Source organism: Staurois parvus, unplaced genomic scaffold, assembly GCF_062004578.1.
Source record: "Staurois parvus isolate SC_StPar_1 unplaced genomic scaffold, SC_StPar_1.0 ptg000172l, whole genome shotgun sequence".
Lineage (NCBI taxonomy): Eukaryota > Metazoa > Chordata > Amphibia > Anura > Ranidae > Staurois > Staurois parvus.
This window is the reverse complement of record NW_028317968.1, coordinates 11527276-11599364: the sequence shown is the minus strand read 5'-3', so window position 1 is coordinate 11599364 and position 72089 is coordinate 11527276. Positions and strand designations below refer to the sequence as shown.

Sequence of the window (72089 nt, the reverse complement as noted above, 5' to 3'; positions counted from 1 at the left end):
TGAGTGCAGGAGCACACACCCCTTATATTAAAAGACTTTGTTATAGCTCATGGTTCCTGTTAGGAGACAAGTGTGCTCCACTCAAGAGACAGCAATCCATGCAGGAAGAGAGATTATTTGTCCATAGAATTGAAAGAGTCAAGGCGGCTAAGCAGGTCTGGAAGACAGAGAGTCATAACTGTAGTAGCAACTTTGGAAATACCAAGTAAAACTCCGGACATGAACTTGAGGAAAACAAACTTTTTATTAATCAGCGCTGAGTGACCCAGCAAGGGCTCATGCCAGCAAGCTAAGTGACTTGAAAAACATCTCACATATCAGCAATTACATCACAATACATATACAGTATGTCCTCTTTCACTTTCTGTACATTCAAAAGGCTTTCTAAGCAATTCAGAATATAGCCCTGCTAGATAATTTATCTTCAGCTACAGATAAGAATACCATGTACCAGGGGCAGACTGACCACTCGAGCACTCGGGCACTGCCCGAGGGCCCGGGGTCAGTAGGGGGCCCCATGAAATGCCACTGGTACCTTTTTATAGGCTTTTTTGGGTGTGCTTTGAGTGTAGGCAAGGACACAGGGGCCCCATGATCCCCTATTGCCCGGGGCCCCACGAGTTGTCAGTCCACCCCTGCCAGCTACAGACTGGAACACATTACTTCACAGGAGAGAAGGGAGTGGGGAAGTGAGCTGATGACCTTGCTTTTGCAAACAGAGGCTGTTAAAGTTTAAAGGGGAACTCTGCAATACTTGGGTGCTGCCACAGGACAACTAGAAGAGTCAAGGGGACTGAAGGAATCTGGAGGTCTCCAAGAAGTGAGAGAGCCTGGGATATAAGGAGAACCTCTACCGAGAGGACAGGGAGTGGGCCCAGGCAACAGGGTGCTGCAACTAATTCAACTGGAAAAGCCAGGAGAGCCAAGAGAAGGCTGCAACTGGAAACACAGAAGAAGGTGAAGAAGAAGCATGAGGCAATTTCATCTTGGAGGCACCATGGACAGCACAGATAGCCTTAAGAAAGGGTCCCTTAATAACTATTAACCCCCAAGAGCCCCTTATCCTCCTCCCTCCCTTAGGGCTTATTTACATTTGCAGTAGCCCTCTGAAGAGCATTGCACGGTATGTCACCTTCTCACTGCCTGTTTTAATCCCTAAAATCCTGCACTACAGCTCTGCGCCTGCTTGTATTGCATTATGGACAGTTTTTGCCACACATGTGGCCCATGTGTTTTGGGGGGAGGAAAAAATGCCTGTTTTTACCACCCTTGAACAACAAGTGTAAAAAAGGTCTTAGTGCTGAATCACATTGGCAGGTGTGGGGCAGTAAAAGTAGGTGACTGAACCATGGTTTTACCATCCTACAACCACCCAGTTAAACTAGGATATGCAGCCAAGCTATTGAGCATGTCGCATTCAGTGGGTGGTACGTTGGTGATTTCAAGTTTAAGAAAATCAAGAAGAGTCACAAGTTCCTGGAACTTCTAGTTGTCCCTGGTGGACTATCTGGAAAAGTCATATATTCTTCTGAATAAGGAAAGTTTTATAAGTTCAGGGCTGCAGTAAATCTCTCCTATTGAGATTAGGGTGTTTGTCTGATTCCTGGATGTGGACAATTTTAAAATATCACTAAAAGGCAACCATTTTTTTTTTATAGTTTTGGATAAAGAGGGATTAGAACATCTGTCAGTATTTATTGCTGTCTGTGCCCCCGCTAAGGAGATTCACCCTCTTTCTGTCCTGTTTACCATTATCATCAAAGGTGAAAGTAAAATAAAATCCCACATTTTAGGTTAACATTGAAACAAAAATAGAGGGGAAACCTTCCAGTGGGGACACTAGTTCTGGTGACATGCCAGAATTCCTTCACTTTGGCGGGATTTTGTCTCACTTCCTGTTTCAGCACAGAAAGTAAAGAGAAATCTCCCCAATGGGACACAAATGGCAAAAAAAGGACAGAGGAGTTATAACTCTCCTTTGCTCTATACAAAATAAAAGAAATTGCCTTTAGTGACAAGTCTTTTAACACAGTCTGAGGACTGAGGGTCTAACTATTTGATTAACAGATCAAGTTCTTGAATAGGTGTAATGAAAAGGTCATTGACTACTGACTTTTTTGTGGACCTTCCGCTTCTGTAGTTCTGTGGGAAATTGTTGAACGCAGGGGCGGACTGACAACTCATGGGGCCCCCGGGCAATAGGGGATCATGGGGCCCCTGTGTCCTTGCCCAAACTCAAAAAAAGCCTATGAAAAAGGTACCAGGGGCATCTCATGGGGCCCCCTACTGACCCCGGGCCCTCGGGCAGTGCCCGAGTTTCCAAATGGTCAGTCTGCCCCTGGTTGAACGTCATGAACTTGGTATTAATAAGTTTTATTTGGGATACGTACTTAGCAAAGTCTGACTTGTCAGTTCTTGTCATGAAAGGTGCTTCTTCACCTCTCCTGGTGGAATTAATGTATACCCGATGTTTAGGTTTTGGAGGAGAGAATGGAATAGTAGATGGGTTAACCACTTCAATACCGGCACTTTTACCCCAGGCCAATTTTCAGGTCTCTGCGCTCTCACACTTTGAACGACAATTGAGGTGTCATGCAACACTGTACCCAAACTAAAATTTTATAATTTTAGTTATCACACAATATCACACAACTAGAGCTTTCTTTTGGTGGTATTTAATCACCACTGGGGTTTTTATTTTTTGCTAAATTAACAAAAAAAGACCACAAATGTTTAAAAAAAAAAAAACATGTTTCTTTGTTTCTGTTATAAAAGTTTGCAAATAAATAATTGTTCTTCATAAATTTAGGCCAAGATGTATTCTGCTACATTTCTTTGGTGAAAATTACCCAAATCAGTGTTTATTATTTAGTCTGTAGGAAAGTTATAGAGTTCACAAACTATGGGATATATCTGAATATTGATCAATCCTGAAGTACTGACAGCCAGTCTAACTTCTTGAGGTCCAAAAATGTCAGAATAGTACAGATATCCCCAAATGACCCCTTTTTGCAAAGTAGACAGTCCGACATATTTCATAACAGGCATGGCGAGTTTTTTGAAGTTGAAATTTTGTTGTCATAATTTTTAGGAAAATGGAGAAATTAAAAATATTATTTTCACAATTTTTTTTTAACATACTGTCACCAGTGCAGTACAGCGTCATCATATAACTGGTGTGGCAGTGATCAGGGACACTGACTAGTGACAGTAAAAAAAAAAATCTATAATTTCTGTAATTTTTTGTATTTTTTTTTGTTACACTTTTTTCTCTTTTTTAAGATTATTTTTTTCATATTACACTATGACCAAAGTAGTATAATGTTACCATAATAACATTGTACTACTTTGGGGAAGTGATCAGTATTTTGTTTTTTCTTACACAATTTGATTGCTTATAGCAAAGAATTTCTTTGCTATAAGCAAGCATTTAACTGAATGAAATCGATTAATTCAGCTATTTTTAATGTGATTAGCTGTGATTGGCCACAGCTAATCACATGACACTTGCCCAGCCTGTGCATGTGATTGCTGTGACCATTCACAGCTAGACACACTTGTATACAATGGATGGCATGAAAGGAAGCCATCCATTACATACAACTGTCATGTGACCTGCTGTGATTGGTCACAGCAGGTCACATGGTACTGGCAATGGGTTCGGTACACAGATCTGTCATCAGCCGTGTCCGAGGTACACAGTGACAGATCTCGCCACAGAGGCACGCGCAAAGCACGTTTCAGGAAGGACGTCATATGACACCCTCCCGGAGGGACGAGAGATTAAGGCCAGGTTAAGCCTTGATATCTGGAGGTCTCTTTGTAAGGGTATCTAGAACCGCATGACCGGTTCCAGGAGATTTTGAGGTGATTTGCTGAGCTCAGGGGGTCTGCGATGATACATTAGTTTGCTACATAGGGTGATAGTAACTGGGAAGGTAGAAAAAATGCCAGAGGGACCTATGTTGTTGCTCACCGCAGCTTCCTCTGCTAGTGAATGTACTGTGGGTTGGTGAACAGGATTTGAAGTGTCCTGTGCAACTGTGTTGTTATGGCTTAGGATAAATTGCATGGGTCATCGGAGGCTATCAAAATAAGATGATCAACATCTTCGTCTACCATCGCAGTTGGATCCAAAACTTTGCGCTTAGGCGTATCTTCAGCTTACTTTTTCCAGGACTTTTAGCAAGGCATCTGCCTGTGCTCGTGCCTGAGCATCTTGTGCTTCTGTTTCCCAATCAATGCTATAAGCATCCAGCTTTGCCGATCTGTGTTTGATCAGCTGCCTTGGAGGGAAGGGAAAACGTGAGTCTAATAGACTCCTGGGGGTTTATTTACTAAAGCTGGAGAGTCCAAAATCAGACTCCCTTCTGCATAGAAACCAATCAGCTTCCAGGTTTCATTGCCAAAGCTTCATTGAACAAGCTGAGGTTAGAAGCTGATTGGTTTCTATGCAGAAGGGAGTCTGATTTTGGACTCTCCAGCTTTAGTAAATAAACCCCCTGATGTCTCAATTACAAATACCTGTCACTACCCAAAGCTATCACAATCGTGCTTGCTCACTTCTTTGTGATAGCAATAAAGTTAAATGAAAAAAAAAAGTGTAAAAAATGTTTTTAAACAAAATAAATGACAGTAATTTAAAAAACACACATATAAAACAGTGATTGCTCGATTGCTCCAGACATGTGAGTTATTGTGAACATTGGAGAGAGAGAAATAATTCTAAGGCCCCTAATTCAAAATGAACTCTAAACTGATAACCTGTAAAGGATTTTAAAGAGTCACCTATGGACAATTGTAAGTACTGTAGATTGACGCCATTTCATAGGCATGGGCAGTTCTAATTCTTGACATGTTTGGTATCTATTTACGCGATGCAAAGTCTTTCTATATATTTTACAAAACAGTTTTTACGTAATGGTAAATGGCGAATAGTAAAGTGAATGTAAATCATATTTGGTCCCAGAGCATTTTTCCGTTTTGGCGATGTCTATCCTAATTTATTTTTTTTTCAGGACAGATAGGGGTTGATTTACTAAAGACAAATAGACTGTGCACTTTGAAAAGTACAATTGCACTCTGTAAGTGCATTTGCTCCAGAGCTTAGTAAATGAGGCAAAGCTTCCCTTTGCCAAGAATACCTGATCACATGCAAAGAAAATTAAAAAAACAGCATTTTTGCTTGCACATGATTGGTTGATGAAAGTCAGAAGAGCTTCTGCTCATTTACTCATTGCCTAATTGCCTTTAGTAAATCAACCCCATAGGGCTTTAATTTGGTAGCAAATTTGGATACACATGTTTTTATTACCTTTTTTTTATTCCTCTCATTGTTTTTCCCTTTTTGGGTTTTATTGAGAATAAATAGCAAAAAAATTAAAAAGTAATGCAATTTTCTGTAATTTTTTCAAATATAACATTTACGTAATTTGTGCACCCTCATAAATTTACCCAAAAATATAATCAACAAAGTCAGCTAATTAAAATGATTATACATAATTATCAGTAGTAGTAGTAGTGTTACAGGCTAATATAATGTGCAAAGCTCAAAGTAAACACATGCATTTACTTTAGGACAGTTTTGTTCCTGTTTAATGTTACACTGCGGTGCATGCAGGGGAAAAAAACAGTTTGTGTAAATTGTTATTGTAACATTATAACAACATTAAGTTAAGTTGATGAAGGCACACATTAACATGATGGCCACTTTTTTATGCAGTCACTACAGATTTGAATGACCTTGAATTCACTTATGTGAGCATTTGATGTTTGTGTCATGAACACAAATGTCATCCAGATCATCCAAAGTCATTGTTGTAACTTTTATGGGGAAAGAATTTTTTTTTTGGCCTCATGCACATGGTCACTTTTGTCCACACAAACTAAAATTGGAGCATTTTTCTGTGCCCAAAATGTACAGGTGCTGACTATGTCAATGAATGGCTGTGCATGCTTGTACACCAGTATATGCCAATATTCAGGTAAAGGGGTATAGCATATGGGAGTATTCACTGAGAAATGAATGGCTGTAGGCCAGGGGTGCTCAACCTGTGGCCAGTAGGCCACATGTGGCCTTCGGAGCCCTCTGATGTGGCCTTCAACTTCAAACCAGGGAAGCGCATGCCTAAGGTCGGCAATCCGGTGATCACAATCTGGGCTTGCTGACCCACCATCCCAAACCATCAGAGTCCATTGAGCTGGTGCTGGCCTCAGAGGAAGCAGGTGGCTACAGAGAGAGCAGGAGCCACATAAGCCGATGCTTCCTCTGTAGCTCCGGCTCCTGTCCCAGGCAGAGTGATACCAACTGCACTTCACCTGGGACATTTCTAGCAGCCTGGAGAGCGATGTCAGCAGAAGCTAGAGTAGGAAAAAAGGTCAGTGTATTAATCAACACATACACTGCTTTTCTGCAATGGGCTTATTAGCACCTATAAAAGGGTTAACAACTATTAGGCTGCTTTCACACTGATCTGCAGGTGCAGCACAGCGCACCGGCGGGTTTCATACAGGTTAGCTGCACTGAGCCATAGACTTTCTACTGGTGTAGCTCCAGGGAGCCCGTGTGGTCTCCCTGTCTCATCCTGTTTTACACTTGCAAAGGTGGGGCAACAGGGGTGGCATAAACAGTAACCGATCCTCTCCATTTTCCTCCTGCAACCACTGAAAGTGGCTTCTCCTCCTCTCTTTCCCACTGACATTCAGCAGCTGCAGGAGGCAAATGTTCATTATGCTATTCATAGTTACATAGTTAGTCTGGCTGAAAAAAGACAAAAGTCCATCCAGTTCAACCATAGAAAAAAAAAAAGTTATAATCCTATACCCACAGTTGATCCAGAGGAAGGCAAAAAAAATTCAAAACAAAATAATCAATATTCTGAATTTCATTGTGGCCCGCGACCAGTTACCAAATCACTAAAGTGGCCCTTGCTCTTCAGAAGGTTGAGCACCCCTGCTGTAGGTGGCAGTACGTGGGTTAATGGGGATACTTGAATAAAGATGCATATTTTGTACCCACATACACCTGCGCTCAACTATTCATTTCTACAAGTGGCTGCATGCTCCCTGCGCACTCCCAGCACATTAACAAGCAGGTATAGGAATGCTCCTGATGCATTTGCGATCGGGAGCTTTCTCATTGTGTAACTGCTGTGACTGCCAATCACAGTGGTCACATGATGGGAATGCCAACCTCTGCCTCCCGCCACATAGATCCTGTTAACCACTTGACAACTGGGCTATAGCCGAATGCAGCTACAGCGCGTTTGTCCAGTTCTGGGAGGGCGTCATATGACGTCCTCCCAGAAAACGCCCTCCCACGCGCCCCTGGGGGCGCGCACCCCGTGATCTCCGTGATCGCTGTGTCCTATGGACACAGCTGATCACGTGATGTGGTAAAAGGCCAAACACAGCGGCCTTTTACCACATGATCAGCAGATCACCGGTAAATACAGTTGCCAGTTATCGGCTGCACTTTCCTTATGCTGTGACAGCGTGAGGAAAGTACTGCCGATATCTGACAATTGTCAAAGAACGGATCATTACCGATGATAAGTGCCCTGATGATCAGTGCCCAGCATTGCCACCCACCAGTGCTGCCCGCCTGTGCCCAGCAGTGCCACCCACCTGTGCCCAGCAGTGCTTAGTAGTGCCACCCACCTGTGCCCAGCAGTGCCATCCACCAGTGCCCAGCAGTACCCCCACATCAGTGCTGCCCAGCAGTGTCACCCATCAGTGCCACCTATCAGTGTCCATCATTGTTGCATATCAGTGCCACCTCATCAGTGCCAGCTCATTAGTGCCACCTATCAGTGCCCATCAGTGCTGCCTATCCGTGCCACCTCATCAGTGCCAGCTCATTAGTGCCGCCTATCAGCCCAGTGGCTAAATGGTTAGCACTTCCACCTGGCAGCACAGTGGCTAAATGGTTAGCACTTCCGCCTGGCAGTACTAGGGTCGATGGTTCAAATCCCAACCACGGCACCACCTGCATGGAGTTTGCATGTTCTCCCTGTGCCTGTGTGGGTTTCCTCAGGGTACTCTGGTTTCCTCCCACACTCCAAAGACATGCTGGTAGGTTAATTGGCTTCTGTCTAAATTGGCCCTAGTATGTGTATGTATGAATGTAAGTTAGGGACCTTAGATTGTACGCCCCTTGAGGGTTAGGGACTGATGTGAATGTACAATATATATATGTAAAGTGCTGCGTAAATTGACGGCGCTATATAAGTACCTGAAATAAATAAAATATCAGTGCCGCCTATCAGTGCAGCCTCATTAACGCACATCAGTGAAGGACAAAAATTACCTGTTTGCAAAAGTTTATAATAGAAACAAAGAAAAACATTTTTTTCACATTTTTTGCTCTTTTTTTGTTTATAGCACACAAAATAAAACACCCAGCCGCAATTAAATACCACCAAAAGAAAGCACTATTTGTGTGAAAAAAATTATAAATAATTTCATATGGGTACAGTGTTGCATGACCGCGCAATTGTCATTCAAAGTGCGACGGCGCTCAAAGCTGAAAATTGGCCTTGGCAGGAAGGGGGTATAAGTGCCCAGTAGGCAAGTGGTTAAAGCGCTGGGAGGCGAAAGTGGGAAGGGGTTAACACTTCTATACAGTATATGCCTGTTAGAGGTATAGCACTGAGAGAGTGGCTGGAAATAGCTGGGTCCTCCTACCTGGGCTACTTGCCCTGTTATCACAGTATCTGCAGAATCCTGACAAATAGATTGCAGCTCAGCTGGCTCCACCTCAGCCATGTCTCTAAATTTAGCCAGGCCAGGGGTGCTACATAGGAAAAAGGTCCCTATGAACAAAAAGTGCTTTTTAATGAAAAGGTATTTTTTGTGAAATTGTACAGGGGCAATGTTAGGTGACTAGTCTATATGCAAATAGTGCTTAGAGAATTTCTTCGTAAAGACAAATATTTTAAAGTCAAAATTTTCTTTCAGTTTATATCTGCTAGATATATAAATCAAAATAAAAGCTGTGTGTAAAGTCTTACAGTTTTTTCTTTCTTTAGAAAGCAGCCACAACTTGAATAGAAAACTTTATCCACTGCCAGCATGCTATAAAGAAAAACGTTTCTCACTGTGTGTGGAAACAGTTGCTTCTCCCTGCAGACAGCAGGGCTAACACTTGCCCTGCTGAATCAAACCTATGGTATACCTCTTCAAGAGACAACTACTTCCACATAAAGAGCAAGGGTCCTCCTGCACAGCATGCTGGCAGGGGACATGATTTTATATTAAAGCTGAGGCTACTTTCATAACAATACAAGCTGTAAGACTTTGTATACTTTTTTTTGATGCACCGGCAATCTACTTAGCTGGTTTAAACTGAAAAGTCAATTGAGCTTTCACTCATAGGAACTTTCACATTTATCTGTATATTTTGTCTAACCCATTTGCAACTTATAATGGGTTCTTTATGTAGCACCCTCCTAGTCAGGTGTTAGGATGTATATAGTTAGGTTAAGCATAGCTTTGTTTCTCCTCTTACCAGAGAGGCTGTCAGGTAATTCAGTGCAGTATTCTGCTTAACAGAGGGCTGTGATTGATTAGTTAGGTCTGCTCATGATGCTCTGGTGTTGTTGGAGTATTTCTGAGTTCTGTTTGTCTTCAGGAAGCTGTGAGAGCCTTCCAAAACATGGGTAGGGGCTAGGCAAATGAACAGCATGAATATGGATACAGCCCTGGGAAATTGCAGGGGAAGGCTGCCCCATTGAATTCTGGGAGTGTTATTTATATTCTGAGAGCACATGGGTTCAGTGTCTTTCCTGGGAGTGGATTGCACCAAGCCAGGCTGGAGGTAGGCTGCCTCGCCTGGCATTTGCTGCAATGTGGCCTCAGGTGGGTCAACCTGAGGACCTGAAGTTAGAGAGCGTGACCTTGGTTCCACAGTAAGCTGACTTGAGGGGAGCTGCCTGCCAAAGATCTGTATGGTATCACTGGAGGGAGCCGCTTGGAAGATTGGAAGGAGGCAACCATTCTGTCCTTGGACTTGTGAGTACTGACAATGAGAGATCTTGGGGACTCACAAGTCCAAGGACAGAATGGTTGGCTCCTTCCAATCTTCCAAGCTACTCCCTCCAGTGATACCATGCAGATCTTTGGCAGGCAACTCCCCTCAGTCAGCTTACTGTGGAACCAGGGTCACACTCTCTAACTTCAGAAAAGAGAAAAGGGAACACTGGCTAGTGTTCTGAAGAGCTTGTCCCATTGTTGCTACTGCAAAGAATTTTGCTCAGCTACGTTACCTTTGGCCTGTCACAGTCTGTTGTAACTGGCCTATACCTGAGGAGCTTAGCCCTGTAACTACTACTACTGCAAAGAGGGACTTTACTAATTTCTAAACTACTACAAGAGAAGTCTGCTATCTACTGTCAGCCAAGACTATATAAGTGTTCAACCAAGAGACCAGCTAGGCGTCCTCAGTGTGAATAGTTCTAATTTTGGAGTATCCTACTACAATTCCCTATCCCTATCCCCAGTTATAAAATCAACTCCAAAACAAAACATCCCCTAGAGCGGGTGTCGGCAACCCGGGGCTCCAGAGCCGCATGCGGCTCTTTTTCATCTTTGCTGCGGCTCCGGAGCACACTGCCCACCAGGTGACAGGCAATAGGGTTTCAGTGGTCGGCAAGCCGCGGATCGCAAGCCACATGCGGCTCTTCTGTGTGCCGGCGCCCGCTCCCCTCCCTCCTCTCGGGCGGCCGCCTCAAAAGTCAGGACTCTTTTAATCCGGCCCGCGGAGCGTGGAACATTAGCTGTCAGGATGTAGGCGGGGCAGCCAGGATGTAGGCGGGGCAGCGTGACGAACTCCTCTCACAGTCCGCCCTGAAGACCGGAACACAGCGCGGGAACACAGAGAGAGGAACGCGCGGAGCAAAGGTAAGTGAATTGAGACAATATGGGGAATTAATTACTATAGGGGGGATGAATTACTATGGGGGATGAATTATTATATGGAGGATTAATTACTATATGGGGGATGAATTACTATGGAGGATGAATTACTATGGGGGATGAATTACTATATGGGGGATGAATTATTATATGGAGGATTAATTACTATGGGGGATGAATTACTATGGAGGATGAATTACTATATGGGGGATGAATTACTATGGGGGATGAATTACTATGGAGGATGAATTACTATATGGGGGATGAATTACTATGGAGGATGAATTACTATATGGAGGATGAATTACTATATGGGGGATGAATTACTATGGGGGATGAATTACTATAGGGGGGATGAATTACTATATGGGGGATGAATTACTATGGGGGATGAATTACTATATGGGGGATGAATTACTATGGGGGATGAATTACTATATGGGGGATGAAGCTAACTGCACGATCCTGTATATAGCATTAAGGTAAGAAACAATATATGCAGTGTCGGATTTGTTTTAAATGTTGCAATGGTTTTGCGGCTCCCAGTCTTTTTTTTCCCTTCGGAAACGGGTCCAAGTGGCTCTTTATGTCTTAAAAGTTGCAGACCCCTGCCCTAGAGTGATCATTGAAGACCACAAGCGGAAGTGTGTGTGAGTGTATTTGGCTGCAGAAATACATTGTGTCTGGCTGCGAGGCGAAGAAAGAGGAGCCCATGGAAAACATTCAAGCGGCTCCTTCAGGGGTAGCGCTACATTTTTTTTTACTGTTCTTACTTTTTAAAGTTGTGGAGTGACCTTTCTTTCTTTCATTCTTTTGATCTTGCTTCTATTCTTTCATTCTTTTCTTTTTTTCTTTTGATCTTTCATTCCTTTCTTTCTTTTGATCTTTTGTTCTTTCATTCTTCCTTTTGATCTTTCTTTCATGCTTTTGATCTTGCTTCTATTCTTTCATTCTTTTCTTTTTTTCTTTTGGTCTTTAATTCCTTTCTTTCTTTTGATCTTTTGTTCTTTCATTCTTCCTTTTGATCTTTCTTTCATTCTTTTTTTCTTTTGGTCTTTCTTTTGATCTATCTATCTATCTATCTATCTATCTATCTATCTATCTATCTATCTATCTATCTATCTATCTATCTGTCTATCTTCCAATTTGTACCTTTTTCTATTTCTATTATTTTATTTGCACCACAGTATTTCTGAAATCATTTTCAAAATGCCCTGATATTTATAGTGTGGAAGCATTTTATATATCATACCTGTTTTGTATGTACCTTTCAATTTGACATCTTGCTTTCTTTGCTTGCACATGGGTTTTCTGCCTTAGTAAGGTAATTCTATATGTAATATTACATTAATGTAAGTCATTGTTGCAGAGGCTTTTCTCTTTTTTTCACAAGGCTGAGCCAGGACTTTATGTTTTCCATAATTCTACATCCGGTGCGATATGACATCACTATACACAGCATGAAAACAGGCTGGATTCAGGGACTTGGAATAAAAAAATTTTCACAGAAAAGGGTTCCAATTGAATGCTTGTGCAGCATACATAATTAGTAGTACCCTGTGTACAAAAAGAAAGATATTTCCCACATTTTCTTTCTACACTAGTAAATGTACGTAGTAGATAGGCTCATACGTACACAACAGATGTATCTGTATTTTTATAGGCATGTATATATCCGTTGCATCATTCCATCAGAGCCCTGCACAGTTATCTAATGGATACTGTTTCCATAGAAACAATTCAATGTGTGGAGCCTGCTACTTCTCATGCAGAAAGACACAATTGCATCCTAGCCACTAACACCAGTAGCCCCTATAAGGAAGAGCAAACTGTTGAGCCACAAAGGCATCTTACCTGAATGATCGATTAGCCCACCAATGACAGAAGCTGTTCTCTACGCAGGGTGTGTCTAAGCAACTGAGTGACTAGGAAACATCGTGATCTAGATTCTGCTTAGTGCCCCCCAAAACCATTGCATCGTGACCATCAGAGCCAGCTCAGGCACTAGAACAGAGGACAGAGGATCAGAAGAACAGATCCTGCAACGCTAAAGAACTTAAGGCTAGCTTTCACTTGTCAGGTGAGTGCATATCCACAGCTACACCATCTTCTATCATATAGGTTGTGCAGTGTGCCATATGGTTTCTCTGAGATGCTAAGGACAAGTGCGTCTGCATTTATCCCTTCCATAAATATCTGATTACTATTCATATAAACCGTAACTGGGATATATTTCAGCATTTCAGAAAATCATTTCACATGCTACCTTCTCATGGATGAGGGATTAAAACAGGATGTCTCATCACTGGCTGGGCATCAAACATTCATTTTTCCTTTATACCATGAGGATATAGCACTGAAAAGAAGAGATAAATAGCATCAATGGCAATTCTATATTCTGTATTTCAATAAAACATTATATATATATATATATATATATATATATATATATATATATATATATATATATATTAATGCACAAGGACGGGCATGTGTGTCTAGACAGCTACAGGTAGATAACGGCTATAGAATAACAAATGGTACTGACTTTGCTCAATGATTCTGCTGTGTATACACACAAATAAGAGACAGTGGCTCCTTTCAAAGGACCGTGTGGGTTTTCAGTGTGAATACCAGTGAGGGGGGTGACAACGCTTTGCAGGGGAAAGTGAGGCATATAAACACCCTCAGAATGCACTCTGGGAGCTCTGTGTGTACCAGGCAAGAGTTGTCATGGAAACCTCCTCAGCACCAGCTCACACTTACAGGACGGAAGATGGGGCTGATCCTGCATTGCTGAGAGGGAGGGATAGATAGAAAGAAAGAAAGAGAGAGAGAGAAAAAAAAAGAAGAAAGGCAGTAAGGTGAAAAAATAAATAAATAAAACTATGCAAATAAATACAATGGTGGCATGAAAATATGTCATAGTATGCAAATGGGAGAAAGTATCATCATTCCTATATTGAATATAATTAAAATACAATGGTGGCATGAAAATATGACATAGTATGCAAATGGGAGCAAGTATCATCATTTCTACATTGAGTATAATTTAAATGATAATCACACGTAAACAAATACAAGGTTGTACACACACTGGCAAAACAAATACACTTGTCAACACACTAATATTACAGACTGTGCTAAGGTAAACTGAGATAGCTGTTGAAGAACTTAACACAAACATCCCAAAACATCAACATTTATGTTCTCATTCAATACAATAGAAATATGCTAGCAACTGCAGTATTAAAGACCATTACTATAGCTTTAATGAAGTAGAGGGAAACTGTAACCAGGGTTTCCTTAAACACCTTCAGGACTTCTCCAGAGCCTCTCCCATGTTATGGAACTCCCTAATCCATTCTGTCTGACTATCTCCTAATCTGTGCACTTCTAGGCAATTCCTGAAAGCCCTTCTCTTCAGAGAGGCTTATCCTGCCTCCAACAACGGTATTTTTATTTTTTCCATCAGCTCACCCCACACAGTTATTACCTTTTTGTATTACTTGACCCCAGTGCTGGGTCAAGGTCATCTAGTGCCCAGGGCAAAGATGCCAAACTGCACATTCCCGTTCAAGATGTGCAAGCTTAGGGAATCCTATGGCCACCAGTCACTCAATTGTCAAAATCACTGCTGTTATCACTACTCCTGTTAGCTATGTAACAGAAGGAAGATGCCCCCATCCCTACAGTAAGCCACAGCACCCAGGGCAGCCGCCTCTTCTGCCCACCCCTTGTTCTGGCCCTGTATGACCCTCCCTCTTAGATTGTAAACTCTAATGAGCAGGGCCATCTGATTCTTCTTGTATTGAATTGTATTGTAACTATACCATCTGCCCTCAGGTTGCTAAGCGCTGCACAAATTATTGGAGCTTTATAAATCCTGTATATAAAATAATACAGCAGTTCATTAAATTAATATATGGTAGTTCACTAAATTAAAACGTTTTCACTGTGTTTCATGATTAAGTGGGGAAATGGTACACCCTGGTGTAAAGTTATTCACTTTCAGGTCATTACAGAGGACAAGGGGCACTCCTTATATCTGGAGGAAAAGAAATTAAAACTCTGAATGCGGAAAGTCTTTTTCACACTAAGAGCTGTGAAAATGTGGACTAGACTAGGTCTAGGTCTGCCAACTCAGTAGATTGTTTAAAAAAAGAGCTGGATGCTTTCCTAAATGCACAAAATATAACTGGATATCAACATTTATAGGTAATAATACCAGAGATTATTGATCCAGGGAATATCTGACTGCCTCTTGTAGGATCAGGAAGGAATTTTATTGCCTAATGGAACAACGTGGACCATGCTTCATAGTTTATTTTGCCTTCATCTGGATGAAATATGAGTATAGGATTGTGAATATGGAGTTTTTCTATTTACTTTTTTTAATTGGTTGAATTAGCTGTACCTGTGTCTTTTTCCAACTTAACTATGTAACTATGAGTCTGACAATGATTAATTATGCAATATAAGTTTTTAAAAAAATCACTGCGGGAATTATTATCTGTAATCAGGGTTGGAGCCTATAGGCACACAACTTGTGGTACCTCATGTAACACCCATTTACTAGGGTACACGTTCATGTTTTCCTGTTCCTAGCCTGGCTTAAAATATTGTGATAATATGTAAGTAACCTTATATGAGATAACAACCTACTGATGATTGAAAAAAATGCATAACCAATAATTATGTAGGGAAAGCCAACTCTTTACCTCTAACACCTATAGACATGTGTCTAAAGGTAAACCCAACCCTGTCTGTAATGTACTGGTCCCTGGAAAGAATCAGGATCGCCAAATCTTCCTGCATTTTAGTGACAATGAAACAGAAGACACTAAAAGCCCCATTTGTGAATGTAGTGTGTGATAGCAGCAAAAAAAAAAAGGAAACCGCAAAAGCTATTTTTTTCAAGGTATGTTTTTGTTTGCATTAATATATTGGTACAGCTTGAACCAAGTAAGTATGCATGTGTCATACCTGGGTGATCCCTGTAGAATCTGGAAATCACTTTGTAGGCACTGCTACTACAGTATTGGCCATTAGCCATTAGACATGGAGTCCAATGCCAAGCAGCTGCCCTGCTACACAGAGAACACAGGAGGTGGTTTGCTCAGCACGGTCGCCATTCAGAGAACACTTCGCATTTTCAAAATGAATGCACAGTATTCCCTGATTGGACGGGGTGGAAAGGCAAAGTGGCGATGCCACAACCCTTTACCAAGCTGGACCAAAATAACTATGCAAAAAAAGCCATGCCTAAACTTCAGATTTAATGATATTAAAATATGTAATATAGCACTGTATGCTCATGACACATTGGTCCGAAATGCGTGTAAAATACACAATAGTACAGCCTAATACCCTGGCAATAGTAATTGCCACCAATAACCCCTGTAGTTGGAATTCTAAGTGATAACTAATTGATAGTAGTTATATGCCCACATTTCCATGGGAACTCAGCGCTAGTAAGGGCTTCTGGCCAGGCAAGTTTTCTAGGCCTCCTGGATTGTGTAATATTGGTTTTCATTGTATCGGCACAATACATGTATACCAAAGTAAATAACATATATTAAGCCCTCCTGTTAGCCCTGAGCATATTATATAAACTAATAAAACTGTTATCCGTTAATAAAAAGGTCATTCTTACACATGCTGAGATGACAGGTAGTTGGGGGGGGGGATATTATTTTGATGTCACTTTTGTAAATCCATCTTCTAAAGAAAGGTAAAGAGGACATTTACCTGATTTGCGCCTCCAAGTATATACAGATGTACTGATGTAGGAGAAGATGTACATCATCATCATATTGTGGCTTCACATGAAAAGTGTCAGTCCGCTCATCAGACTAGCAATCAACCTGTTCTTAAAAGCTAGATTCACAATGCAACTGTCTCTGAACAGAAATTCATGGTGGACCACTTTTTAGAAACAGCTGCTTTCGAGAGTTCAGGATGCCTCGAATGTGTGTTTCTTTTTCTTTGCCCAAAGGCAGTTTAAAATGGAACTAACACATGTTGACTTGTGGTTGCAGCGTGGCACTATTGACTTGAATGGGCAAGTTTGATAAGTGCTGCTGCCTGTCAACTTGAAAAGCTGTGTTAAATTCATTGTGACAGTCACTCAAAGCATAATGGACATGGCATGTGTACAGCCCCCTCTTGCTGTATGTTAGGGTTTAGGTGGATGGTTGGGCGTGGAAAAACCATAGCTCAGCCACCTGTTTTTCTGCCCCCTGGCCACTCATGTGAAAGAGGCCAAAGAGACACAGTCATCATCACTTTTCAGGCTGCTCACTTACTTAAAAAGTTTGCCTTTAGCACTCACTAATGCCTTATGTCAATAATAGCCCTGTGGTGTTCTTCACCCTCTGATGCTCAGACCCCATGCACATGGCTGTATTGATTTTGTGCAGGATCTTGGCAGCAAGCTCCTGCACAAAAAGGTGTCTGTACTTCACCTAAACTATACGGACATACACCCACTGATGTCTGTATGAGCTGAGATGTAAACAGACAGCTTGTATGGCCTTTAAATCCAGCCATGGATTGCAATTCAGCCAGTTCAGCAGGTACCAGCCGAGATTTGATTCATGCATGGAGCTTTTGATTGTACCCAAGTCGATCCATCGATCAACTTGGGTACAACCAAATTTTTTACATCGGATTACTACCAGTGGCTATAGCCACTAGCAATAATCACTGTGTTCTGCCAGCTAGAATGGCTCCCCATGCCCCCCTTCCAGCAGAACACAATAGTGCTGCACGAAGGATTCTGCCATCATCACTAACTGTGTTGATAAAGGAATCAAGACATTTTTTCTTTTCTTCCACCCATAGTGGAAGGAAAGAAAATGGAATCATCTATGGGCTGCCTTACTTCTCCCCAGCCTGTGAATGACTCAAATAAGTGTGCCTGTTCATTACACACTAAAGCAGGCCATACATGAGTCCAACGACGAATTAAATTTCATGTTAAAAGAATGATTGTTTGATTTTCGAATCATTAGTGTCCCCACAGCAACAGCCGATTTTCGTGCGCCCATCGAATGACGGATCAAACATGATGGAATTTTTGATCAGAATGATCAATTTTCTAATCCTGTATGGGGTTTTCGTTTGAAAAAAAAAAAGAATAAAACTGAAATGTGCATGGGCAAAAAGAATGTTCTCTGTCACAAAAGTTCTGTCTTATTTCGATGATCTGTGTGTTTTTCTAGTGTAGTGTTTGTTTTCTACTATAGGAAATAAAAAATTTCCAGCACCTAGAGCTGACTATAGGGGACAAGTGAATTCATCATTTTGTGTATTGCAGCCTTGTAGTCACAACAGGGAATCCAGATATATGGGGCTGGAAGTGTGAAAAGCAAAGCTGTTTAAAACGGAACTCCAGTCAAGATATAAAAAAAATAAAAGTCAACAGCTACAAAAACTGTAGCTGTTGACTTTTAAAAAACAGACACTCACCTGTCCCTTGATCCAGCAGTGTCCTCACCATGGCTGGTCTCACCGGCTGTCTTCTCTCCCCGGCATCTTCAGTGTGGACAGCTTGCGGCTTCACAGCCGGGTCCCCACTGCGCATGCGTGAGTAGCGCTGCACTTTGTGAATGGCCCCGTAGTCTTTTGAGACCTGTCGTGTCCCAGAAGACTATGGGGAGGGAGGACAACTTCCGCTTCCGATCGCCTAAGCGACCACAGCGAAAATAGGAGTGGGTACATGTTAAAATTGTGTACCTGCTCTCCAGCCTACGCTGCTCCTCCAAGGTCCCAATCCTTAACAGGGAGTGGGGAACGAGACCTTAAAGTGTTACTAAACCCACAACAGTAAAATCAGCCTGCATATGCAGTAAAGCATGCTTGTTATACTCACTGTGGAACCTAAGGAGTTAATGCTCTGCATTGTGTAAAAAGGCCATTTGATCTTTTCTTCTCTGTTCCTCCCCTTTTTCAAGCAACCACTTCTTATCTCCTGATAAGACAGACTGAACTGTAGGCATTTGCACATGCTCAGTTTGGTGTGTATTGCTAGAGAGGGTTTTTTTTTTGTCTTGGGAGAGTGCATGCGATCAGCACGGGGCCAATCAGCACTGGTTAGACAGAGGTCAGGGGTCCTGCATCCTCCTAGAGCAGAAAGAAAACTCCTCCTACAAACTTTAGCTAGTGCTGGACACTGACAGAAGTCATAAGACTGCTCTTAACTGCTGATGAGAAAAGGTATTTAGCAGTTTATATTTCCTAAAATAATTGCATTTCCATGTTCTGTGCACTATGAGAGACCAGATATAGTGAATGCAGGGTCCTGGGTTTAGTAACACTTTAAAGCGGAACATCCTCTTTTGATGGAGCTTTAACATAATAAACCCAGTGTTATTATTTCAAGCCAAAAGGTCAAAATACATTGCATCATTCTACAAATGAGGAAAAAAAATGTTATTTTCTATGCAATTGATGGTACAATCGTATGTAAAATCCAATGACAATCTTGATTTTCGTTTGACGGATTACTCATTTTTCTACTTGTCTATGGCCTGCCTAATTGTTTACATGTTGGCTTTATTTGAGCCATTCCTGCAACAGTAGCATGACCCCCAGCTTTTGTGTCAACACACTAATGTTTCTATGTTGGCCCTGAGCAGCAGTGGTAGGATCCATTATACTGTATGCATGTAAACATTAGCACAAATGTTTACACGGGTACAGCATAAAATACAGTGAAAAGCAGGGCAGTAAACACAGATTTCTTGAGCTTAGGTGACAGAGACTTGTAGGCCTGTGTGCATGAGCCTTTAGGAGTGTTAGAGGCCTTCTTTAATGAGCCCTGCATGGCCCATGATTTCATCAAGGTGGCCAACTGCACGTTGTCATTGACAGCAGTGCGTTCCGATGCTTGGCCTAGGCAGAGAAAACTTTGTCTGTTCCTGCTGTCACTCACAGAGCACTGGAGGCTTCACAGACAGCAGCCGGACCCTGGTAGGCCAAGAGAGGAAGGAAGGGAACAGATTGCCCAGAAGTGTCAGAGGGTGAAGAAACGTATATCACTATTACCGACAAAAGGCATAATGAATTGCTAAGTGTTAGTTGTAAATATTTTATTTATGTCAGCAGCTGAAAAAGAATTGTTCACTATGTGCCCTGTTTAAACCACAACATTAAAGCTAGGTTCACATTTCCGCGTTCCTGCGGACCGTGTTTTGCGTGGGCACGAGAGCCCATTCATTTGAATGGACTCCCGTGCCCTGGGACAGACAGGAAAGAAGTCCCTGCACTTCTTCGGAAAACACAGCCCAGCAGGGGAACCGAGGTTCCCAGTACGGTTGCGATTTCCAGTGCTGGTGGCGTGCCATTAGAACTAATGGCACCGGCCCGTGGATCCGCATTCGTCTGTGCGGGTGGTGCGGCTGCATGGATTTTTGTGTGGTTCCGTAGCGACACCACCCGCACAGATGTGAACCAGGGGTAATATCACGTGCAGATTTTTGCGGAAAACTGATGCAATCTCTGCAAGTGAAATCTGCGCAGTTTTTCTGGCAGTTTTTCTGCATGTATGGTGTTAAAAAGGCCTTAGACAGGGCCATCTTTAATGCAGGGCACAAGGGGCAGCTGCCCAGGGCCCAGTCATTGTTTTGGGGCCCAAAGCAGCTACTCCTTGAGCCCGTGCTGTCCACAAATTGGGGGCCCCACTGGCACTGCAGAACGACTGGGTCACTGTACACAGGATAGGAGACGGGCAGCGGCACACTGAATTGTTTACTACTCCCCAGCAATCAAGGAGTGTGTGGGGCCATGAACTCCACTGATTCTCTGACCCCGCCCCATGCCATGCTGCCTATATCCTGGGTACTCAGGAGGCCATGGGTAGGAGCTGATATTGGATGGGAGCGGCAGCACAGAGAGCCTGCAGGTGGTGAGCAGAGCTCGGCTGGTCAGAATCAAGTAGGTTCTTCTCCCCATATAGACTATGGACTGTTCCTAAACATTAGAGGTCATGGGCCACCAGTGGCGCTGGACCATGGCATCTTCCATGCATAAAAATAGTGCAACGCAGCACTGCTTGATGGGTTTCTTTTAGGCCTGGTTCACATCCATGCGGGTTTGCACAGGCACAGCAGCCCATTCATTTGAAGGGCTGCCGTGCCTGTGTTTCCAGCAGAAAAAAATCATATGAAAGAAAAATATATTTGAAATACTATAATTTTGACCATATTCAATATATTTCAATAAATATATATATATATATATATATATATATATATATATATATATATATATTAAGTTGAAATGCGTTTTTATTACAAAATATATGAAAAATATTTTTGAAAATACATTTTCAAATATACTGTATGTCAATATGTATTACAAATATATGTAAAAATATATGTTAAAATGACTTTTTATATGTTAAAAAAAATCTGAAGAATATATTTAAAAAAAGAAATATTTTTTAAAAAATATATATTTTTTTTAAATATATTCTTCAGATTTTTTTAACATAGAAAAAAGTCATTTTTACATATATTTGTAAATGAATTCCAGAAATGTAGATTATGTATTTTTAAAGACATACAGTATATTTGAAAATGTATTTTAAAAAATATTTTTCATATACTGTATTTTGTAATAAAAACGCATTTCAACATACAGTATATGTATACAGTTAGGTCCATATATATTTGGACACAGGCACAATTTTAGATTTTTTCAGGTATTGACCAAAACATATTTAAGCTATAATTATATAATAGTTATGGGCTGAAAGTGCACACTCTCAGGTTTAATTTGAATGTATGTACATCCAAATTGGAGGAAGGGTTTAGGAATTACAGCTCTTAAGAGTAGCCACTGCCACCTTTTTCAATTGACCAAAAATAATTGGACAGTTGAATCAAAAGCTGTTTTATGGCCAGGTGTGGGCTACTCCTTCAATATTTCTTCATTAATTAAGCAGGTAAAAGTTTAAGTTAAATTAAGCAGGAGTTGATTCTAAGTGTGGTATTTGCATTTGGAATCTATTACTGTGAACCTACATCATGCGTTCAAAGGAGCTGTCCATGCAAGTGAAACAGGCCACTGTAAGGCTTCAAAAACTAAACAAATGCATTGGAGAGATAGCAGCAACATTAGGAGTGGCCAAATCAACAATCTGGTACATTCTGAGGAAAGAACACACTGGTGAGCTCAGCAACATAAAAAGCCATGGACGTCCACAGAAGCCAACAGTGGTGGATGATCGCAGGATCCTCTCTATGGTAAAGAAATACCCAGTCACAACTTTCAGACAAGTGAAGGACACTCTCCAGGAGGTGGGCGTATCATTGTCAAAGTCTACAATCAAGAAAAGACTTCACGAGAACAAATACAGAGGGTTCACCACAAACCATTCATAAATCTGAACAACAGAAAAGCCAGTTTAGACTTTGCCAAAAAACATATAAAAAAGCCAGACCAGTTCTGGAAAAGCATTCTTTGGACGGATGAAACTAAGATTAATCTGTACCAGAATGACGGGAAGAAAAAAAAGTGTGGAGAAGGTTTGGAACAGATCATGATCCAAAGCACACAACGTCATCTGTAAAACATGGTGGAGGCAGTGTGATGGCATGGGCATGCATGGCTTCCAGTGGCACTGGGTCATTGGTGTTTATTGATGATGTTACAGAAGACAGAAGCAGTCGGATGAATTCTGCAGCATTTAGAGATATACTGTCAGCCCAGATTCAGCCAAATGCAGCAAAGTTGATTGGCTGGCACTTCACAGAACAGATGGACAATGATACAAAACACACTGCAAAAGCAACCCAGGAGCTTTTGAAGGATAAGAAGTGGAATATTCTGCAATGGCCGAGTCAGTCACCTGATCTCAACCCAATTGAGCATGCATTTCACTTGCTGAAGGCAAAACTAAAGGCAGAAAGACCCACAAACAAATAACAACTGAAGACAGCTGCAGTAAGAGCCTGGCAAAGCATCAGAAAGGAGGAAACCCAGTCTTTGGTAATGTCCATGGGCTCCAGACTGATCAGATCAGGCAGTCATTGCCAGTAAAGGATTCTCAACAAAATATTACAAATTAACATTTTATTATATTCAATTATCCAATTACTTTTGGTCCCTTGAAAAAGGGGGGATGGCTACTCTTAAGAGCTGTAATTCCTAAACACTTCCTCCAATTTGGATGTACATTCCCACAAATTAAACCTCAGAGTGTGCACTTTCAGCCCTTATCCATTATAGAACTATAGCTTGAATATGTTTTGGTAAATACCTGAAAAAAACTAATATAGTGCCTGTGTCCAAATATATATAGACCTAACTGTATATATATATTTATTGAATAGTATAAATAAAAATTGTAGTATTTCTAATATACGACAATATATTTGGGAAGAATATTTTTAAAATATATTTCAAATATATTTTTCTTTCATGTGGGAAGGTGCATGCAACATTTTAAAAATGCAGTGGCCTTGAAATCGTTTCCAGCACCCAGAAACACGCTACGTGTTTAGATGTCTGGCCCACGGTTTGAAAAATGCAGAGCAGTTGCGGTAGCGACAGGGAAATCGCATGGTGCTTTTGATTTCAGCTGCATTTGGGGTTCACATCACATTATCGCTGGCAGGCAGGGAGGACATTTATAAAAGAAAAGACTACTAGGGTCTCTTCTGTTATAACCACTTCTGTACCAGACACTTTTACCCCCTTACTGTCGAGGCCAATTTTCAGCTTTCAGAACTGTCACAATTTGAATGACAATTACTCAGTCATGCAACACTGTACCCAAATGAAATGTATATAATTTTGGGCACACAAATAGAGCTTGGTGATATTTAAAAACATGTTTTTTTTCATTTCGGTTATAAAATTTTGCAAATAAAAAATAATCTTTCTTCATAAATTTAGGCCAAAATTCTGCTACATTTCTTTGGTAAAATAACCCAAGTCAGTGTATATTATTTAGTCTATAGGAAATATATAGTGTCTACAAACTATGGTATATACTGTATTCAGTGTTTGAAAATTGATCAATATTGGTGTACTGTACATTTCTTGAGGCCCAAAAATGTCAGGACAGTACAAATATCCCCCAAATGATCCCTTTTTGGAAAGTAGACAGTATTGGGTGTTAAGTAAGAGGCATGGTGAGTTTTTTGAAGTTGTAATTTTTTGTCACAATTTTTTTGTGAAAATTAGGAAATTTAAAAAAAAAAAATTCCCCAATTTTTTTTTTCATCCCTTTACGCCAGCACCACCCGGTCCTTTAAGGGGTTTTAGATGCCGGTAGGCGGGGCAGGGTTTGTGACCGTGTGACTGGCGTGATTGGCTGTCACAACGGTCACATGATTGGAAAGCTCCCGATTGCAAGTAGACATCAGGAGCGATCTGTTAGCCTCCATACGCTCGGGGCACATGTCTGTTTACCTTTAGGTACGTATATGTGCAGTCTCTCAGCATCAAGGCCCACCCACTGAGATGCCGCACATATGCGTGCAGCCGGCGCGAAGGTGTTAAATACTGTCACCAGTGCAGTACAGCATCATCACATAACTTGCATGGGGGGGGGGGGGCTAAGAAAATGTTTGCCCAGGGTCCACTCCATATTAAAGACAGCCATGGCCTTAGAGTAAATTATTGGCATATATCTATAAAATATATATATATAGATATTCTGGCAGTGATGATCACTTAGTTACCAACCTGCCATTAATAATACACATTAAAGTATCTGAAGTGGTAATACAATATCAACATTGCAAAGTGACAAGCCAGCAGCATGTGTCTTCATATTTTTCACCTAGTTCTCCCACTCTCCCTTATGCAACTATTGCTGTCTTAGTCTGCTGTTCTAGTGGGAGCCAAGTAAAGATAAGGACCTTTTGACCAAGGCCTGGGGAAAAAGCACCAATTTCTAACTAGTATTGCAGTCATCAAAACTCGTGCATGGATGGCTAAAATACGTTGGAAAATGTTTAGGTGCCTAATCACAGATGCTTTCATTTTAGCTATAGCGGCCTGAATTATAATAAAGTCTCTGGGGACTCAGTACTCAGAAAGGAGTCTCAAAGGTGCTATTCTCTAGCTACCAATTGTCATTGTCAGACTTGACCCGTAGAATTAGCAAGGTCCATAATGCAATGTTAGGCAAAATCTGGTACTTTGCAGCTTGAAGCAAAAGCCTTTGGGGAAATATATAGGGTACTATGAGAATATACAGGTATTTATTGAAGGAACATCTGCTTCAGAATAAGCTGACTAGTTTATTATTTCTGTATGGGCTAGATCTCTTTAATAAGATTTTAATTTGCTTGGCCAGGGGATTAGTTATTTATAATTACACATTTGGATGAATCCCCGTGGCTCTACATATGGTTTCAAAATAGCCTACTAAATTAAAAATGTTGACATTGTTTTCAATTGAAAACCAACCAGAAATGTGAATCCATGTGTGCAGCAAACTGATAAACACTGGTGTACCTCAGTACAGAGGTTTGAGAAGATTTAAGATTTGCTCTGTAATTTGGTTTATTCTTGTTTAGAGCTAAAACAAAGTCTGTAGGAGGGCTTTCCTGCTTAACATTGTGTCTACTATTCTATATTTTGTAACGTTCTTATGATGTTACACTTCTAAAATGAGTAGAATTGTAACTTCTACAGTTAAAATACAAGGCCCATAAGCTACAAAAGTCTTCTGGCTGAGAGCTGATTCACACATACGCGGTGTGGATTGAAGCTCAGGTTTCACAGCTAATTGACACATTAGTTGTTCAGCAGTTCATGTCAGGTCTACATCAGGTTCAGGACAGGGTTAGATCAGGATTTTATCCTGTTCACACATATGTAGTTTAGGAGCAGTTCCCATAGAAGTCAAGCCTGAAATCCACACCTAAACCTGAAAGTACTGCTCACAAAAGAGGTATAGACTCCAGAGAGAGAGATATCATATTACCCCTGTACAAATCATTAGTAAGACATCATCTGGAATATGCAGTTCAGTTTTGGGCATCAGTTCAGAAAGTACAGAGAAGGGCAACTAAACTGATAGGAGGCATGGAGGAGATCAGCTATGAGGAAAGATTAGAGGAACTGAATTTATTCTCTGTTGAGAAGAGGAGATTAAGGGGGGATATGATCAACATGTATAAATACATCAGTGGTTCATATAGTGAACTCGGTGTAGAGCTATTCACCCTGAGGTGAACACAGAGGACAAGGGGGCACTCTGTACGTCTGGAGGAAAAGAAATTTAATCTCTAAACATGGAAAGGTTTCTTCACAGTGAGAGCTGTGAAAATGTGGAATAGACTCCCTCAAGAGTTGGTTCTGGCCAGCTCAGTGGATTGCTTCAAAAAAGGCTTGGATTGTTCCTTAGATACACAGAATATAACTGGATACTAACATTTATAGGTAAAGTTGATCCAGGAAATATCAGATTGCCTCAGGAAGGAATTTTTTTTCCCAGCGGGAGCAAATTAGATCATGCTTTGCTGTTTTTTTTGCCTTCCTCTGGATCAACTGTGGGTATAGGATTATAACTTTTTTTTTCTATGGTTGAACTGGATGGACCTTTGTCTTTTTTCAGCCACACTAACTATATAACTATGAATCCGCACAGCCAGTGCACCGGACATATGTGAACAGGCACCATAGGAAGCAATGTTATTTCACATGTCATGTGGATTGGATGAGTCATTGGTTGTTAGGACGCTGGTAACTAGAAGGTTGTAATGGTGCACAATGAACACCTATGGCTTTGTGTAATGTATTACTTGTATACAATTTTTGGGCATTTTTTAGGCATTATGCCAAGGCACCCCGGAAGAAACTTCAAGGCACCCCAGGGTTTAAAAAGGTTGTTCTAGCTCACATATGCACAAAGCTGACCATTGATGGAGCAAAATTCAGCCGGTTCAGAAGACTCTGGTCAAATTTTGATCCATCTATGGCCATTCCCGTTCGAGAGGAGTATGAATGACTCTTTTTGAATGGGACTGTTAGTATATTTTTGTTTCATCAGCGCTGGCAGCCAATCAGTGTATTCTAACAACAGATTAGCCCCGCTGTCAGAATACAATAGCACAACAGGAAGGAATCTTTCATCCACTTCAAATGTGTGAATAGAGGAATCAGTTTAGTTTTTTCTTGATCAGTCAACTGTCTGATAAAAAAAAATCCAATATATTTATGGCCAGCTTAACTGCTCTGAATTTTGTCTGTGGTGAATTTGGCACACATTCACACATCTGGCTAATTATTAAGTCCAGAAAATGGGCCTACTAAAACTGCAGCAAACTATTTTGGGACAGTGTAGATTGTCAGAGGTGTGTCAGCAACAAAGTTTGGTGGAGGGGGGATTATGGAGTGGGGTTCTCTTTCAGGGGTTGGGCTTGGCCCCTTAGTTCCAGGAAACTCTTAAGGCATCAGCATACCAAGACATTTTGCACAATTTCATGCTTCTAACTTTGTGGGAACCGTTTGGGGATGGCCCTTCCTGTTCCAACATGACTGCACACCAGTGCACAAAGCAAGGTCCATAAAGACATGGAATTTGGGGTGGAGGAACTTTACTGGTCTGTCCTGACCTCAACCTGATAGAACACCTTTGGGAATTAGAGCGGAGACTGCAAACCAGGCCTTCTTGTCTGACATCAGTGCCTGACCTCACAAATGCGCTTCTGGAAGAATGCTCAAACCTTCCCATAGATACACTCCTAAACCTTGTGGACAGCCTTTCCAGAAGAGTTGAAGCTGTTATAGCTGCAAAGAGTGAGCCTACTCAATATTGAACCCTACGGACTAAGACTGGGATGCCATTAAAGTTCATGTACGTGTAAAGGCAGGTCTCCCAATACTTTTGGCAATATGCTGTATGTTTTGGAAGTAAGATTTAACTGGGGGAAAAAACAGTATGTGTGCTGGAGGTGGGATCTGACTGGGGAAAGACCAATATATGTGCTGGATGTGGGATATGACTGGGGAAAAGACCAATATGTGTGCTGGAGGTGGGCTGTTTCTGGAAAATGAATGTGTACTTAATATTTTGTTCAAGTGGTTGAAATGGAGTAGGAACGCAGACGGTTTATTTCCCAATTGTTTTGTGTGTGTTTGTGTCTGATTTCACTCACCATATTCCAGAAATTGTCAAGGATAGGGCATTTTCAAAATAAACGAAATTACATAGGTTGAAAAAATGCACAAGTCCATCTAGTTCAACTAATAGAAAACATAAATAAATACACAAATACGTGGTGATGCTATCCTCCTTAATATCCTCTTCTCAAGAGAGAATACATTTAGTTCCTCTAATCTTTCCTCATAGCTGAGCTCCTCCATGCCTCGTATCAGTTTGGTTGTCCTTCTCTGCACTTTCTCCAGTTCCCCGGTATCCTTTTTATGAATTGGTGCCCAAAACTGAACTGCATATTCCAGATGGGATCTTACTAATGTTTTGTACAGAGGCCAAATTATGTCTCTCTCTTTTTCTTTATCTCTGGAGTCTATGCCGCTTTTAATACAAGAAAGCATTTTGCTTGCATTAAAAACTGCAGCTTGGCAGAGCACCCTTCTCCACCACTGACTCCCCTAGCTGTTCTCCTCCTATTATGTATGATGCATGCATGTTTTTAGCCCCCATGTACTTAGCTTTACATTTATAAGCATTAAACCTCATTTGCCACATAGTTGCAAAATTGAACATTGCATTAAGGCTGCTTATAAGTTGGAGACCCCCCCATAGTACATTGTTCCACTACACAGCTTTGTGTCCTTTGCAAAGACTGAAATGGTGCCCTAAATACCAAAGTCTATATCATCTATCAATAGGTCAAAAAAGTAAGGGTCCCAACATTGAACTTTGGGGTACCCCGCTAATAACCATAGACCATTCAGAGTATGAATCATTAGTCACCTCTTGATATATGAAGATGTCCTGGAGGGAGCATATTGAGAAAAATCTGTAGACAAAGATAGCACCCTTTACCATTGAGAAGATTGCATATACTGTATTTATTAGAGATGGATGATTGAGGTTGACTTTTTTGTTGTCAGTGGTTCAGATAGTCCCAGGTGACACTCACACTTTGAAATAAATGAAGGGGGTAGATTTATAGGTTGTACAACCAGGATACTATTTGTCCTACTGTTTTTTTCTGAATCATGGGTCCCATTGATTAGTTTTTATAAGGTATGGTGTTATAGAAATGCTTTATTTGCATAGCCCTCCAACAATCCAGACTTGACCTCAGCAACTGACCTAATATCATCTATGTTGGGCCATGTGTTCCTCTTTAGTTAGTAAAGAATTCTGGTTATTCCTGATATAAATAGGTTTTGGAGCCATGTGTCCATAAAACGTGTTGTGAAATTTAGGCCAGTATATCAAATTTATAAGAATTATAATTAATTTATTAATGAAAAAAATGTATTATAATTTACTGTAGAGGATAGATGTTACTCTTAATACACTAATTAATATCAAGACTGGTAGACATCGGTCTAATGCACTCCAATTTACCATACACACATTTAAATGGCATTTGTTTGTGAGCCGCTTGCTGTGTCATTGAACAAGACCTAATTTAAATTCAGTTATTAAACAGTTATAGTGGTCAGACTATATGAAAAGTCTGGACTGTTTATGGAGATATAACTTACTGGAAGTACTATAAGCACTTAAAGTGTATTTCCACGTTTGAGCCAAATTGGGATAAGTGCACTGTATATTAGTTATTTGTTCTTACTCAAATATTATAACTTAAAAACAAAAATAAAAATTTCTTCTTATATTTGCATACTGTGTGGAGTGGACTGGGGAGTTAAGGATTACTATTAACTCTGTCTGTACTGTGCTGTCAGATCTCATTATCAGGTGTAAGCTAGATTTTAATACTGTTTGTTCTAACAAATGGTAAAGATCTAGACGCTGTGCTTTTTTATTGCATGTTATTGTGGGGAAACTATGTGTATCCTTCATTGTCAGCTGGGACATTTCAAACTGTTCTGCATTCTATTCGAGGCCTGCTCCAAATACATATAAAGGTAAGAAATATACATTTTTTTTATCTTTTTTTAATTGTTTTTAGATGTGCTGTAAGAATGGGAACACATAACAAACATGCAGTGGGTTTTCTTAAAATTTGATTGCAAAAGTGAATATTTACAACAGGTAGTTAGTAGGTACCAATATAACTGTGCTGTCTTTTAACCCATAAACACTATAGGAAGTGTTGGTTTAATTAATATTTTAATTGGTACCATGGTGTTCATGAAGGCTGACTTTTAGGTAACCAGGATAGCAAGGCCCTTAACCTTTGTGGAAGCAACAGCACAGCTTCATCAGTTCCCAAACGCAGCCTGCAGATTGGACAGTGAAGGAGCAGAAGCATTCTTTGTTCACTCTACTTTATCTCCTGTTGGCACAAGAAGACTACGAAAAAATTCCGACTGTCTCAATGTGCTAGCTTTGCCTCTACCAGTCTAAGTGCTGTTGTATAGGTACCTGGAGAAGGCTGATATCAAGACAGATTCAAGTAATTAAAGTGGTTCTAAAGGCTCAAAGTTTTTTTACCTTCATACATTCTATAAATGAAGGTAAAAAAACTTCCATGTGCAGCAGTACCCTCCCAGCCCCTTCTAATACTTACCTGAGTCCCTTCTGGATCCAGCGATGTGCAGAGAGCAGCAGCTCTCCTGGGACTCTCCCTCCTTATTGGCTGAGACAGCAGTGAAAGACATTGGCTCCCACTACTATCAATCACAGTCAGTGAGCCGATGAGGAGAGAGTAAGGGCGGGGTCAAGCTATGCTCTGTGAGTGAATAAACATGCAGAGCAGAAGCTCGGCAGTGAGCCTGTGTGACTGACCGCCTGTCACGCCGTTTGGGTGATCCCATCATAAAACTGCTTCATCGCCACTGGGACACAGAACCGAGGTATTATAGTTGGGCATTGCGACTAGGCGACACTAGCTTAGGTGTAAAAACTAAAACCGTTTATTGAACAGAAATACAGGTTTTTATATCGTTCGGAAATAGGAGCAGTCCCCACATGAACAATAAAACAAATATTACACATTGGGATAAACATCCCACACAGATTAGATAACGAGGTCAAATTGACACAAAACTAATCCCATGTAGGAACCTTAAGGAGGACAAGCCACCAGACAGAAACAATAGGTGAGTCAATTAACAACGGAACAAACACACAACAATAAACACATCACACTTTAATAAATCAATTACAGCAAAAGACCCCAGAATCAGGTTGCTTTGAGCTGATTATATTAACATCTGCTCTGAGTCTAGGAGGGAGGTTAAAGCAGTCATTGCTGGTTTGGTCACAGAGGCCCCAAATCCTGGTCCTGGTCGCCTAGTCTGTGTGTTTTGGGGAGACATGGACTTGAATCCAAAGTAAAACTACTCCAAAAGGTCCCCCAGGCACACACCTCCCAAAGAATAGAGCCCCCTCAAACACCAAGGTATATAGTCTGTAGGCAAGAGGCTAGCCTGCATTCTCCTCCAAAAAACCCTGTCTCAATTGGGTCTGTTACAGCCTGTTTGGGTGTCCCTATAGCAACCTGCTTGCTCTGGGGGCACTCAGCAGGGGGCAGGGGCCAGGAGCCGATGTGGGACCCGAGGAGGAGGATCAGGGCTGCTTTGTGCAAAACCACTACACAGAGCAGGTAAGTATGACATGTTTATTATTTTTTTAATTGCCTTTAATAGAACTTTAAACTAGCTGCATGTAAAATATATTTAAAGTTTTTTGAAAGAATACATAACTTCCAACAGTACATCAGCTTATTGAGGGTGGACTCCTGCATCAGAAAGATGGAGAGGGAGCACTGATCTTCGAGTATAGCTTGAAAATGGGCAAAGTGAGAGTTCCTCTTTAATGAAATGAGGGTATGCTGTTATACTAACCTGGGCTTTTCAGGGTTTATTTTAGTCACATAATCTTGTATTAGGCAAGAAACCACCCAAAATGCTTTGCAAAGGGATTTCATGAACACACTTCTGTGTGTAACAAATGGTATTCATTGCAGTGTGAACAGAATGGAGAAATAGATATTGCATGACTTCATTTTTTTTATATCTTTCCTACGCCTTAACTATCAAAAAGACATAAGAAAAGCACACCATCTGCCAAAGAGCTAGCAGTGAAATCTACATTTAATAATCACATTCTGTTACTATGGAGTAAGGTAATTAAAAGGGATTAATTAAAAGGTAATTAAAAATTCAAGAGGGTTGACTTGGGTCAAGCAGGAGCAATAAATCTATTTATTTCAGAGTAAAAGGGACTACCAAAGTTGAGCTGCTTCTCACAGAACCTTTGTAAGGAAAAAAAAACAAATGTCATCAGTGATACTTATGTATACTTCAACTGATTCGAAATGCATTTTAGTTAACTGGATTTAGCATGCTGTAGATGACATACTGTATTATCTAAATGAATCCCACTAATATAAACAGAGATATTTGAAATGAATCACCAGATGTTGATGTGTTCACAGCAGCATGGATGCTGATTCCATTATCCTTTATGTATAAAGTGCCAACATAAATATATATATATATATATATATATATATATATATATATATATATACACATATATAAAACACTGCCCTCTCTGTCTTTCAGGGAGTGAGTAAAGCTCTTGAAAAATAATATGCAAATCATCATGTCACCAGAGAAAGAGCTACATTGACAGTAAATTATTAGACTCAGATAACACTTGCGCTTGGAAACTAGGACACAATGCTGACCTGTGGTTTTCTGAACACTGCTGGCTTGGATAAAGGTGTCTTTCCAAGGACATCATTCAATACACATATTATGGTCAATGAACCAGTGTGCTGCATTCTGTATTATTTTAGGCAAACTGCAGGATGGCTGGATGACTGGCCATATTATCCAATGTATTGTATAAACTGGGCGGCACAGTGGCTTAGTTAGCACTTCTGCCTTGCAGTAATTGGGTCATGGGTTCAATTCCCGACCATGGCGTCTCCTGCATGGAGTTTGCATGTTCTCCCTGTGTTCGCGTGGGTTTCCTCCGGGTACTCCAGCTTCCTCCCACACTCCAAAGACATGCTGGTAGGTTAATTGGCTCCTGTCTAAATTGTCCTAGTTTCATCCCTGGCCATGTGGGATCTCCTGCATGGTAGGGGTTGGGGAAAGACCTGGCAACCTACCCTGTAAAATAATTGAATTCATGGAAGAAGTCGCCTGCAAGTGATGGTCCATGCAATCGCCAAGGGTCGGATATGACTGAATGGATAGACAGATTGTATAAATTAAATGTAGCCTTCTTGGCATAGGAAGACACAGGAATAGCTGTTTTTTGAATGTGATGCTAATTTCTTTAAAAAAATCTCAGGTCCCCATTAACACCCGAGCGTTTTGTAGCTCAAAGCTCATGCTCCAAAATGTCCAACATCCAAAATCCCATAGTTTTCAGTTGTGCCTGTTCTCACCTGAGTGTAATACTGATTGAAGCTTGTAGCTTTAAAAAGCACATGAACTGCTTTTGAGCTACAAGCTTCAATCTTCAAGCAATTATAGTCCAAATAGACTTCAATGGGATCACCTCAAATAATGTGTGAAAACTGTGCATCTTTTCAGTAGTAATTAAGTTTCCATTGGCTAAACATAATTTAAAAAATGTTCAAGCCTTAGATGCTTGCAAAAACACTCAAAAATGCCTACACACACTGAAGAAAGTCAGTAAAATGATCAAAGACACTAAACTTAAGTATAATTGCAGCCAGAAGGAGAAGTAGACCGGAGAAACTTTATCCTTTAAACTGTGCAAGACAAGACAGTTTGAAGAATACTTCACTAGCTCTAGGCCATTCTGCCTAGGACCATTTTGTCATTCACACTGTATGTGAGGCAAACTGAATTTTTCCACATTGGATAAGTGCAGATCACCACTTGGGCACATACTGTAGAAAGCAATTGTTTTCTCTGTGCCCCACTCACACCACAATGCTGGTGTGATGTGTGGTGCCTTGCAGTGCAGAACAATGCAACATGTCTGCATTTTTCCTCACCACACTGGATGGCAGGGAATGTCACCACACAACAGCGCAAAGCACCATGCAGCTGTGAAGTGACAATAATGAAGTGTCACTATGTAACACTTCAGATGAAATTGGAAAAAAAAAAAAAAGAACAAGTAGTGGGATACACTGAAATGCGCGTTACACTACTCCCTGGCGGAGCTGGCACTGCAATAGCCTGCACAGTAAAGTGCTGCATTTTACCTCGCAGACTCATGTGAACCTTATACAGGCCATACATGGTTCGAATTCCAAACAATTTTACGCCTGAAAATCGAAAACGTTGTTCGCTCGGTAATCCGATGGTGCCATCAATGATTTCGAAAATCAGCTGACCAAGTCATGAAGTTCATCCCATATAACTCTAGGTCACGGCTCATGTGCATAGTCTTTGTTCGGAAAAATGATCGTATGATTTGATCATCGAGTCAAAAATTGGTCATTTTTCACAAATTTTCCAACATGCCGATCACCGAAAAGGGGAGGATCCACGAAAGTCGGCCGGTGCCATTGACCCACTAACAAAGTGAAAATCGGCTGATTATTCTTAGGTCCAATTTTCGGATGAAAAATTGGTTGAATTTTGACCCATGTATGGCCTGTCTTAGTGAAGGTGCAAGCTATCATTAGGCAGTTCAATCTAACCTATTCCCAGATCCAGCCGCCTGATAACATCAACTGTGTAATGTAGTGATTTTTATGATCAGTAGCAGGGGCGGACTGACCATTTGGAAACTTGGGCACTGCCCGAGGGCCCGGGGTCAGTAGGGGGCCCCATGAGATGCCCCTGGTACCTTTTTCATAGGCTTTTTTGAGCCTGGGCAAGGACACAGGGGCCTCATGATCCCCTATTGCCCGGGGGCCCCATGAGTTGTCAGTCCGCCCCTGATCAGTAGAGTGTGGGACATTCTTCTGATGGCATCTTAGCACCTAGTCATTGGAATATGGGCTGCTTCTAGTCATTTTTTTATTAATAAATTGTTGAAATAAATCTGTTATACAAGCATGGAATGCATGCAAAACAGAAATTACAAATGAACAGCCAAATAAAAAAAGTGAGTGTCACAATATGCCAAGTCACTGTTGTCAACATTAAAGCTAAAGTTTAGGTTTTTTTTTAATATCCAGCACATACTACAAAGCTTACATTTAAGAAACGTGTCCCTTGTGCTGTTGGTGCTGTCTTAGTTGAAATCTTCCATCATCAGCCCCCACAAATCTCTCCAACACCCCTGCATTGGCAATCTTCTACTGCTATGGGGGTTAAAACAGTGCCTGGAGCTGTCACAGGTACTTGTCAAAAGTGCTGAATATGCCTGCCTTTCCAACCCCCCTCCTCCATTCATAAAAGCTGTACTATATCCTCCAGTGAATAAAAAAAGCTATATGATTGGAGGAAAAGGAGATGAATGGAAGTTCCACCTTCTCCATTCATAGAATACTTTTCATTGGCGGAAGTTATAATTTTTATGAATGGAGGTGAGCGAAAAGGACGGGCAGTTAGCTAGTCTGCCACTAGGTGGCTCTTTTTTAGAATAGTGTGGTGATAAGGAATTGTGTAAGAGAGTGTTAGGTTTCCTTTTAGACAAAGCCTTCCTGTAGAGATGTCATGGGTGTAGCTGAAGCCCATATAAAAGCCAGGTTGGGAGCAGCCTTGTGCATTTGGGGTATGGGAGTCAAACATCCCCCCAGCATGCAGATGTAGTCAGTCCTGGACAGGGCAGAAGAACAGGATGAGATAATCCTACAACCGAAGAGCCGGCTGTAGTTTACGGACTCTTTCGGTTGGTGGAGGCTAAAAGCGGGATGCAAAAGGCCTTTTAGGCCAGACCAAGTGTTCTCTGTTGTGAGTGGTATTCCCCTGGAAGTCCTGGGAGAAGTGTACAGAAATTAGAGGAACAGCTGCTGTATCCCTGTCTTTGGAATGACATGCAGGAAGTCGTGAGCTGGATGCATAGAGCATAATGGCAAGTCAGAGCCCTCTGATTACTAATGACCCTAGGAAGAGTGAGACTGTGCAAAGGAAACATGGTTGAATAGTGATGTGAAATGTGCTGCTTTCACATAATTACTGCTATGGTACATCCACTATATGTGATTGGCAAAGAATGCCAAGTGATCCCAGATAGTAGATCTGTGTGATGTTATTTGTCACTGCTATCTTTGAAGAACAGCAGAGTAAAGTGCAGGAAAGTAAAGTGATATTAAAGGCAAGTTTTTTTTTTAAATAACAAACATGTCATACTTACCTGCTCTGTGCAGTGGTTTTGCATAGAACAGCCTCGATCCTTCTCTTCTTGGGAACCCCGCTGGTGCTCCTGGCCCCTCCCTCCTGCCAAGTTCCCCAGAGGAAACAGCTTGCTAAGGGGGCACCCAAGCATACTCACTCCCGAGACACTGCTCTGCATGTCCATTCACACACAGAGCCGAGGCTTGAACCCGCCCCCTCTCTCCTCATTGGCTCACTGGCTGTGATTGACAGCATTGGGAGCCAATGGCTTCTGCTGCTGTCTCAGCCAATGAGGAGGTAGAGTCCGTCAAGAGCCCAGGTTGTCATGCACATCGCTGGAACTCAGGTAAGTATTAGAGGGGACGGGAGGCTGTTTAACACAGAAGTTTTTTTATCTTTATGCATCAAATGCATGAAGGTAAAAAAACCTTGAACCTTTAGAGTCACTTTAATCTTTGTGTGGATATTCCTTTCTTATGTAAACGCTAATGGCTGGGGATGTCGTGTGAAGGCCCATGACAAGGAGTTGGGCACAATATCACGAAGGCTAAGAACTACCAGTGGTGGGTCCCTGTCCAATCCAAGAAGAAACAGGGCAGGAGCTTGGTGATTTGACACCAACAGTCAGCCAATCACAAGCCCCCTTGCATACCTGTGTTGGGTTGAACCATTGTATTAACCCCGCAGGACCAGAAGATTACTGCTGTGGGAGTATGGGGTGGGGGGTAAAGGATCAAATATCAACTAGGACAGCAGTCACCAGCCACATTTGTGCTGATTTAAAAAAAGAAAAAAAAACTTAACTAAACTTAGGCTTTAAGAAAAGGCAGCAAACCATATTCATGTTCTTCAAGTCCATTGGCATGTAGCACAACGGCAGCTAGGGTGTCCAGTGCACACCCTCACCAACAGCCATTGTGCTACATGCTGGGTGTCCGGTGTTCTCCTGTATCTTTAAGGAGGGGTGGGCTCCCTCAGGTTCACCTGCCCTTGGTCTATCCATTAAATACATGTACTTCTACTATGCTGGCTCTAAAAATTTGTAGAGTTAAGACTACAGTATATCGGGGTGCTGTGACGTGGCTCTGTAGCTTACGTATGTATTTGCAAATGTGTGCTAACTAAACCCCTGTTTTTAACGCATACTATTAGACAGGTTAATTTATTTTGTTTGCAAGCTGGCTGGCAAGTTGAACTAGGAGCTTTTCTCTTTTGTTGTTTGACGTGCATCGCCCTTCCATGTGCTCCTTGCTGTGAAGGCCAGTTATAGACTGGGGCAGTTGCCATTTTTTGCACTGTTGAATTTTTGGTGAGGGACGCACTGGACACCCTAGCTGCCATTGTGCTACATGCTGGGTGTCCAGTGCACTCCTATACCTTTAACCACTTGACCTCCAGAGGATTTATCCCCCTTAATGACCAGGCCTCTTTTTGCTACTCAGCGCTGCACTAATTCAACTGATAATTGCGTGGTCATGCAATGCTGCACCCAAACGAAATTTACATCCTTTTTTTCACACAAATAGAGCTTTCTTTTGGTGGTATTTGATCACCTGTGCGCTTTTTATTTTTCACGCTATAAACAAAAAAAGGCCAAAAATTTTGAAGAAAAACTATATTTTTTTCTTTCAGCTATAAAAAATATATAGTAAACTCAAAGTTGGTTATAAATTTAGGCCAAAATGTATTCTGCTCCATGTTTTTGGTAAAAAAAATCCCAATAAGTGTATATTGATTGCTTGGTGTGAAAGTTATAGCGTCTACAAACTATGGTATAGATACTGCAATTTACGCCATTTTTTTGCTATACAGCGCTGCGCTAGTTTAACGGACAATTGCGCGGTCATGCAAAACGGTACATAAATGAAATTTACATCCTTTTTTTTCCCACAAATTGAGCTTTCTTTCGGTGGTATTTGATTGCTTGTGCGGTTTTTATTTTTTGTGCTATAAAAAAAAGGCTGACAATTTTGAGGAAAAAAAACAATATTTTGGACTTTTTGCTATAAAACCTTTTGCTATAAATGTCCAGTAAAAAAAAATGTAAAAATCAAATTTAGTCATAAATTTCTGCCAAAATTTCTGCCAAAAAAAACCCCAATACGTGTAAATTAATTGGTTTACGTGAAAGTTATAGCGTTTACAAATGGCGGGAAAGATACTGGGATTTTTAGTTTTTTTTTATACTAATAATGGCGGCGATCAGCGACTTATGGCGGCGATCAGTGACTTACGGCGGCGATCAGCGACTTATGGCGGGACTGCGGCGGACATTCTAACATTAGGAGGTACTGACTTGGGGTCACTGATATCCCCAGTGACCCCAATACAGTGATCAGTGCAAAAAAAAACACGGACACTGTACTAATGGCACTGGGGAGGAAGGGGTTAAATTTATTATTCAGGGAAAGGGTTAACTGTGTGAGGGGAGTGTTTTACTAGGGGGCTGGGGTGTGTACTGCAGGGAACACCGCTGATCAGGAGAGAGAAACTCTTCTGTCCCGATCAGCGTGTCCCAGAGCTGTCAGGGAACTGACAGAAAGCACAGCTACTGCAGCTGTGCTCTCTGTCAGCGATTGCCGCCGATCGCCGGGACATAGCCAGTAACGACCGGCTGTGACCCAGCGACTGACATCCGCGGCCATGATCGGCGGGAAAGGTTTTAAAAACACATGTTTTGCCCAGCCGTGCTGCCCTGCCGCCGTATTTCTACAGTGGCTGGGCGGCATGGGCGGCATGTGGTTAAGGAGGGGAGTCCAGCTGCCCTTGGTCTATCCATTAAATACATGTGCTTCTACTATGCGGGCTCTCAAAATTTGTAGTGTTAGGAACTACAGAATATCGGGGTGCCGTGACGTGGCTCTGTAGCTTCCATATGTATTTGCAAATGTGTGCTAACTAAACCCCTGTTTTTATTAAGAAGCTGCAAACTCAGATAGTGGTTACATTGGCTGCTGAAAGCGCTTAAAAGACTAAGGTTTGATATCACTTTAAACATGTCCTTTCAGTAAGGTTCTTTATAGTTTCATTAATGTCCATAAATATTTAGAAGAGAAAATAGATAACATAAAGCTGTTGTGTAAAACAATTAAAGGATGTTTGGTGAAAAAGGAAGTGTTCAGTTGCATAAGAAAATGGATTCATATACAAATTGTAACATGTTTCTCGAGGTTATATATTCACATGTACTTCAATTTTCTTTCAGACATGGGAAAACAAAACAGTAAGCTAGCCCCAGAGATGCTACAAGACTTAGTGCAGAGCACAGAATTCACAGAGCAAGAGTTGAAGCACTGGTATAAAGGGTTCCTGAAGGACTGTCCATCCGGCATTCTCAATTTAGATGAGTTTCAGCAACTGTATATTAAGGTACTTTTTTGGCTTTTTGCGGACCCTGCTCATTACAACATAAAAGATCATGCTGTTAACATTCATGAACATAATGTAGCTGTCGTGTTAAACATCCATTTATTAGGAATAATTTGAAAGAGATGAACTAAAATACTGAGTTGTTTATGTGATTTCCAACATGTAATTCTGTCCAACTCCTTGGGCCTGATTTTCTTCCCAATATAAATTGGGGTGTTTTTTATTTGCGTTTAGAAACTTTGGCGTTAACATGACCAATTTATTGGTCAACATTATGATAAAAATGCAAACTTTGAAAAAAATTAAGCTTCCTCCACAGAATAAACCTGAAGTATTTAGAAGACTTGTATTTTCAGTCTATTTCTATTGACTGAAGCTACTATTTTAATACCAAACTACCTTAAAGCGGAACTTCATTCTCTCAATCAACATCCTTATGCTGCTAGCATTAATAAATAGATAGGAAAGTATATCATATTTTCTTGTTTTAACCTTTTTTTGAATTCCTTCATTTACCGCCTGGTTTCCATGGCTAGGCAAATTATGTCATACATCCCAGGAGTCTTCAGGAGGGGAGGAAGGATTCTCAGCTCAGCCAATGCCTGAGCTAAGGACAGATGAATTCCAGAAAGTAACGGCTACATGAATCATCTGCCCTTACTCAAGATGGCCACTGCCAGAAATGCCGGGAGGTGTTCTCCAAAATGATTTCTTAGCAAAATAAAGCATGGAGACATGGGTTGCGGAGTTTGTTTAGAATATTAAAATGAATTAAATAGCATTTTTGGTTTGTGGTACTCAGGTTCAGTGCAGTTCCATTTTAATAAAGTGTAACTAAAGGTAAATTTTTTTGTTCCTTTTGGATAGAATAAGGAAGGGTTATAACCCCTGTCAGTGTTTATTTTTTTTGCCATTTGTGTCTCTTTGGGAAGAATTCCCTTTACTTATCTCTCCAAAGTGAGGGAATCCCAGTGTGTCATCAGGGCCATCAGAACTAGTGCGTTGGAAGTTTTCCCCTCTATTAGTGATTTGATGTTAACTCAAAATTTAGGATTTTCTTTTACTTTTACTTTCTTTTTCAATGATAACAGTAAAGTGGACAAATAGAGAGGGGAATCTTCTTACTAGGGACACAATAAAAACCTGACAGGTGTTATAATCCCTCTCCACTCTATCCAAAATGTAAAAAAAAAAAGTTTTGCCTTTAGTTATACTTGAAAGTCATAACACAATACAGTGCCTTGGAAAAGTATTCATACCCCTTGAAATTTTCCACATTTTGTCATGTTACAACCAAAAACGTAAATGTATTTTATTGGGGTTTTATGTGATAGACCAACACAAAGTGGTACATAATTGTGAAGTGGAAGGAAAATGATAAATGGTTTTCAAAATTTTTTACAAATAAATATGTGAAAAGTGTGGCGTACATTTGTAGTCAGCCCCCCTGAGTCAATACTTTGTAGACCCACCTTTCACTGCAATTACAGCTGCAAGTCTTTTCAGTTATGTCTCTACATCTAGAGAGTAACATTTTTGCCCATTCTTCTTTGCAAAATAGCTCAAGCTCTGTTAGATTGGATGGAGAACGTCTGTGAAAAGCAATTTTCAAGTCTTGCCACAGATTCTCAATTGGATTTAGGTCTGGACTTTGACTGGGCATGAATATGCTTTCATCTAAAACATTCCATTGTAGCTCTGGCTGTACGTATAGGACCGTTGTCCTGATGGATGGTGAACCTCTGCCCCAGTCTCAAGTCTTTTGTAAACTCTAACAGGTTTTCTTATAAGATTGCCCTGTATTACTCCATCCATCTTCCCATCAACTCTGACCAGCTTTCCTGTCCCTGCCGAAGAAAATTATCCCCACGATATGATGCTGCCACCACCATGTTTCACGGTGGGGATGGTGTGTTCAGGGTGATGGGAGTTATAGTTTTCCGCCACACATAGCATTTTGCTTTTAGCTCAAAAAGTTCAATTTTGGTCTCATCTGACCAGAGCCAGTGGTGTATTTAGGTTTTGTGCTGCCCTAGGCAACAAACAGATTGGAGGCCACCCCCCCCACTCCCTGCGCCAGCATCGATCACCCACCCGGGCCCGTTGCTGCACCCACCCCTGCTATAGAGAGATAGACTAACCTTCACAGCTCCAGACATTTTGATTGCCCTCTCCTCTCTACATGGCAAATGTCAGGAAGTACCAATTTTTGGATGCATGCCCCCCTCTCCCCCCAAAACAAAATAAATAAATAAATCACACTTGGCTTTGTTCCCTACCTAGCACACACAGTCTACTCTCTCTCACAGGTCAACATTCTGTGAGAAAGTGAGGAAAAATGAACTGACTGCATATGCTCAGCTACTCATTTCTGTGCCCTTCCATTTCCATTCTGCAGATCCCCAGCAGCACCACCTCCAGCCAGCATCATCTCCCTCCCCTCCCCCAGGCCGGGTTCCCTCTCTCCTCCACAGACAGCACCTGTCCCTCTGCTCCATTCTCCCCGAATCCTCATACAGACAATGGGCAGAGTCGAGGTAAGGTCTGCTCCCAGGCAGCACTCACAGATCAGCGGAGGCTCCTCCTCTCTTCCAACACGAGTTGGAAGAGAGGAGGAGCCTCCGCTGCAGATGCGGCTGCTCAGTGGTCCCAATTCTTGGGGGTGTGGCTGGATAAGAGTGGAGGGGAGGGGTTGGCTGATGCTAATGTAAAATGGGCGGAGCGAGTCTAGCTGGGCTAAGCAGCCCACACATCGCGGCACGGCATCTGCAAGTGATTTGGCCTGGGGAGTAGGACACTGGACACCTTCTCCACCCGTCCTCAAGCAGGCTATCATGGATCGGATCTATTCCTATGCAGGTGGTAGAGATATGCAAGCCTAGGTAACGGCTCTTGTGCGTCACTGCTGACAAGGGGGGCGGTCCCGGCGCAACCCCCCTAAAAAATGCCACCCTAGGCAAATGCCTTGTTTGCCTCGCGGCAAATACGCCCTGACCAGGGCACCTTCTTCCACATGTTTTCTGTGTCACCCACGTGGCTTCTCGCAAGCTGCAAACAGGACTTCTTATGGCTTTCTTTCAACAATGACTTTCTTCTTTCCACTCTTCCATAAAGGCCAGATTTGTGGAGTTCATGGTTAATAGCTGTCCTGTGGACAGATTCTCACACCTGAGCTGTGGATATCTGCAGCTCCTCCAGAGTTACCATGGGCCTCTTGGCTGCTTCTCTAATTAATGCTCTCTTTGCCCGACCTGTCAGTTTAGGTGGACGGCCATGTTTTGGTAGATTTGCAGTTCTGCCATACTCTTTTTCCATTTTTGGATGATGGATTGAACCGTGCTCCGTGGGATGTTCAAAGCGTCTCCACAACTTTATACCTGACCTGTCTGGTGTGTTCCTTGGCCTTCATGATGCTGTTTGTTCACTAATGTTCTCTAATAAATCTCTAAGGGCTTCACAGAACAGCAGTATTTATACTGAGATTAAATTACACGCAGGTAGACTCCAATTTACTAATTAGGTGACTTCTGAAGGCAATTGGTACCACTAGATTTTAGTTACAGGTATCAGAGTAAAGGGGGCTGAATTCAAATGCACACCACTCTTTTCAGATATTTATTTGTAAACAATTTTGAAAACCATTTATCATTTTCCTTCCACTTCACAATTATGTGCCACTTTGTGTTGGTCTATCACATATAATCATATAACATATGACAAAATATGGAAAATTTTAAGGGGTATAAATACTTTTTCAAGGTACCGTAGATACAGGGCTTAAAATTTCAAGTCCTGAGCTACTAGCCAGGCCTTAAGAGTTACTCGCCACCAACAAACACACACAAACAGAGACACCTGTACACACACACACAGACATGTACATACACACACACACACACATACACAGAAACGTACACACATGTACAGAGACACATGTACACACACACACATACAGACACATGTATACACACACAGCCACGTACATACACGCATACACACAGATACATGTACATATACAGAAATACCCATGCACACACACGTGTACATACATACATACACAGACAGACACATGTACGTACAAACACACATGTACATGCACACACACAGACACATGTACACACACACATACATGTACATACACACACAAACACACACACACACATGTACATGTACACACACACACACCACCCCCCATAAAAAGTTGCAGTACTTCGTTGTTCACTCACAGAGCTGGGTACTGCACTTTCGGGGGAGGCAGAGAGCACAGCACACACTCCTTCTTTTGCTTTCACTGCGCTCAGCTATTAAGCAGTCTGACGGCTCCCAGTGCCAATGACAGATCTGGCCTGAGCTCCAAGCCTGCTCAGCAAGACGGCCCTGGGGGACACACTCGCCCCCACCATAATTTCCACTCGCTATGGGCAAGCAGGCGAGTGGAAATTTCAAGCCCTGCCATAGAACACTCTGCTGTTACTGAATCGTAAATATCAATTTTATGTGGCTGAATTAGGGATAACATTATTGTTTATCTAATGTACTTTGTGCCATAGTTAAAGTGGATCTTCACTCTGTCCCCCCCCCCCCAATTTTTTCTTTTATCCCCCCCCCACTTACCTTGTTGCCAGTCCTGTAGAGTTAAGGTACTCACCTGCCCAGCAGATCCAGTGTTGTCCTCCTGAGACCTGCTTCTCCTCTGCTCCTGCTCAATCCTGTGCCACCATCTACTTCAGTGACATCATTAGGAAGCTGTTGGGTTCGGCCAGCAGCCAAGTTGTGCAGCGGAGGGGAGGAGGGGTGGATTGGAGGCAAATTGTAATGGAGGGTGAAGATCCACTTTAAATTACTGGACAGCTATGTTGACAGAGTTATCTTTCCATGCTGTAACTACATTTTTTAACAAAAATGAATAGATGCTTTGTGAATTATTTATTGTGATCAAGATTAAAAAAAAACTAAATAATAAAAAATTGTATTTTTTAGCCAGGTTAATTATTTTTATTTCATTTTTATTATTTTGTAAACTGCTTTTGAATCAGCAATGTAGAGCTTTAGCTCCTGTGCATATTTTCTGTGTTTTGTTGCTGGTGTTTTTGGAACTCCGTTAACTGAAGCTAAAGTTTATAACCTCAAATCATCAGAGTAGTGACTCTTCCCTTACTGGATGGCTCTTTTCAAAGTTACAGTCAGACAAAGCAAGCCTCAAAGCAGGCAGCATCTCATGTGCTGCCTCTTTAAGCAGTAAATGTCTTTTTTTTTTTTTGTAACAAAGACTGTATATAGATAAAATATAGCTAAATATAGATAAAACAAAGATTGTATTGTATATAGATAGTGAAAATAAAATATATAACATCAGTTTAAAAACCCAAATTTATAATAATTTACGGTTGCAATTCATCCCTGCTTCCTGGAGATAGCCCCCGTAGTGAGGAGACTGTCCCTGAGAAATGATTATCCCCAGACTGCCAGGCAGTGTAAAGTTTGTAGTGCACAGCCACCAACCTGTCACACTCAGGGGTGTATTTACCACAAGGCAAACAAGGCACTTGCCTAGAGTGGCATTTTTCGGGGAGCAGCACCTCCACCAAGAAGGGAGGGGTGAAAGAAGGGACACGCGCGCCATGGGAACCAGGTAGGATCCGAGAGGGGCTACTTGATGGTGTATGTAAAGCCTGACTCATTCCTGGGGATTTCCGGAGCTGTGAAGATGAGTGTCTTTCTATCGCTGGGGGGGAGGTAGTGGAAGGCCCTCTCGAGGGGGGGGGCAGGGGTGTTGTTGGTCAATGTCAGGCTCTCTCCACGGGAGGGAGAAGGGGAGGTTGTGTTGGTCGGTGTCCGCGGGGTCAGACGATTTTAGTGTTGACTAGGGCAGCACAAAACCTAAACACACCACTGGTCACACTGTTAAAGCGGCAAATCAAAAATGGTGCCACTAAAGCACCCTGTGTGTGTGTGGTAATACCTGCTGCTGCACAGCTGCAGAGCGTTATAACTGCTTCATTTTATAATTAGATTGGCGTTTGGAAGTGTGAGCTGGAGCCTGTGCACTGCAAACTTTACGCTGCCTGGCAGCTCCTGGGGACGATACTGCAATTTTTGACTGTGAGTAACTGCTGACCTGATCCCTGAACTCTTAGCCCTGGTTCACACTGATGTGGTGCGGAATTCGCAGCGTTTTCAGTGCGAATTCTGCACCGCATCAGAATCGTACCCCGTTTATGCGAACCGCTGCGGGTGTGTATGTTAAGTTAACAACACCCTGAAAGCGGACCGCAAAACGCGGTGTGATGTGCAGAATTGGATCGCATAGGTGTGAATACCCAGAGAGGAGAGAACCATTGTGTTGCGTACCTGAATAGTGAGCCTGACATAAATAGGAAGGCCTCTTGTACTGCTCCGGCTTAAGGGCTACAGGTAGTGGAACAGCAGCCGCAGGATCACTGTGAGGTATAAGTACTTGTGATCAGTCCAGTAGTCTGTGTGTCAGCAGTACTCAACAAGCAGATGTAGCAACAAACTAAAAACACTTAGTGTAGCGCTTAAGATGATGGCTAACAATAGAGAATAATAGTGTCCAAATCCCCAAAAAAGTAGAAAAATTGTAAATCAGTATAATACATTAAATTGTTCCTAAACCCAGGACCCTGCATTCACTATATCTGGTCTCCCACAGTACACAGAACATGGAAATGCAATTATTTTAGTAAATATAAACAGCTAAATACCTTTTCTCATCAGCAGTTATAGCAGTCTTGTGACTTCTATCAGTGTCCAGCAAAACACTAGCTAATGCTTGTTGGAGGAGTTTTCTTTCTGTTCTAGCAGGATGAAAAACCCCTGACCTGTCTGGACAGTGCTGATTGGCGCTGTGCTGATCACATGCACGCTCCCAAGAACTAAACTGAGCATGTGCAGAAGGGCTACGGGTTCAGTCTATTTTATCAGGGTGGACATTTGAACAAAAGGAGGGGCAGAGAAGACAGAGTCAAACAACCTTTTTACACAATGCAGAGTATTAACCCCCTAGGTTCCACAGTGAGCATAACAAGCATGCTTTACTGCATATACAGACTGGTTTTACTGTTGTGGGTTTAGTATCACTTCAAATAAAGTCCATATGAAAGTCCACATAATCCAGTGGTAATGATGCTAAGTGAACCAAAAACCAGAAGGAGAGACAGAATCCATCACCTCTCACCCAATCATATGGCCTCTTACCGGAAAATTTGCCATACAAAGCAGATATCAAGCCCACAGATGAATCTAGGACTCCTAAATGAATCTTCCAAGAAATATGGACAATATAAGGACATCTCTCTAAACAAGGAGGTCTAGGATGACAAATACTGTCCCCAGCTAAAGGTCCCTGCGTCGCTCAGCACTGAGCTGAGGTGGTCAAATTTTCCAGTAAGGCCAAATGGTTGGGTGAAAAATAATGGATTCTCTCTCTCCTTCTGGTTTTTAGTTCACTTAGCGTCATTACCACTGGATCATGTGGACTTTTATATAGACTTTATTTAATGTATTATACTGATTTAAAATTATCCTCCTTTTGTGGGGATTTGGACACTATTATTCTCTATATTATTCTCTATTGTTAACGATCATCTTAAGCACTACAAGAAGTGTTTTTAGTTTCTTTATTTTCTCCTAGTTATTGTGTTAGTTGCTAATTTTATTTGTAAATTCCCAAGCGAATGTTTTCAATATAATTATTTTAGGGAGATGTAGCAACAGGACAGGCTGGTGGCAGATGACCTGGCATGACAGCAGGATCCAAATGAGGACTTGAAAGACTGAAGAGCTTCAGCAGGCGGGATGAGAAGATGCAAGGTCAGACAAGTCAGCAGCGGAGGATCAATAAGACAGGAACAGCAGAATGAAGAAGAATCCGAAGACAAGCCAGGGTCAGGGCAGGTAGCAGACAAGGGGTGGTCAGGAACAAGCCAGGTCAGTGTCAAAGGTCAAGCACAAGAATCAGGAACAACACACAGAAGCTGTAGACCAAACAGCAATGAGATAATACTGAAGCCTGTTTAATAGCCCATTTAGCACCAGCAGAAACCTCTAAACAGCTCATCCACTCCCTCATCATATCACGACTCGACTACTGCAACTCCCTCCTCACTGGCCTGCCTCGCCGCTAGCTATCCCCGCTTCAGTCGATCCTGAATATGGCTGCCAGACTCATTCACCTTTCCAACCGCTCCGTTTCCGCCCCCCCCCCTCTGCCAATCCCTCCACTGGCTTCCGATTGCGCAACGGATCAAATTTAAAATCCTAACACTGATGTACAAAGCTGTCCACCACACTGCCCCGAACTACATCACTGACCTAATATCCAAGTACCACCCAGCACGCACACTCCGCTCCTCACAAGACCTCCTTCTCTCTAGTTCCCTGGTCTCCTCCTCCCATCCCCGCCTCCAGGACCTCTCCAGGGTGTCCCCCATCCTCTGGAACTCCCTGCCCCAACCCATCAGATTATCACCTCCTCTCCTCTCCTTTAGGCGCACCCTGAAAACCCACCTCTTCAGGGAAGCCTACCCCACCCCCTGCTAACTTGCCGACCTCCTCCACTCCCTACCACTCCATCCCCCACAGCTATCTCCTCCTGTGCTACCATCCCATCCCTTCTAGATTGTAAGCTCGAAAGAGCAGGGCCCTCGATCCCCTCATGTTTTGCATTGTATTGTTATTGTTCTGTCACATGTTCTGTCCCCCTTTGTAATGTACAGCGCTGAGCGAACTATTGGCGCTTTATAAATACTGTGTAATAATAATAATAATTAGTGACAGGCACACTCCTGTATGAACAAGTGCACTTGTGCACATGCCTATGCCTACGTCCATGCACATCTACCTGGCCAGTTGCTGGTGTGCGCATGCGCATAGTTATGCACTGTGAACTGTCACCTGTATTATGGGCAAGCCTTCCCTAACACGCTGCTTTCAGGCACAGCTCTGAATCGAGATAGGAGAGGTTTTTATCTTAATGGAGGGAATGCATTGAAGTAAAAAACCTGCTTTTAGAACCACTTTAAAATGATTCTAAAGGTTCTTTTATTTTTTTGCAAAATAACAAACATGTCTATGCTTACCTGCTGTGTGCAATGGGCAGACTGGATACTCCTCTTCTCGTGTCCCCCAAAGTCTCTCCTGACTCCTCCTGTCTGTCAGGTGCCCCCACAGCAAGCATTCACACACAGAGCTGCGGCTTGCTTCCCCCCCTCTCCTCATTGGCTGACTGTCTGTGATTGACAGCAGCGGGAGCCAATGAATAGGCAGAGACCTGGAACAGCCGAGGCGGTCATTCACATCGCTGGATTGCGATGAGGCTCAGATAAGTATTGAGGGGCTGGGGGAGATGCTGCACACAGAAGGTTTTTTACCTTCATGCGCAGAATGCATGGAGGTAAAAAACCTTCAGCCTTTACAACCACTCTAAGGCCAATGAGGTGCATGTCACCTCCTGGACTTATCCCTGTGAGGTCCCAAATTTTCAGTCTTCCAGGGTCCTCTGCCTGCAGGCGAGCCCCTCTCTATCTGGGCCCCCTCATAGGCTCCTGTCTCTCACATCTTCCACTCTATCTCCAACCACCTCTCTACTCCTCCTCCTGCTGCTGAGCAGGCTCAGTTACTCTTAAAGGTTGTCCTCTCCCTTTTCCAAGCCTCCTGTTGGGTATTGGCCAGGATCCTCTAAGAGTACAAAGCAGCCACTCCTCCGATCCACCCACTGCTTTCAGACCTTTATCCAAAGTTCTAGAGCAGGGGGAAATTTCAGAGGGTTTGTCTGCAGAGCCTCTCAGCTCTGACCAAATTTTGACCCCTGCTAGCTATCACACCCAGGCTACTATTCAGCCCTAGCTAACAATTGGAGGCAAGCTCCCCCTAGCTGATTAGCAGGGTGCTACAATTGTCAAAGCTTAACTGAACAAGCTGAAGATAGAAGCTGACTGGCTACCATGCACAGCTGCACCCCATTTTCCAAAAAAGTGGATTTTGGTCCACTCTTCTTTACAGATCTTCTCTAAATCCTTAGGGTTTCTTGGCTGTCGCTTGCCAACTACAAGTTTCAGCTCCCTCCATAATTTTTCTATAGGATTAAGGTCTGTAGACTGCTGGAAGACAAATCCATGGGCCATCAGTGTTCTGGCTGAGGGAAGAAGATTCTCATCTAAGATTTTTCAATACATGGCCCTCTCCACTGGCCCCTCAATGTAAAGTAGGCCTGTACCTTTAGCAGGGAAACAGCCCCAGAGTATAATATGTCCACCTCCATTCTTGACTGTAGAGATGGTGTTCTTAGGGTCATAGTCAGCATTTTTCTTCCTCCAAACACGGCGAGTCAAGTTACTGCCAAAGAGCTTGATTTTGGTCTCATTTGACCACAGCACTTTCTCCCAATCCTTCTCTGAATCATTTAGATGTTCATTGGCAAACTTTAGATGGGCCTATACATGTGTCTTCTTAAGCTGCAGGATTTCAATCTATGGTGGTGTATTGTATTACCAATGGTTTGTTTGGTGACTGTGGTCCCAACTGCCTTGAGATCATTCACAAGCTCCTCCCATGTAGTTCTGGGCTGATCGATGGTTATTTTGTATTTCTTCCAATTGCGAATAATCACTCCAACAGTTGTCTCCTTCTCACCAAATATCTTGCTCATGGTCTTGTAGTCCATTTCAATCTATTGCAGGTCTACAATCTTGTCTCTGATGTTCTTTGACAGCTCTTTGGTCATTTGCCCATGACAGGGAAGTTTGAATGGAAGAAAGATTCTGTGGAGAGGTGTCTTTGACAGGACTAATCTGTTTACCACCTGAGCACATATGCAGTCTGTGGGAGCCAGAATTATTGTTGGTTGGAAGGGTATCAAATACTTATTTTACTCACTGAACTGCAACCCAATTTATAAAATTAATATCGTTTGTTTTTTTCTGGATATTTGGTTGATATTATGTCTTATAGACCCTTCATTTCTTTGTAAGCGGGCAAACTTACAAAATCTGCAAGGGATCAAATAATTGTTTTCCCCACTGTATAATACTGTGGGTGCCATACTCATACAACTCAGGTCAGCTGTGTGATAAAATTAACATATTACTGGATGTAAATATAGTTTGCATAACAGTTTAGCTGTAACCTATTTACTGTGTGTAATGGTACCCCCAAAGGGGACGCTGACTGATGATGATAAAACGTGATTAAAGTACAGTCACGTAGCTGAAAGTGTTCTTCTCCTGATTGTGAAGAGGCTGCCAACACACATACTTTACTGACTCCATGCACACTGATCCAATGACTAGTCTAGGTAGCGTTGCCACCTCATCCCTTTACAACCGAACACATATTAATTACACAGGTTCTGAGGCCAATTTAATGCAGACAAAGCACTAGGTGTGTTTAATTGCCACCTTAATCAGCCACAGAACCTGTGTAATTAATATGTGTTTGGTTTTAAAGGGATGAGGTGGCAACCCTAAGTCTGGGAGATGTCTTTTTTACAATTTAATGCTGAATAAACTTGTAACTGTGGAGGGGTGTAGGGCATGGGATACTTCAATAAGTACAAATTCAAAAAAGAGGACACTAGCTTCACTAGTGAAGGTCCTAAAGGCCAACACGCCTCAGCCCCTGCGCATGGAAAGCAAAGGCCAGATTAGGGCTAGTTAAGCATTCTATCCCCATAGCACTACATTGGCTCTTATCTCCTTGCAGCAGCAACGTCACCTGGATCAGCAGTCTTTTACCTAGGAGGCCAAGGATTAGTTGTTCAGACTTAGCTTCCTGATGCCAGTGAGGTAATAGTAGACTGGATCTTCAGAGGTAAAGTTCCAGAGGTGTTTCTGTGGGTAGGGCTCCTAGGCTTTGCTACAGCCAGGCCCTTGAGGAACAACTACTGAACCCGTGGCACACTTTCAGAGATGGCAGCTTTCCCAGCTGGTGAATCTCTTAGGCCAGATGTGCAGATTTGTGTTCCAAAAGATAGGCTAGGCCCCAGTGAGGCTTTTGGGCTTAGCAGTATGAGTAGTCCTCCAGCAGCAACTCCTCAGGCCTTAGCATGAGGCAAGAGAGCTAGCACACAGCTTTCCCAAATATCTATACTCTCCCTCATCATGCCCCAGTGGCTTGAACCTCCTACTGGGATGACCAGAAGGAAATTAATATTCATAACTCAGCTAAGCAGGAATTCTCATACTATAGCCAGTGGAGTGATGACCCTTACTGCTGACAATGAGAACTACCAACCTTCTGAGCTTAAGGAAAAACCAAATGCATGCCTACACAAATCAAACTGGGATGACTACCACCCTGCCAAAAAAAAACTAAATTTATCTATAAACCTACAAGAGCAAACATGCTCCATTCTTGTAATAACCATTTGGTACCACTGGGCAGAGCACAGTGACTTTGGAAATATGGGGGGAGACAGTATAGCATTACACATATGCCAAAGTCTTACTAAAAATATTGTTTCCACTGAGGTAGTGATAAACATGATAAAATATAAAAGGGACCATCAGTGTAATTTTTTATTTTTACTGTTTTTTTTTTTAAGTTTTGGCCCATCCCCTATTCTCTGCCTTTCTAGGCGTATGACACCACTGCCCCTGGTGCCTCTTGAGTTATGTGACGTGCACATCCCAGGAGGCACCAGGTGCCCTGCATGTCACCCCGTTCACCAACAATGAAGGGGGCTGACCTAGTGGCTCGTCATCAGTAGGCTGCATCAGAATCTGGAAGAGCTAGCGCATCCTCCCGATGATGTAAAAGATGAACATGGCAGCTGGACCCAGCGGTGGCTGCAGAGAAGAGGATCTCAGCAGGATAACAATGAATACTCTGTGTGGGTGAGTATGTGAAATGTGGCCATCTCTGCATCAGGTAAGCGGGGGAGCAAAAAAAAAAATGGTGGGGAGGGTGATATTCCTCTTTAATATCTTGACTGTGACGCACTAATTAAGAACTACATTCACTTGCTCGAGGACTAATGTGTAAAACATGTGGGCAGTGGGACAAATAGATGTGTTGCTCATAGCATTCATACTGTAGCAGTCATTTTCTTACATTCATTATATAAAGAACAGCAAATACTTGATTGATCTCTAATTTTGTTTCCTACAGCTGTTAAATATTAAATTTCTGTAAAGCTTTTCTAAGCCTTCTCTCTATGTCAAGTTTACTATTTAAAATCTATAAAACTGACAACTTCTTTATGTCTGGTTACTTTATTCCTACAGTTTTTCCCTTATGGTGACGCTTCCAAGTTTGCACAGCATGCCTTTCGTACTTTTGACAAGAATGGTGATGGAACCATAGATTTCCGGGAATTCATTTGTGCTTTGAGTGTCACATCACGGGGAAGCTTTGAGCAAAAGCTAAACTGGGCTTTTGAGATGTACGATTTAGATGGGGATGGGAAGATCACCAGGCTGGAGATGTTGGAGATAATTGAGGTAAGTTTAGGCTACACTGCTAGGAAAGCATAGTAATTGGCAAAGCGATAATTAGATACACAAAATACTAAAATAAATACTTTAACAATATGTTGTACAGTACAGCTTTTCTAGCCATTAAGACATTTTTGTTAAATACTTTTTGAGGTTTTAACAAAGTTAAAACAAAGGAATATGAAAAGCCCAGTGTATTACGGTATATTGAAAAAGGTTACAGTACCTGTGGTATATTGCAATTTTATGTTTTATAGATATATACAATGTTTCAATGAGCTATGAGAGGTAGTGTACCAATGTATCAATGGGCATAAGAGAAGTACAGAGGTAAAGAAAAATTGGGAGGTGAGGGAAAGGTAGGAGTTTGAGAAGTTATGCAGTTGGGGGAGGGGAGGGACTTCTTAGTCTTCTTGGTCAACTTGGAGGAATATCAGTGGGGTTTAAAAGTTCAAGAGGCAGTGAACAAAATTTGGGGTAAGGTACTGTTGGCTCTATAGGAACCACACCTTCTCTAAAAGAGCCATTTTATCATTCAATATGGCTGTTATTTTATTATTGGACATCATCCACAATACTCTTGACCTTTAGGATCCAAGTTAGAACATTCCCATGCTTTTGCTATAGTCTGCTTGATGAGTGTTATTAGTTTATAGACAATTCACTCTGGTTGCTTAAGGAGTAAAGCTTCTACTATTTCTTCAGTGAAATGTTGTTGAAAAGCATACTTAGCATTCTATAAGTGTTCAATCAAAGAATGCGTGCCACTGGGCATGTCCACCAAATATGCAGACATGTGCCTATTTCATTGCATCCCTGTAAACACTATGGGGTGGAATTTGGGGTGTACTGTATTTAATGACACGTGATGGTAATAAGTACCACCATCACATAAACATTTAGCTAACAATTAACTTAAAAAAAGTGTGCAACTCACAGTCCCTTCTGCCATTTCAATATAAATGGTAATATTAAAGATGAACTCCAGGAAAATCGCTAAATACACAGATAAAATACATATAAGGCGGATGTTTACCTGTCTAACAAAAAATTAGTACTTCTGCCCACCCATTCCTGAGATTTACACAACGCTCTTGCACAAAACAAGGTGGATGACAGCTTTTATATTTGTAGCACTCTCTTAGATAAGGTGCTAGGTTAGGTAAATTTTTAGCTATTTTAGCTCTCCTGCAATCAATGGAGCTGCTTGTGACTTCTCTGGTCTACTGAGTTTCACAGGTTGTGGGTTTGGCTGCTTCCCCCTTTCATTCAGGTGGTTCTGGAAAATATTGGGCTGGGAGAGTCAGATTTACAGTCTGAATAATTATGTGGGCGCAGCAAATTCTTGAGGGAGGGTGCCCAGATGGCAGCTGCGAGTGAGCATAAATAGTCTGAGGCTGGGAGCAGAATCTTGTCCTGGAGGAAAGGATCCTGGCCTGAAGGGAGGCTGCCCTTCTGGGCAGTCCATCTGTGCTTCTTCACTTGTTCGAGTTCCCAGCTGTGCTAGCTAGGGGGCCTGTTCTACTGAACTTTGTTGGAGCTGATGGAGGGATCTCCTTTTGGGGATCTGGTCTGAATAGCCCACGGGAGAAATGTCTAGCTGATACTGGAATTTGGCATTCAACTATCCAGAGACATTTGTGAGCACAGACTGGTGTGTAAGATCCCAGGTGACCCTGTGTTGCTGTCTCTCTTGCATCAGAGTCTGCTTGTACTAAAAGTGGGCATTGCTCATGGTGTCCCTGTGTAGCTCAGCTCATAATTTGCTTTTGCAAGGACTGTGCGAAGGATCTTTAAGAGGAAGATAGGTGTCCTCAAGTTACTACTTAACATTACTGAAGTAGCCCACAGTTGCCCTCCACCCATCAGGTGCCCTCCACCCATCTAAGTACAAGTTTTCAATAAAGCATCAAAAACAGATACTCCTAGACTAATCATTGAGCTAGATGAGTTTCAGAGTCTGTGTGCTTGTTTGCTAGTGTACTTTTTGGGGGAAAAACCTTGGGACCAAATCAGCGAGCCCTTTTGGGAGTGAGCACTACATAATTAAGGAATATAGCTATTTCCTGTCTCCACTCCAGCCTGCTGATTGGACAATAAAGGAGCAGCAGAAGTCTAATATGTTGTTCACTCTGCTCTCTTCTCCTATCAACATGTTAATTTCCTCTTCCTGTCTGAGTGCTGTTGTATAAGTAATGATAGTGTCAGGGCAGGAGCTGAGGAACAGACAGGCAGGCCTAATAACAATGTAACGCACTGGCTGACGACAACCACCACCCACAGACCGAAGTCCCTCAGGGCGCGGAGTCTAAGTCCCAGGCTGCCCTTCACCAGGGCTCCTGATGGTGGGGATGGACTTGACGCAGCCAGGAACCAGGTCACGGCCCCCGAGACACCTCAGTTGTGGTAATGGCCGCCGCCAATGGTGTGTAGCTGGTGGAAAAGACAATAGAGTAGTCAGGCAGGCCGGGTCGACAACAACAGGACAAAACGGTACAGGACAGCAGACGAGAATCACAGGTCACGAGCCGGGTTCAGCAACAGAGGGTCAGATCAAAGGAGAACACAAAGAATAGTCGAGTCACAAGCCGAGTCAGATTCCAGGAGAGTCACGAGAGTCAGAACAGAGTTATAGCAACACAAAGACACAAGTGCAAGGAGCATGTGCGGACCACAGGCTTATATGTAATCAGCCACACCCCTCTGGGGGGTGGACCTCAGAGACCTGAAGGCATAAAAGATTCCCACCATGCTCAACAGAAATCCAAGATGGATGCCAGCACATGGAGTAACATAACCTCTGGGAAAAGGTAGGACCTTGACAGATAGGAGGCTGATTCCAAGTCACTTGAAGGTTCTCACCCTGATTGCATTTAGAAATACTGTAAAAGCAATGATTTATTTATACATAAAAGTGCAGTGCTTAAAAAGTTACAAATAATCATACGAAAACAGTGAAAAGTGTGTAAAAAAAATAGTCTATCCAAAAATAAAATAAAAGTCCCAGAGGCTGTGATGAAACAAAAGAAAACCAAAGACAGTTGTTGTGTCACCAACCACTACTACAGAAGGCTTACCAGAAAGGCATGACCCCCTGTTAAGAGTAGTCAATCGCCCTTTGTTAAACAATCCAGAAAGCTGGTCACTCGAATCCTCCTCCAGGCTCCACATAGTGTAAAATCATAATCACAACATTTATGTAAAGTATGGTTGCACTCACATGTAAGCAAACATCGTTAGGCATTGATTGTCAAAAAAATCCAAATTTTCCAGTTTACAAAATGGAAATGCATGCGCAGTAGCGCGTGTGCGTAGCTCCACCCTATGCGTTTCGTCACAGGTAACATCATCAGGGGCATGCCCACACACTGATGATTTATTTATGAATACATACTGTAGCTGTATCTTTTACATCTGCCTTGAATTCAGCTATAATAAAAAGTGGCAGTTTCATAGTTCTCCGTTTCTCTTTTAGGCGATCTATAAGATGGTTGGTACTGTGATTATGATGCGCATGAATCAAGATGGCCTGACCCCACAACAGAGAGTTGACAAAATCTTCAAAAAGATGGACAAGGACAGAGATGACCAAATAACCTTGGAAGAGTTTAAAGAGGCAGCAAAGAGTGACCCCTCCATAGTGCTTCTGCTGCAGTGTGACATGCAGAAATAATATCAGATTCATATTGTCAGCTCCGCTGAATGCCCCGCATGCACCTCTCCACCTTTCCTATCCCGCACAATATCATGGGGCCTTCCACCTAATCAATGTTATAATCAGTACCACTCTGATCATATAAGATGGAGGTGGTGGCAATATGGCTACGTGTTAGATAATGAGACTGAATACACTGTAAATTGGAATTCACACTCAATCTCAGCTGTCTTTCCCTGACCTTTATCATAGCAATTTTTAAAGTAATATAATACACATATATGCCTGTCTCTGAGAATGCCTAAAGAAGACAGTCTATGGTTCTTTAAATATGAACTGTTTTAAGCAAAGTGTTTGCTCTGTTGTACATGTTTTTGTATATTATGCAGTGTTTCATTTTTTTATTTAACAAAACAGTATATATTAAATTATATTGTATGTGCAGACACCTAAATTCTATATGAATGGCAGTGGCCAAAATTCCGCTCCCATTCACCTTTTCCAAGTAAAATTAAGTATCATCTTCATTTATGCTATGTAATACCACTGCTCTGTCTTAGACCACCCAAATCTGGTTACATGTTAAAGGTCAGGTGACTGTAACCTTGTAACAGTTGTTGTCACTATGCAAGGAAATGTTGGTGAAATGACACTGTTGGTGATCAATACAAATGACCTTTGCTATTAAATATAATCCTCCCAAATACTGTACTCTTCAGTAGTGACTTAGTATAAATTATATAAAGAAGACCCTTCTACCCTGTGTATTACAGGTGAATTAGAGTTTTTGATAAAGCCTGTCTGGAAATATCTTCATGTGACTGGCTGTCATCCCTAGCGAGGGACATTTATTTATTTCAGGTACTTATATAGCACTGTCAATTTACATATATATATTGTACATTCACATCAGTCCCTAACCCCCAAGGAATGTACAATCTATGGTCCCTAACTCACATTCATATATACACATACTAGGGCGAATTTAGACAGGATTCAATTAACCTACTTGCATGTCTTTGGGAGGAAACCGGAGTACCCAGAGGAGACTCACGCAGGCACAGGGAGAACATGCAAACCCCATGCAGGTAGTGCCATGGTTGGGATTTGAACCTACAACCCTAGTACTGCCAGGCAGAAGTGCTAACCACTTAGCCACTGTGCTGCCCATTTATCAAGCAAATTAGCATAAAATGTAGGCATGCATCTATTGCAAATCAGGCTGCCTATCATTCAGAAAACTACATGCAACCATATATTTATGACCCCTGTGTCTGGAATCCCAGGACGCAAACTGGGACAGATCGGTCGGAAAACAGATTTTTAATAAAAACACATGGTCAGTTGCAAGATTTATGTTGTCACAGTGCTACATAAGTGCAGCAGAGGGAGGAATGTGTGAATCAATTGGCAATCTTATAGCAAATATGTCTAATAAGCCATTTCACTGCTCCGGTTTAGCAGTACATACTGTGGGACAGAATTGATAAATGTCCCTCAAGGTCTTGTGGGAGCTTCTAGTAATGGGTATATATTGTACAGTGTATATACATACAGTAGTATTGGAGAATGTTAGCCTTAGAATCCAGGGACCTGTTCAAATCCACCTCTACAACTTCCAGTTAAAGAAAATTGAATTACATGAATTTACAGCAGCCAGAATTTATTGCTTTTTAAAAGTTGCAATTGATTTTACATCTTACCATTGCTGTGTTTAAAAAAACATTGTTTCATCCTCTGAATTAAAGTTACTCTGATGATATAAAATTTGGTATTGGAAATATTTAAAATGGATGTGTCAATTCAAAAGCTATTAAATAAAAAATATTGATGTGAACAGGCCCCTAGACCAGTGTTTCTCAACCTTTTTCCAGTCAGGGCGCACTTGAAAATTAAAAAAAAAAAGCAGTTGGGGACTAGCTCCAGTTTACACCAGAACGCTCTGTGTGCATTTCCCACACTGCAGGTGATTGCATTGCCCTTGCAATGTGTGTTTAGGTGCCAATGCACTGTTAACGGCATCCCATACACAGACCACAAATGCAGTGTGGTTGCAGGTGCCAGATTGCATGGTACTGCAGTGTGATGTGGTGTAGTGCAAAAGTTGTGCACTCTGCCCACCTTCCAACCCCAATCCCCCTGTTAATCTCTGCATCACAGAAGCCTTCTGCTCACCTCTGCACTGCAACCCCCCCCCCCTCTTCTCACCTTGGTACCCCAATCTCTGCTCACCTCCATATCCCAGAACCCCATCTCTGCTCACCTCTGTACCATACCCCCCAGTGTTCACCTCCACCCCCCCTCTCTGCTCACCCCTGTACCCCAACCCCCTCTCTGCTCAACTCCACACTCCAAACTCCTCTCTGCTCAGCTCCACACCCCCTTCTCTGCTCACCTCCACACCATAAACACCTCTCTGCTCACCTCCACACCCCCGTCTCTGCCCACCTCTACACCCCAAACCCCTCTCTGCTCACCTCCACACCCCAGATTCTTTGCTCACCTCCACACCCCCCTCTCTGCTCACCTCTACACCCAAAACACCTCTCTGTTCACCTCCACACCCCCGTCTCTGCCCACCTCAACACCCCAAACCCCTCTCTGCTCACCTCCACACCCCAAATTCTTTGCTCACCTCCACACCCCAAACCCCTCTCTGCTCACCTCCACACCCCTGTCTCTGCTCACCTCTACACCCCAAACCCCTCTCTGCTCACCTCCACATCCCCCAAATCCTTCTCTGCTCATCTTCACACCCCCCTCTCTGCTCAGCTTCACACACAAAATCCCTATCTGCTCACCTCCACACCCTAAACCCCTTTCTGCTCATCTCCACACCCCAAACCCCTCTCTGCTCACCTCCACACCCCCCTCTCTGCTCACTCCTGTACCCCAATCCCCTCTCTGCTCGCCTCCACACCCCAAAAACCCCTCTCTGCTCACCTCCACACCCCAAAACCCTCTCTGCTCACCTCCACACCCCAAAACCCTCTCTACTCACCTCCATAACCCCCTCTCTGCTCAACTCCAGACTCCAAAACCCCCTCTACTCACCGACACACTCCAAACTCCTTTCTGCTCACCTTCACACCTTCCTCTCTGCTCAGCTCCATACCCCAAACCCCACTCTGCTCATGTCCACACCTCCCTGTCTGCTCACCTCCACACCACCCTCTCTGCTCACTCCTGTACCCCAACCTTGTCTCTGCTTACCTCCACCCCCCAAAATCCCCTCTCTGCTCACTTCCACACCCCCCAACCCCTCTCTGCTCACCTCCACGCTCACATATACACCCCAACCCCCCCCCCCTTCTGCTCACCTCCACATCACCTTCACTGCTCTCCTTTTATACCCCAACCCCCTCTCTGCTCACCTCCACACCCCAAACCCCTCTCCGCTCAGCTCCACATCTCCCTCTCTGCTCAGCTCCACACCACAAAACCCCTCTAAGAGCTCCAATGTACACCACTCTCCCTGCTAAGCATTGCAAGCTAACCTCCCTTTTGATCTCCCCGCCCTGCTTTCCACTCACCAGAACCTTGGGGTCAGATCATTCTTCTATTACAATCCACACAGCTGTGGATGGTGCTAGCTGGGTACTGTCCTGTAGGGGGAGGTGGAGAGCTCAGGATTCAAAAAGCTGCCTCCCCTTGCCACTGCTTTTTCAAGCATGATGCCACGGCACCCCTGAGGACATCAGGCAGCACCCTGGGTTGCCGCGGCACCCCGGTTGAGAAATGCTGCCCTAGACCATGCTTCTCGGATGGGTATGCATGACTGAACCACACTCAGGAACCAACATCGGACAGCATGCCCTTAAACAGGACTAAATTATACTGTGTAGCTACTGAAGGAGGGGTGATTAGAGTGATTCCAGTTTAAAATTTCATTACAGTGAAGAACAGTAGTAACCAGCCCAGATTTTTAACTTGCGGAAGAGATTGTTCCTTTGGAGATTGGTAAGAATTCATATGCAAGATCTATTAACATGACACTATATTCTACCCTACTGGGAGACTTTCATCACAAGTCTATAAGTAACTTAGTCAGGCCATGCCCAGGTTGTATCTTCTTCAGATTGAACCACAGATCCTGTATCTGTCTGTTCTTTCTATTGTAGTCAGAGATGCAGATCCATACACAAGATTTCAACAATCCTCCTGCAACCAAGGACTTTAATTCCATCATTACCTCTCATTTGCTACCCAATTATGAATACCATTGCACAACGTATGGTTGGTGGTAGCCTAAGAACTCACTACAGATAAATGCTGTCTATTGACTGTTGTGCACACTACTAGGCATTTGGAGAGACAGGCTAACAGTGTTTTTTGTAATACAATTCCTGGGGTAAAATTACTAATGTTCAGGCCCTGGCTGTGCCAAATCAACATGCAGGGTAAAGCCCTGAGATAACTTTCATAGATGCATTTACATGATTCTTCCTCAGGGCTGTGTTCATAGACAATTGTTTTTGCTTCTGACATGCCTTTGTAAAGCAGTTATGAAGGATTTAGTCTATAATCAAGGGCAGACTAACCATTTGGAAACTCGGTCAGTAGGGAGCCCCATGAGATGCCCCTGGTACCTTTTTCATAGGCTTTTTTGAGTTTGGGCAAGGACACAGGGGCCCCATGATCCCCTATTGCCTGGGGGCCCCATGAGTTTCAGTCCGCCCTTGTCTATAATATTTGAATATTGATTTGGATTTTATAAAGCAGTATTCATTCTCATTTATTGTTACTTGCTCTTTTTTTCCTGATAAATGCAGCAAGTCTTATACTGCTAGAGTCTGAACTGCTTTTTTTAACTTTATACAAATCAATGTGAATACAAACAAATGCAGGTCAAAAGCAACTCCGAAGCATCTCAGACCCATCTCAGATTAAGCCATCTTCCTGCATTTGACTTGCTTCTATCACTAACTCCTGTGTACACAAGCCCTTACTCTGAGATCTGCACAAATACACAACTCCTTGTCAGCACTTTAGGGCCGATAAGCCCAACCTGCCCCGAAGACCTCCCTAGCTGAATTTGTCCCCAATTCCTCAATTGCTCTGTGTGTGAGACTATAGTCTGAAAAGTACAAGTGGACTTGTTATATTTTTCTAATTGAAAATAAAAACATACAAAATAATACGCCTGAAATAGATTGCCTTTTCTTTGCCAATTACAAAATATGCATTTTGCTTTACTATTAAAAAAAATTAGCAAAATTATAAATAACTGAAATAAAATTAAATAAAAGGAGTTGCAAGGGCAGATATACCTGTATATATGCATGTTGTAGAGATAGGAATTTACACAGATTTATTATAGCATACACATTTAATATTAGGTATCCAATCAAAATTCAGTGAATTAAATAGCCACATAATAATAAAACTGGAGAAAATCGGGTGCGCCTGTGCATGGTAGCCAATCAGCTTCTAACTTCATCTTGTTCAATTAAGCTTTGACAATAAAACCTGGAAGCTGATTGGTTTCTATGCAGAACTGCACCAGATTTTTCACTCTGCAGTTTTAGTAAATCAACCCCTATGACTCATTCAGTAAGAAAAAAACATTTTTATTTACTGTGTTTATTTATCTTCAATATACTACACCTCATTTTACTGCATTCATAGAACCATTTGCCGTACAACAACAGTCATATACATTCATCCTACTTGGGAGTAAGCTGATTAAGCTACCATGGATTCTGGAAAGTAATCCAAACACCAAACCAACAAGAAATTTACAGAAATAGAACATACAAACCCCATGCGTGTCACTGTTTGGAATTGAACTCACAATCCTCACGTTGCAAGTCAGGAATACACATCAAATTCACATAACTTCCTTAAAGTGTTACTAAACATCGGACCCTGCATTCACTATATCTGATCCTCCACAGTACACAGAACATGGAAGTGCAATTATTTTAGTAAATATAAACTGCTAAATACTTTTTCTCATCAGCAGTTAGAGCAGTCTTGTGACTTCTATCAGTGTCCAGCCAAGCACTAGTTAAAGCTTGTAGGAGTTTTCATTCTGCTCTGACTGTCCTATGGGGCTGCATATCTCCTGACCCTCAGACAGTGCTGACTGGTCACATGCATCCTCCCAAAGAAAACAAAAAACTCTCTAGCAATACACACCAAAACTGAGCATGTGCAGAGTGACTCCTAGGGCTCTGTACTATCAGCAGATGGACTGGGGACAGTTGAAGAAGTGGAAGATCAGAGAAGTCAGGATCAAACAGCCTTTTTACACAATGCAGAGGATTAACCCCTTAGGTTCCACAGTGAGTATACAGAACATGGAAGTGCAATTATTTTAGTAAATATAAACAGCTAAATACCTTTTCTCATCAGTAGTTAGAGCAGTCTTGTGACTTTTATCAGTATTCAGCACAGCACTAGCTAAAGCTTGTAGGAGGAGTTTTCTGTCTGCTCTAGGAGGATGCAAAACTTCTGACCTCTGTCTGGACAGTGCTGCTTGGCCCTGTGATGATCACATGCACTCTCCCAAGAAGAAAAAAACCCCACTATAGTCTGTCTTGTCAGGAGATAAGACGTGGACATTTGAACAAGAGGAGGAGCAGAGAAGACAGGATCAAACGGCCTTTTACACAATACAGAAGATTAACCCCTTAGGTTCCACAGTGAGTATAATAAGCATGATTTACTGCATATACAGACTGATTTTTATTGTTGTGGGCTTAGTAACACTTTAACTACTGATTAACCTGAACTGTGGAAGCTGAGCCCAAAAAGGCAAAGGACTAGTCACCAGTATTTATGTAGGGGGTAGGTAAGTGAGTGCAAACAGATAGGGTAAGCAGCTAACATACAGGGTAATCCTCAGTACCTTAAAACGTAAAATATAAATGGGGTATGTAGCACTAAAGAATAAATATCAAACAAAGAGAGTGTCACCATATATAGTAATCATAAAGTAGTTCATATAATGTAGTAGGAAGGAGGATGGAAATGATCCTATGATGTTCCAAATCCAGTTCGATAGAGTGAAAAAGGATTAGATTGTGCGCTTGCCACAAATACACACAATATGAGCATTGTATGTAAATTAACAGCAACCAGGCATCATGGTCTGGTCAGCAGCATGGGCAGCATCTGGTCACATCAGGACATCAGGGTCAGCAGGTCCAACATTGTCCAGGCCCCCTCTGGCTCTTTATTCTAGATCACCACCTTGCAAAGCTCACCAGGTCTAGTAAAAAGATTCCCTGGTGGTTAGTGGTTCCCTGGTAGTAAAGGCGTCAGTAGGGTGGATCCCCTAACATGTTTCGAGCGAAAGCTCGTTTTCAAAGGGGTGACCCTTTGAATTTACATACAATGCTCATATTGTGTGTATTTGTGGTAAGCGCACAATCTCACTAATCCTTTTTCACTCTATCGAACTGGATTTGGAACATCATAGGATCATATCCATCCTCCTTCCTGCTACATTATATGAACTACTTTATGATTACTATATATGGTGACACTCTCTTTGTTTGATATTTATTCTTTAGCGCTACATACCCCATTTATATTTTAGTCACCAGTATTGTCTATGATCTCCCTGCAGCTGATCTTTCAGCATTAGGCTACATTCACACGGCAGTTTAACTGCAGACAGTATGCTACATTCAGACGTGGCCAAACACAGTTGCCTCTCACCAAAACTCTCTGCCATGGCTGCATCCAGTTTGTGTGCAGCCAAAACTCCACAGAAGTGCCAATCCTGGACACACACTAGCTGCATCCTGGGGCAGTTGGAGGCTTTATTCCCCTGTAACCTTTTCTGGCTCCAAATTTTGTAAGTGACTTATCCCTTCCTGAGGATTCTATGCCTGGCCCAAATATGGTCGAGACAATCACTGCATATAACCTTAGAAAGCTGAACTCACCAAATACTTGGGATCCACAAACATCTTTATTGCATGCAGGACATTGGGACAAACAATAGGATGTGGTAGACATGATTAGAAGTGTTTAACGTGGTCAAATTTAATATCTACGTTTCCAAGCCTCAATGTGTAGCTTGCAGGAACAATACAGATCACAAAGCGGAAGGAGAAAATTACATCATTCAAATGGGTAGGAATTACTGAAAATTACATGTAATTAAAACAATGATCACAAGGTGGCAGTATAACCAAAAACAATAGCCTATATGCAGTACAGGGATTAGACAAAAAAACGGAAACCCTACATGATTTGCAGGTGTGAAAGAGAGGACATGTTTAACATTGAAAGCAGAAGTCATGTAACATTCTTTTGCTTCCGCTGTGTGATGAGACACCTAGCTAACAGGTGGGAAGCCTCACTTTTGTCATTCACTGAGTGTGCTGCTAGTAATAGGGAGTCATGTCAGAGATTACTGAGCTGCAAAGAGGGCAAATTGTTGGTGTCGCTCAGAGAGTAGGTGCAGGAACATTCCCCTTCTTAGTCACCCCTTGTCTCTGCCCCCTACCCACCTCCGAGCACCCTCCCTTGGGTCCACCCCCTACCCACCTCCGAGCACCCTCCCTTGGTTCCACCCCCTACCCAACTCCGAGCACCCTCCCTAGGTTCCACCCCCTACCCACCTCCGAGCACCTTCCCTTGGTTCCACCCCCTACCCACCACCGAGCACCCTCCCTTGGTTCCACCCACTACCCACCTCCGAGCACCCTCCCTTGGTTCCACCCCCTACCCACCACCGAGCACCCTCTCTTGGTTCCACCCCCTACCCACCTCCGAGCACCCTCCCTTGGTTCCACCCCCTACCCACCACCGAGCACCCTCTCTTGGTTCCACCCCCTACCCACCTCTGAGCACCTTCCCTTGGTTCCACCCCCTACCCACCTCTGAGCACCCTCTCTTGGTTCCACCCCCTACCCACCTCTGAGCACCCTCTCTTGGTTCCACCCCCTACCCACCTAGGAGCACCCTCTCTTGGTTCCACCCCCTACCCACCTCTGAGCACCCTCCCTTGGTTCCACCCCCTACCCACCTCCGAGCACCTTCCCTTGGTTCCACCCCCTACCCACCTCAGAGCACCCTCTCTTGGTTCCACCCCCTACCCATCTCCGAGCACCCTCCGCTGGTTCCACCCCCTACCCACCTCCGAGCACCCTCCCTTGGTTCCACCCCCTACCCACCTCCGAGCACCTTCCCTTGCTTCCACCCCCTACCCACCTCAGAGCACCCTCTCTTGGTTCCACCCCCTACCCACCTCCGAGCAACCTCCGTTGGTTCCACCCCCTACCCACCTCCGAGCACCCTCCCTTGGTTCCACCCTCTACCCACCTCCCAGTAGCACCCCTTTTAGAGAATACAGAACCAAGTATCATTTTGTGGTGCTAAGGAATTTGCATGGAATTTCTAATGATAACAGGAAAAGAAGTAAAATAGATCCCATGCACTCAGCAACAAAAGACCCCCAGCAACAATAGAACCCCCTCGGAACAAGAGATCCCTGAGCAACAAAAGACCGCCACACAACATCAGACCCTCCAGCAAAAATAGATCTCGCACACAACAATAGACCCTCCCCAAGCAACAATGGACCTTCCTCAACAAAATACCACCCCAGCAAACGTAGAACCACCCAAACAACAATAGACTCCCAGCAGCCAGCATCAATAGATCTTCCAGCAGCAAGCAACAATACACCCCTCCCTCAACCGTAGATCCCTCCTGGCAACAATTGATCCCCCCTCCAGCAAGATAAGACCCCCCCAGCAACAATATATCTCCCACCAGCAACAATGGACCCCCCTCAACAAATACCACCCCAGCAAACGTAGATCCATCCCAACAACAATAGACTCCCAGCAGCCAGCATCAATAGATCTTCCAACAGCAAGCAACAATACACCCCTCCCTCAACCGTAGATCCCTCCTGGCAGCAATTGATCCCCCCTCCAGCAAGGTAAGACCCCCCCAGCAACAATATATCCCCCGCCAGCAACAATGGACCCCCCTCAACAAAATACCAGCCCAGCAAACGTAGATCCATCCCAACAACAATAGATTCCCAGCAGCCAGCATCAATAGATCTTCCAACAACAAGCAACAATACACCCCTCCCTCAACCGTAGATCCCTCCTGGCAACAATTGCTCCCCCTCCAGCAAGATAAGACCCCCCAGCAACAATATACCCCCCGCCAGCAACAGTAGACCTCTACAGCAATAATAGATCCCCATGCAAAAATAGATTCCAACCAATGATAATAGATTTCCCAGTAACCAGCATAAATAAACCCTCCAACACAGCCCAGCACCTCTTTCCATTACATACATTGAGTGCTGGAGATGCTGGAACTGCACTTCCCTGTGTTCCTGCTGAAAAAAAGACCTCATGAAAGTTTATGAAGGCTTATACAGTTTCCGGGAAAACGTCATCTGATAAGAATAGGTGCAGCTGCCATGGTCAACTGACCGAAAGAGACAAAAGGACATTGTGCAGGACTGTGACTGGAATAAGAAAACAACTGCTGCATAAGTGACTGCAGAGCTCAATCTCAGTCCCGCGAAGACTTTCAACGTAAAACATATTGTCACTTTCACACCTGCAAATCATTGAATGTTTCCTTTTATTGTCCAACCCCTGTACATGGAAGCATATGCATTGCCCATATAACTGCTCTAGGCAACACAGAACCGTGCAGATGAGAGAATACTTACGAGTGGTGGTGCTGACCATTGGTTTGTACAGAATAGGAGAAGAAAAGGGGGATTTAATAGGGCCCCCCTTTTCTTATAGGACTGTGGCAGGGAAAAAAGTTAGAAGTCCCCCCTGCTGTATTTATACAGTGGGGAAAAGTCTAAAAGGTCAGCAGGGTTTTTAGTCCCCCCACTGGTGTGAGATGGAGAAAAAGCCGTTAAAGTTTCAAGCACCCCCCACGTTATATATTAATATAGTTGCATAGTTAGTCTGGCTGAAAAAAGACAAAAGTCCATCCAGTTTAACCATATAAAAAAAAAAGTTTTAATCCTACACCCACAGTTGATCCAGAGAAAGGCAAAAAAAACCCCAGCAAAGCACGATCCAATTTTCTCCTGCTGGGAAAAAAATCCTTCCTGATCCCCCGAGAGGTAATTGGATATTCCCTGGATCAACTTTACCTATAAATGTTAGTATCCAGTTATATTCTGTGTATCTAATATCTAATATAATGGGGAAGCTTCTAGAAAATGGGCATTTTTAGCCCCCCATTACACCTGGGCATTCCTGGAAGGCAAAACTGGCCAATCGGTTGAAGAATAAGAGAGAGGAGAGGGCTATAAAAGGGGGGTTCAGATAACGGGGGAAGCAGAAACCTGGGAGGCATCTCTGTGGTGCTCCCCTCCCACCCGCCCCCTTTTTTGTTGTCGCAGCCAATTATTATTGGTTGGGTCACCTTTTTCAAAGAAGGACGATTACGTAAGTACATATATTTGAAATAAGATGTTTGGTTAGATAGGTATGGTTGATAAGTGTTGTTTTAATATGTACAGCTTGAGTCGTAGTGACTAAGCTGGTGTTGAGTAGTATTCATTTAAAAAAAAGTTTTTTTAAATATAAGTTAATATGTACAAATAGAGTTATTATAAAACATTATAATTACATTTATACCAATAATAAAATGGCCGCGGCCAAGTTAGTACCAAAAAACAAAAAATTGTGGTCTTTTATTTTGTTAACCACTTCAATTCCGGACACTTTCACCCCCTTCCTGTCCAGGCCAATTTTCAGCTTTCAGTGCTATCACACTTTGAATGACAATTGCGCGGTCATGCAACACTGTACCCATATGAATTTTTTAGCATTTTTTTGAGACAGATAAAACTTTATTTTGGTGGTATTTATTCACCACTGGGATTTTTATTTTTTTTTGCTATATAAATGTAAAAGTCCAAAAAATTTTTAAAAAATAGTTTTTGTAATAAAATTTTGCAAATAAATAATCTTTCTTCATAAATCTTGGCCAAAATGTATTCATCTATCTTTTAGTAAAAAAAAATAACCCAAATTAGTTTATAACCAAAAATTATAATTTTTCAAAAATTTTTTTAGAGTTTTATTTTATTTTTTATATTATTATTTATGGTTTTTTTTTTTAACATACTGTCACCCTAGCAGTACAGTGTCGCCATAGTGACACTGTACTACATGTGGGGAGTGATGAAGATTTTTTTTTTTTTTTACACTGATTGCTTTTACACCCATAAAGGCTGTAAAAGCAACAATTTCTCTTTCTCTCTGGCTGCATTCTTGCAGCCATTGAGAAATACTGTGTGAGCTGTGATTGGTTACAGCTTGTCACATGGTACAAGATTGTTGTGAATAGCCTTGTACCATGTGATCTCTGTGATCATTCACAGATTTCACTAGTAGTAAGCAATGATGTCAGAAGTGACATCTTGCTTATTACTATTCATGTGATCACTGATTGGCCAATCAGTGATCACATGATCGGGACCTCGCACAGAGGTTCCGTACAGCGATCGGTGTTCCGCTAGCAGGCACCGGTTCACAATGCCGTGCTCCCAGGGAGCTCATACAGGCTAAAATGGCGGGCGCCGTTTATGAACAGCAACCCATCCCTGCACTGCTCCCATCCTCCCATTTATATACATGGGCCGGACGGGAAGTGGTTAAAAAGTAATAATATATGAATTCATAAATGCCAAATAAATAGAATAAATACACACATATATATATATATATATATATATATATATATATATATATATATATTGTATATAATAAATATATTATGAATAATAATGCTAATAATAATAAAATAATAATAAACACCCACACTTGATAAAAAAAAAAATAATAATAATAATAATAACAATAATAATTGTAATAATAATAATAATAATAATAATGTATTTATTGTGTGCTAGGGTTAGGGTGTTTATTATTATGATTATTATTAATAATAATAATATTTTATTTAACTTTTTTAATGGTTAGAAAGTCAAGGTTAGGGTTTAATTATTATTATTATCATCATCACTATTATATATATTATTCATTTATATTATTTATTTATGATTTTTTTTATTTATTTGTATATTTATTTTACATTTGGGGTGACAGTGGCTTAGTGGTTAGCACTTCTGCCTGGCAGTACTAAGGTCATTGGTTCAAATCCCAACCACGGCACCACCTGCCTGGAGTTTGCATGTTCTCCCTGTGCCTGCATGGGCTTCCTCTGGGTGCTCCGGTTTCCTCCCACACTCCAAAGACATGCTGGTAGGTGAATTGGATCCTGTCTAAATTGTCCATAGTATGTGTATGTATGAATGCAAGTTAGGGATCTTAGATTAACCCTTGAGGGTTAGGGACTGATGTGAATGTACAATATATATATGTAAAGCGCTGCGTAAATTAACAGCGCAAAATACCTGAAATAAATAAATTTATGTTTTCTTTTTTTATTATTGTTATTATTATCATTACTAATAACACCCTAACCCTAACAAATAAATAAATAATAAGACGACAATAAATAAAATATTAACCCCTAACCCTAATCCTAGCCTTAGCTCTAACCATAACAAACAAAGATAAATAAGTGAATAATAATAATTAAAATAAATCAAAAAAAGCTGATGGAAAGGCTAAAAAAGCTGAAAACCCTAGCAACAAATGATGCAACAGGTGATATTTTCTCTATTGGCTAATAACGCCTGAAACTTGTTGTATGAAAACGCACATTAACCGTGCAAAAACACGCAAAAATCACGTGACAAAATACATTAAAAAAACATGAAAAACACAGAAGCTACTCTCAAGTGTGAATCCAGCCTTATAGAGGAATATTCAAGAAGCAGCAAGAGAGGTGTAGGAATCCCAGATCTACAGAATACATTCAAGTTCCACTCACTCTGTAAAAAAATAAAAGTCAGCAGATACAAAAACTGGAGCTGCTGACTTTTAAAAAACAGCCACTCACCTGTCCCACGATCCCGCATTGTCCCCGCCGCAGCCCGTTTCACCGATCATCCTGTATTCCAGGCGCCGGCATCTTCAGTGTGGGCACCCGGCTGTGACAGCTTGCGGCTTCACAGCAGGGTGCCCAATGCGCATGCACGAGTAGCGCTGTGCTTCCTGAATGGCCCCGTCATCTTCTGGGACCTGTCACGTGTCCCACAAGACTTCTGGGTGGGAGGATAGGAGGACAACTTCCGGTTCCGATCGCCTAGGCGATCGCAGTGGAAGTGGGAGCGGGTACCTGTAAAATGTGGGTACCCGCCCCCCCCCCACTCCCTAAAGGTGCCAATCCTCAATGGGGAGCGGGGGACCAATCTTTAAAGTGGAACTTCCCCTTTTGGGTGGAACTATGCTTTAAGCAGAAGCTGGGTGATCCTTGCCCTGTGGGTCCTCAGGTACAAATTTCTTTCCAGCAAGGAGAACAATGAGCAGCACAATAGTGACATCATCAAATCTCTTTCCTAACCTCTTGAGTCTAGTTGTCCCAGGCACTCACACTGCATATATACAGCTATGGGGACAAGAAATGTTCAGCTACAGTATTTTCTGGAGGAATTCCAGGCAAAGGTTGATGGTTAGGCACAAAAATATTCTAGATGCTCCTTATAACATAGAAAATGTACACTATCTGAGTTCAGTTCCATTTTAACTAAGGTTGCACCAATACCCATAACAGTATCGATATCGGTGCCAATACTAAGTATTTGCAGGGATACTCATACTTGTGCAAATGCTCCGAAACCTGAAACTGATACATTTACAGTACAATTTAATTCCATACAAAATTAATGGGATCAAATCGTACTGCAAAGAATCGCATGTGATTTGAACTAAAATCGCACTACTTCATTTGAAGCAGCAGTGCAATTCCTATCCAAATCACAGGCATTCATTTTTCATGCCTGAAATCGCACTGTAAATCGCACCGTACCCACAGGGAAACCGTATGTGATTTGGACAGGAATCGCACTGCATTCCTGTTCAAATCACATGCAGTGCGATTTGAGACCATTCAATTTGTATCGGCTCAAATCGCACTGCAAGGGTATCGGTAGTCAGCAAGTGCTTAAGCACAAGTATCGGTACTCGTACTCGCTGATAAAAAAACGATATCAGTGCAACCCTACTTTTAACCCTGAAGCCAATCTATTAGATAGAGAGGGGCTTAAAACAGTCCTCCAACAAAAGGAACGGGATTGTGGGATAGAGATAGGAAATGTCATGTAGGCATTTTTGCCATGATCAATGCGATACCAAAAATGATAAATGTGTGGAGTTCAACTACAGAGAAGAGGATGTACTATATGAGAAGGTATGTACATTGTCCAGGGGCTGGATCATAACCAGGAAATTGTGGGAAGAGCAAGAGAAAATGCATCTAAATTTGAAAGAACTCACATCTCAGAAAAATTAGAAATGTCACCATAATTA

General features: G+C 42.2%; 1 protein-coding gene across 1 annotated transcript; it reads left to right on the top strand.

Annotated features, from left to right (window-relative positions):
* The first annotated feature begins 12696 nt into the window (after positions 1-12696).
* Positions 12697-61831, top strand: HPCAL4 (hippocalcin like 4). Its single transcript, XM_089676679.1, has 4 exons — positions 12697-12994; positions 39419-39582; positions 52827-53042; positions 56512-61831. The coding sequence occupies exons 2-4, from the start codon at positions 39421-39423 to the stop codon at positions 56707-56709; spliced, it is 576 nt and encodes a 191-aa protein (XP_089532805.1). The 5' UTR covers positions 12697-12994; positions 39419-39420; the 3' UTR covers positions 56710-61831.
* The last annotated feature ends 10258 nt before the right edge of the window (positions 61832-72089 follow it).

Excerpts from the sequence above, each read along its gene's own strand:
- HPCAL4 (XM_089676679.1), top strand. The coding sequence starts at position 39,421 with ATGGGAAAACAAAACAGTAAGCTAGCCCCAGAGATGCTACAAGACTTA. Across the intron at positions 39,583-52,826 it reads TTCAGCAACTGTATATTAAG|TTTTTCCCTTATGGTGACGC; the intron begins GTACTTTTTTGG and ends TTATTCCTACAG. Across the intron at positions 53,043-56,511 it reads AGATGTTGGAGATAATTGAG|GCGATCTATAAGATGGTTGG; the intron begins GTAAGTTTAGGC and ends TTTCTCTTTTAG.